The 72,089-nt window shown below is 45.1% G+C and overlaps 2 protein-coding genes across 2 annotated transcripts; both read left to right on the top strand.

The window, feature by feature from the left end:
- The first annotated feature begins 25,997 nt into the window (after positions 1–25,997).
- LOC119365797 (helicase-like transcription factor CHR28) lies at positions 25,998–32,268 on the top strand. The gene is made up of 13 exons (XM_037631440.1): positions 25,998–26,146; positions 26,695–27,117; positions 27,239–27,406; positions 27,508–27,689; positions 27,795–27,866; positions 27,958–28,032; positions 28,121–29,093; positions 29,650–29,780; positions 30,311–30,535; positions 30,638–30,679; positions 30,769–31,404; positions 31,525–31,734; positions 31,843–32,268. Exons 2-13 carry the CDS (start codon positions 26,781–26,783, stop codon positions 31,945–31,947), a joined length of 3,156 nt encoding a protein of 1,051 aa, XP_037487337.1. The 5' UTR covers positions 25,998–26,146; positions 26,695–26,780; the 3' UTR covers positions 31,948–32,268.
- An 8,405-nt stretch (positions 32,269–40,673) lies between these two features.
- On the top strand, positions 40,674–43,752 carry LOC119368451. Its single transcript, XM_037633708.1, has 3 exons — positions 40,674–40,994; positions 41,130–41,356; positions 43,003–43,752. Exons 1-3 carry the CDS (start codon positions 40,715–40,717, stop codon positions 43,594–43,596), a joined length of 1,101 nt encoding a protein of 366 aa, XP_037489605.1. The 5' UTR covers positions 40,674–40,714; the 3' UTR covers positions 43,597–43,752.
- The last annotated feature ends 28,337 nt before the right edge of the window (positions 43,753–72,089 follow it).

The raw sequence follows: 72,089 nt of genomic DNA, 5'->3' as shown, positions 1-72,089 counted from the left end.
CAGAAATTCTATATCATTTCCAATCAATAATATGTCATCCACATATAATATTAGAAATGCTACAGAGCTCCCACTCACTTTCTTGTAAATACAGGCTTCTCCAAAAGTCTGTATAAAACCAAATGCTTTGATCACACTATCAAAACATTTATTCCAACTCCGAGATGCTTGCACCAGTCCATAAATGGATCGCTGGAGCTTGCACACTTTGTTAGCTCCCTTTGGATCGATAAAACCTTCTGGTTGTATCATATACAACTCTTCCTCCAGAAATCCATTCAGGAATGCAGTTTTTACATCCATTTGCCAAATTTCATAATCATAAAATGCAGCAATTGCTAACATGATTCGGACAGACTTAAGCATCGCTACGGGTGAGAAGGTCTCATCGTAGTCAACCCCTTGAACTTGTCGAAAACCTTTTGCAACAAGTCGAGCTTTGTAGACAGTAACATTACCGTCAGTGTCAGTCTTCTTCTTGAAGATCCATTTATTCTCAATTGCTTGCCGACCATCGGGCAAGTCAACCAAAGTCCATACTTTGTTCTCATACATGGATCCCATCTCAGATTTCATGGCTTCAAGCCATTTTGCGGAATCTGGGCTCACCATCGCTTCTTCATAGTTCGTAGGTTCATCATGATCTAGTAGCATGACTTCCAGAATAGGATTACCGTACCACTCTGGTGCGGATCTTACTCTGTTTGAACTACGAGGTTCTGTAGTAACTTGATCTGAAGTTCTATGATCATCATCAACAACTTCCTCACTAGTTAGTTTTGACGTCATAGAAACCGGTTCCTGTGATGTATTATTTTCCAACAAGGGAGTAGGTACAGTTACCTCATCAAGTTCTACTTTCCTCCCACTCACTTCTTTCGAGAGAAACTCCTTCTCTAGAAAGGATCCATTCTTAGCAACAAATGTATTGCCTTCGAATCTATGATAGAAGGTGTACCCAACTGTCTCCTTTGGGTATCCTATGAAGACACATTTCTCCGATTTGGGCTCGAGCTTATCAGGTTGAAGCCTTTTCACATAAGCATTGCAGCCCCAAACTTTAAGAAACGACAATTTTGGTTTCTTGCCAAACCATAGTTCATAAGGTGTCGTCTCAACGGATTTTGATGGTGCCCTATTTAACGTGAATGTGGCTGTCTCTAAAGCATAACCCCAAAATGATAGTGGTAAATCTGTAAGAGACATTATAGATCGCACCATATCAAGTAAAGTACGATTATGACGTTCGGACACACCATTACGTTGTGGTGTTCCGGGTGGCGTGAGTTGCGAAACTATTCCACATTGTTTTAAGTGTAGACCAAACTCGTAACTCAAATATTCTCCTCCACGATCAGATCGTAGAAACTTTATTTTCTTGTTACGATGATTTTCAACTTCACTCTGAAATTCTTTGAACTTTTCAAATGTTTCAGACTTATGCTTCATTAAGTAGATATACCCATATCTGCTTAAATCATCTGTGAAGGTGAGAAAATAACGATATCCGCCACGAGCCTCAACATTCATTGGACCACATACATCTGTATGTATGATTTCTAACAAATCTGTTGCTCTCTCCATAGTACCGGAGAACGGTGTTTTGGTCATCTTGCCCATGAGGCACGGTTCGCAAGTACCAAGTGATTCATAATCAAGTGGTTCCAAAATACCATCAGTATGGAGTTTCTTCATGCGCTTTATACCGATATGACCTAAACGGCAGTGCCACAAATAAGTTGCACTATCATTATCAACTCTGCATCTTTTGGCTTCAACACTATGAATATGTGTATCAATACTATCGAGATTCATCAAAAATAGACCACTCTTCAAGGGTGCATGACCATAAAAGATATTACTCATATAAATAGAACAACCATTATTCTCTGATTTAAATGAATAACCGTCTCGCATCAAACAAGATCCAGATATAATGTTCATGCTCAACGCTGGCACCAAATAACAATTATTTAGGTCTAATACTAATCCCGAAGGTAGATGTAGAGGTAGCGTGCCGACCGCGATCACATCGACTTTGGAACCATTTCCCACGCGCATCGTCACCTCGTCCTTTGCCAGTGTTCGCTTAATCCGTAGTCCTGTTTCGAGTTGCAAATATTAGCAACAGAACCAGTATCAAATACCCAGGTGCTACTGCGAGCTCTAGTAAGGTACACATCAATAACATGTATATCACATATACCTTTGTTCACCTTGCCATCCTTCTTATCCGCCAAATACTTGGGGCAGTTCCGCTTCCAGTGACCAGTCTGCTTGCAGTAGAAGCACTCAGTTTCAGGCTTAGGTCCAGACTTGGGTTTCTTCTCTTGAGCAGCAACTTGCTTGCTGTTCTTCTTGAAGTTCCCCTTCTTCTTCCCTTTGCCCTTTTTCTTGAAACTAGTGGTCTTGTTGACCATGAACACTTGATGCTCCTTCTTGATTTCTACCTCCGCAGCCTTTAGCATTGCGAAGAGCTCGGGAATCGTCTTATCCATCCCTTGCATATTATAGTTCATCACGAAGCTCTTGTAGCTTGGTGGAAGTGATTGGAGAATTCTGTCAATGACGCTATCATCCGGAAGAGTAACTCCCAGTTGAATCAAGTGATTACAATACCCAGACATCTTGAGTATGTGCTCACTGACAGAACTATTCTCCTCCATCTTGCAGCTATAGAACTTATTGGAGACTTCGTATCTCTCAATCCGGGCATTCTTCTGGAATATTAACTTCAACTCCTGGAACATCTCATATGCTCCATGACGTTCAAAACGTCGTTGAAGTCCCGGTTCTAAGCCGTAAAGCATGGCACATTGAACTATCGAGTAGTCATCAGCTTTGCTCTGCCAGACATTCTTAATGTCGTCAGTTGCATCAGCAGCAGGCCTGGCACCCAGCGGTGCTTCCAGGACGTAATTTTTCTGTGCAGCAATGAGGATAATCCTCAAGTTACGGACCCAGTCCGCGTAGTTGCTACCATCATCTTTCAACTTAGCTTTCTCAAGGAACGCATTAAAATTCAACGGAACAACAACACGGGCCATCTATCTACAATCAACATAGACAAGCAAGATACTATCAGGTACTAAGTTCATGACAAATTTAAGTCCAATTAATCATATTACTTAAGAACTCCCACTTAGACAGACATCTCTCTAGTCATCTAAGTGATCACGTGACCCAAATCAACTAAACCATAACCGATCATCACGTGAGATGGAGTAGTTTTCAATGGTGAACATCTTATGTTGATCATATCTACTATATGATTCACGCTCGACCTTTCGGTCTCCGTGTTCCGAGGCCATATCTGCATATGCTAGGCTCGTCAAGTTTAACCTGAGTATTCTGCGTGTGCAAAACTGGCTTGCACCCGTTGTAGATGGACGTAGAGCTTATCACACCCGATCATCACGTGGTGTCTGGGCACGACGAACTTTGGCAACGGTGCATACTCAGGGAGAACACTTCTTGATAATTTTTAGTGAGAGATCATCTTAAAATGCTACCGTCAATCAAAGCAAGATAAGATGCATAAAGGATAAACATCACATGCAATCAATATAAGTGATATAATATGGCCATCATCATCTTGTGCTTGTGATCTCCATCTCCGAAGCACCATTATGATCACCATCGTCACCGGCGCGACACCTTGATCTCCATTGTAGCATCGTTGTCGTTTACGCCATCTATTGCTTCTACAACTATCGCTACCGCTTAGTGATAAAGTAAAGCAATTACAGGGCGTTTGCATTTCATACAATAAAGCGACAACCATATGGCTCCTGCCAGTTGCCGATAACTTCGGTTACAAAACATGATCATCTCATACAATAAAATATAGCATCACGTCTTGGCCATATCACATCACAACATGCCCTGCAAAAACAAGTTAGACGTCCTCTACTTTGTTGTTGCAAGTTTTACGTGGCTGCTACGGGCTTAAGCAAGAACCAATCTCACCTACGCATCAAAACCACAACGATAGTTTGTCAAGTTGATGCTGTTTTAACCTTCGCAAGGACCGGGCGTAGCCACACTCAGTTCAACTAAAGTTGGAGAAACTGACACCCGCTAGTCACCTGTGTGCGAAGCACGGCGGTAAAACCAGTCTCGCGTAAGCGTACGCGTAATGTCGGTCCGGGCCGCTTCATCCAACAATACCGCTGAACCAAAGTATGACATGCTGGTAAGCAGTATGACTTATATCGCCCACAACTCACTTGTGTTCTACTCGTGCATATAACATCAAACCATAAAACCTAGGCTCGGATGCCACTGTTGGGGAACGTAGTAATTTCAAAAAATTTCCTACGCACACGCAAGATCATGGTGATGCATAGCAACGAGAGGGGAGAGTGTTGTCTACGTACCCTTGTAGACCGAAGCGGAAGCGTTGACGCAACATAGAGGAAGTAGTCGTACGTCTTCCCGGTCCAACCGATCCAAGCACCATTACTCCGGCACCTCCGAGTTCTTGACACACGTACAGCTCGATGACGCACCCCGAACTCCGATCTAGCAGAGGTACGGGGAGGAGTTCCGTCAGCACGATGGCGTGGTGACGATCTTGATGTTCAACTGTCACGGGGCTTCGCCTAAGCACCGCTACAATATGACCGAGGTGTAATATCATGGAGGGGGGCATCGCACACGGCTAAAGGAACGATCACGATGATCAACTTGTGTGTCTATGGGGTGCCGCCCGCCCCCGTATATAAAGGAGGGAGGGAGGAGGGGGCCGTCCTAAGGGGGAGGCGCGCCCTAGGAGGGGGAAACCTACTCCAAGTAGGTTTCCCCCTTCTTTTCCTAATCCAAGAAGGAGGGGGAAGGAAGGAGTAGGAGAGGGGGAAGGCAAGGGGGGCGCCGCCCCCCCTTCCTTGTCCTATTCGGACTCAAGGGGAGGGGGCGCGCCACTTGCCCTGGCCGGCCCCTCTCTTTCTCCAATAGGGCCCATTAAGGCCCATTACTTCCCGGGGGGGTTCCGGTAACCCTCCGGTACTCCGGTTTTTCTCCGAAAACTCCCGGAACCATTCCGGTGTCCGAATATAGTCATCCAATATATCAATCTTTATGTCTCGACCATTTCGAGACTCCTCATCATGTCTGTGATCATATCCGGGACTCCGAGCAACCTTCGATACATCAAAATACATAAACTCATAATGAAACTGTCATCGAAACCTTAAGCGTGCGGACCCTACGGTTCGAGAACAATGTAGACATGACCGAGACACGTCTCCGGTCAATAACCAATAGCGGGACCTGGATGCCATATTGGTTCCTACATATTCTACGAAGATGTTTATCGGTCAAACCGCATAACAACATACGTTGTTCCCTTTGTCATCGGTATGTTACTTGCCCGAGATTCGATCGTCGGTATCCAATACCTAGTTCAATCTCGTTACTGGCAAGTCTCTTTACTCATTACGTAATGCATCATCCCGTAACCAACTCATTGGTCACATTGCTTGCAAGGCTTAAGTGATGTGCATTACCGAGAGGCCCCAGAGATACCTCTCCGACATTCGGAGTGACAAATCCTAATCTTGAAATATGCCAACTCAACAAGTACCTTTGGAGACACCTGTAGAGCACCTTTATAATCACCCAGTTACGTTGCGACGTTTGGTAGCACACAAAGTGTTCCTCCAGTAAACGGGAGTTGCATAATCTCATAGTCATAGGAACATGTATAAGTCATGAAGGAAGCAATAGCAACATACTAAACGATCGGGTGCTAAGCTAACGGAATGGGTCATGTCAATCAGATCATTCAACTAATGATGTGATCCCGTTAATCAAATAACAACTCTTTGTCCATGGTTAGGAAACATAACCATCTTTGATCAACAAGCTAGTCAAGTAGAGGCATACTAGTGACACTCTGTTTGTCTATACATTCACACATGTATTATGTTTCCGGTTAATACAATTCTAGCATGAATAATAAACATTTATCATGATATAAGGAAATAAATAATAACTTTATTATTGCCTCTATGGCATATTTCCTTCAGCTGTCTCTAGAGCGCATCCCCAAAATGATAGCGGTAAATCGGTAAGAGACATCATAGACCGCACCATATCCAATAGAGTGCGATTACGACGTTCGGACACACCGTTACGCTGAGGTGTTCTAGGCGGCGTGAGTTGTGAAACGATTCCACATTTCCTTAAGTGTGTACCAAATTCATGACTTAAATATTCTCCTCCACGATATGATCGTAGGAACTTTATCTTTTGGTCACGTTGATTCTCTACCTCATTCTGAAATTCCTTGAACTTTTCAAAGGTCTCTGACTTGTGTTTCATTAAGTAGACATACCCATATCTACTCAAGTCATCAGTGAGAGTGAGAACATAACGATATCCTCCGCGAGCCTCAACGCTCATTGGACCGCACACATCGGTATGTATGATTTCCAACAAGTTGGTTGCTCGCTCCATTGTTCCGGAGAACGGAGTCTTGGTCATTTTGCCCATGAGGCATGGTTCGCATGTGTCAAATGATTCATAATCAAGAGACTCTAAAATTCCATCAGCATGGAGCTTCTTCATGCGCTTGACACCAATGTGACCAAGGCGGCAGTGCCACAAGTATGTGGGAATATCGTTATCAACTTTACATCTTTTGGCATTCACACTATGAATATGTGTAACATTACGCTCGAGATCCATTAAGAATAAACCATTGACCATCGGAGCATGACCATAAAACATATCTCTCATATAAATAGAACAACTATTATTCTCGGATTTAAATGAGTAGCCATCTCGCATCAAACGAGATCCCGATACAATGTTCATGCTCAAACTTGGCACTAAATAACAATTATTGAGGTTTAACACTAATCCCGTAGGTAAATGTAGAGGTAGCGTGCTGACGGCGATCACATCGACCCTGGAACCATTCCCGACGCGCATCGTCACCTCGTCCTTCGCCAGTCTCCGTTTATTCCGCAGCTCCTGCTGTGAGTTACAAATATGAGCAACAACACCGGTATCAAATACCCAGGAGTTACTATGAGTACTGGTAAGGTACACATCAATTACATGTATATCAAATATACCTTTGGTGTTGCCGGCCTTCTTATCCGCTAAGTATTTGGGGCAGTTCCGCTTCCAGTGACCCTTCCCCTTGCAATAAAAGCACTCAGTCTCAGGCTTGGGTCCATTCTTTGACTTCTTCCCGGTAACTGGCTTACCGGGCGCGGCAACATCCTTGCCGTCCTTCTTGAAGTTCTTCTTGCCCTTGCCCTTCTTGAACTTAGTGGTCTTATTGACCATCAACACTTGATGTTCTTTCTTGATTTCAACCTCTGTTGTCTTCAGCATTGAAAATACTTCAGGAATGGTCTTCACCATCCCCTGCATATTGTAGTTCATCACAAAGCTCTTGTAGCTTGGTGGGAGCGACTGGAGGATTCTGTCAATGACCGCCTCATCTGGGAGGTTAATGTTCAGCTGGGTCATACGGTTGTGCAACCCAGACATCTTGAGTATGTGCTCACTAACAGAACTGTTTTCCTCCATCTTACAACTATAGAACTTGTCGGAGACATCATATCTCTCGACCCGGGCATGAGCTTGGAAAACTAGTTTCAGCTCTTCGAACATCTCATATGCTCCGTGATGCTCAAAATGCTTTTGGAGCCCCGGTTCTAAGCTGTAAAGCATGCCGCACTGAACGAGGGAGTAATCATCAGCACGAGACTGCCAAGCGTTCATAACGTCTTGGTTCTCTGGGACGGGAGCGTCACCTAGCGGTCCTTCTAGGACATATTGTTTCCTGGCAGCTATGAGGATGATCCTCAGGTTCCGGACCCAGTCCGTATAGTTGCTGCCATCATCTTTCAGCTTGGTTTTCTCTAGGAACGCGTTGAAGTTCATGTTGACATGAGCGTTGGCCATTTGATCTACAAGACATATTTGCAAAGGTTTTAGACTAAGTTCATGATAATTAAGTTCATCTAATCAAATTATTCAATGAACTCCCACTCAGATTAGACATCCCTCTAGTCATCTAAGTGTTACACGATCCGAGTCGACTAGGCCGTGTCCGATCATCACGTGAGACGGACTAGTCATCGTCGGTGAACATCTTCATGTTGATCGTATCTTCCATACGACTCGTGTTTGACCTTTCGGTCTCCGTGTTCCGAGGCCATGTCTGTACATGCTAGGCTCGTCAAGTTAACCCTAAGTGTTTTGCATGTGTAAAACTGTCTTACACCCGTTGTATGTGAACGTAAGGATCTATCACACCCGATCATCACGTGGTGCTTCGAAACGACGAACTGTAGCAACGGTGCACAGTTAGGGGAGAACACTTCTTGAAATTGTTGTAAGGGATCATCTTATTTACTACCGTTGTTCTAAGTAAACAAGATGCATAAACATAATAAACATCACATGCAATTATATAGTAGTGACATGATATGGCCAATATCATATAGCTCCATTGATCTCCATCTTCGGGGCTCCATGATCATCTTGTCACCGGCATGACACCATGATCTCCGTCATCATGATCTCCATCATCGTGTCTTCGTGAAGTTGTCACGCCAACGACTACTTCTACTTCTATGGCTAACGCGTTTAGCAATAAAGTAAAGTACATGGCATTCTTCAATGACACGCAGGTCATACAAAAAATAAAGACAACTCCTATGGCTCCTGCCGGTTGTCATACTCATCGACATGCAAGTCATGAATCCTATTACAAGAACATGATCTCATACATCACAATATATCAATCATCATTCATCACAACTTCTGGCCATATCACATCACATGAACAATCGCTGCAAAAACAAGTTAGACGTCCTCTAATTGTTGTTGCATCTTTTACGTGGCTGCAATTGGGTTATAGCAAGAACGTTTTCTTACCTACGAATAACCACAACGTGATTTTGTCAACTTCTATTTACCCTTCATAAGGACCCTTTTCATCGAATCCGCTCCAACTAAAGTGGGAGAGACAGACACCCGCCAGCCACCTTATGCAACTAGTGCATGTCAGTCGGTGGAACCGGTCTCACGTAAGCCTACGTGTAAGGTTGGTCCGGGCCGCTTCGTCCCACAATACCGCTGAAGCAAGAAAATACTAGTAGTGGCAAGCAAGTTGACAAGATCCACGCCCACAACAAAATTGTGTTTTACTCGTGCATTAGAGAACTACGCATAAACCTGGCTCATGATGCCACTGTTGGGGAACGTTGCAGAAAATTAAAAAATTTCCTACGGTTTCACCAAGATCCATCTATGAGTTCATCTAAGCAACGAGTCAAGGGAGTGAGTTTGCATCTACATACCACTTGTAGATCGGGTGCGGAAGCGTTCAAGGGGATGGTGATGATGGAGTCGTACTCGCCGTGATTCAGATCACCGATGACCAAGTGCTGAACGGACAGCACCTCCGCGTTCAACACACGTACGGGACGGGAGACATCTCCTCCTTCTTGATCCAGCAAGGGGGAAGGAGAGGTTGATGATGATCCAGCAGCACGACGGCGTGGTGGTGGATGCAGCAGAACTCCAGCAGGGCTTCGCCAAGCGGCTGCAGGAGGAGGACGAGGTGTAGCAGGGGGAGGGAGGCGCCAATGCACAAGGTCCGGCTGCCCTCCCCCTTGCCCTCCTTTATATAGGCCCCCAGGGGGGGCGCCGGCCCTGGGAGATTCAATCTCCCAAGGGGGCGGCGGCCAGGGGGGAACTTGCCCCCCAAGGCATGTGGTGCGCCCCCCCACCCTAGGGTTTCAACCCTAGGCGCAGGGGGTGGGCCTAGGGGGGTGTACCAGCCCACTATGGGCTGGTTCCCCTCCCACTTAAGCCCATGGGGCCCTCCAGGATGGGTGGCCCCACCCGGTGGACCCCCGGGACCCTTCCGATGGTCCCGGTACATTACCGGGTGACCCCGAAACTTTCCCGATGGCCGAAATACCACTTCCTATATATAGTTATTTACCTCCGGACCATTCCGAAACTCCTCGTGATGTCCGGGATCCCATCCGAGACTCCGAACAACATTCGGTATGCTGCATACTCATATTCATACAACCCTAGCATCACCGAACCTTAAGTGTGTAGACCCTACGGGTTCGGGAGACACGTAGACATGACCGAGACGACTCTCGGGCAATAACCAACATCGGGATCTGGATACCCATGTTGGCTCCCACATGTTCCACGATGATTTCATCGGTTGAACCACGATGTCGAGGATTCGATCAAACCCCGTATACAATTCCCTTTGTCAATCGGTACGTTACTTGCCCGAGACTCGATCGTCGGTATCCCAATACCTTGTTCAGTCTTGTTACCGGCAAGTCAATTTACTCGTACCGTAATGCATGATCCTGTGACCAACCACTTGGTCACTTTGAGCTCAATATGATGATGCATTACTGAGTGGGCCCAGAGATACCTCTCCGTCATACGGAGTGACAAATCCCAGTCTCGATCCGTGTCAACCCAACAGACACTTTCGGAGATACCTGTAGTGCACCTTTATAGTCAGCCAGTTACGTTGTGACGTTTGACACACCCAAAGCACTCCTACGGTATCCGGGAGTTACACGATCTCATGGTCTAAGGAAGAGATACTTGACATTGGAAAAGCTCTAGCAAACGAACTACACGATCTTGTGCTATGCTTAGGATTGGGTCTTGTCCATCACATCATTCTCCTAATGATGTGATCCCGTTATCAACGACATCCAATGTCCATAGCCAGGAAACCATGACTATCTGTTGATCACAACGAGCTAGTCAACTAGAGGCTCACTAGGGACATATTGTGGTCTATGTATTCACACGTGTATTACGATTTCCGGATAATACAGTTATAGCATGAATAAAAGACAATTATCATGAACAATGAAATATAATAATACTTTTATTATTGCCTCTAGGGCATATTTCCAACAGTCTCCCACTTGCACTAGAGTCACTAATCTAGTTACATTGTGATGAATCGAACACCCATAGAATTCTGGTGTTGATCATGTTTTGCTCGCGAGAGAGGTTTAGTCAACGGATCTGCAACATTCAGATCCGTATGTACTTTGCAAATATCTATGTCTCCATCTTGAACATTTTCACGGATGGAGTTGAAACGACGCTTGATGTGCCTGGTCTTCTTATGAAACCTGGGCTCCTTGGCTAGGGCAATAGCTCCAGTGTTGTCACAGAAGAGTTTGATCGGCCCCGACGCATTGGGTATGACTCCTAGGTCGGTGATGAACTCCTTCACCCAAATTGCTTCATGCGCTGCCTCCGAGGCTGCCATGTATTCCGCTTCACATGTAGATCCCGCCACGACGCTCTGCTTGCAGCTGCACCAGCTTACTACTCCACCATTCAACATATACACGTATCCGGTTTGTGACTTAGAGTCATCCAGATCTGTGTCGAAGCTAGCGTCGACGTAACCCTTTACGACGAGCTCTTCGTCACTTCCATAAACGAGAAACATGTCCTTTGTCCTTTTCAGGTACTTCAGGATATTCTTGACCGCTGTTCAATGTTCCTTGCCGGGATTACTTTGGTACCTTGCTACCAAACTTACGGCAAGGTTTACATCAGGCCTGGTACACAACATGGCATACATAATAGATCCTATGGCTGAAGCATAGGGGATGACACTCATCTCTTCTTTATCTTTTGCCGTGGTCGGGGACTGAGCCGAGCTCAATCTCACACCTTGCAACATAGGCAAGAACCCCTTCTTGGACTGATCCATTTTGAACTTCTTCAAAATCTTATCAAGGTATGTGCTTTGTGAAAGACCTATGAGGCGTCTCGATCTATCTCTATAGATCTTGATGCCTAATATATAAGCAGCTTCTCCAAGGTCCTTCATTGAAAAACACTTATTCAAGTAGGCCTTAATGCTGTCCAGAAGTTCTATATCATTTCCCATCAAGAGTATGTCATCTACATATAATATGAGAAATGCTATAGAGCTCCCACTCACTTTCTTGTAAACGCAGGCTTCTCCATAAGTCTGCATAAACCCAAACGCTTTGATCATCTCATCAAAGCGAATGTTCCAACTCCGAGATGCTTGCACCAGTCCATAAATGGATCGCTGGAGCTTGCATACTTTGTTAGCGTTCTTAGGATCGAAAAAACCTTCCGGCTGCATCATATACAGCTCTTCCTTAAGATGTCCGTTAAGGAATGCCGTTTTGACGTCCATCTGCCATATCTCATAATCATAGTATGCGGCAATTGCTAACATGATTCGGACGGACTTTAGCTTCGCTACGGGAGAGAATGTCTCGTCGTAGTCAATTCCTTGAACTTGTCGATAACCCTTAGCGACAAGTCGAACTTTATAGATGGTAACATTACCATCCGCGTCCGTCTTCTTCTTATAAATCCATTTGTTTTCTATCGCTCGCCGATCATCGGGCAAGTCTGTCAAAGTCCATACTTTGTTTTCATACATGGATTCTATCTCGGATTTCATGGCTTCAAGCCATTTGTTGGAATCTGGGCCCGCCATCGCTTCTTCATAGTTCGAAGGTTCACCGTTGTCTAACAACATGATTTCCAGGACAGGGTTGCCGTACCACTCTGGTGCGGAACGTGTCCTTGTGGACCTACGAAGTTCAGTAGAAACTTGATCCGAAGTGCCTTGATCATCATCATTATTTTCCTCTTCAGTTGGTGTAGGCATCACAGGAACATTTTCCTGCATTGCACCACTTTCCCGTTCGAGAGGTAGTACTTCATCGAGTTCTACTTTCCTCCCACTTACTTCTTTCGAGAGAAACTCTTTTTCCAGAAAGCATCCGTTCTTGGCAACAAAGATCTTGCCCTCGGATCTTAAGTAGAAGGTATACCCAACGGTTTCCTTAGGGTATCCTATGAAGATGCATTTTTCCGACTTGGGTTCGAGCTTTTCAGGTTGAAGTTTCTTGACATAAGCATCACATCCCCAAACTTTTAGAAACGACGGCTTAGGTTTCTTCCCAAACCATAATTCATACGGTGTCGTCTCAACGGATTTAGACGGTGCCCTATTTAAAGTGAATGTAGCTGTCTCTAGAGCGTATCCCCAAAATGATAGCGGTAAATCGGTAAGAGACATCATAGACCGCACCATATCCAATAGAGTGCGATTACGACGTTCGGACACACCATTACGCTGAGGTGTTCCAGGCGGCGTGAGTTGTGAAACGATTCCACATTTCCTTAAGTGTGTACCAAATTCGTGACTTAAATATTCTCCTCCACGATATGATCGTAGGAACTTTATCTTTCGGTCACGTTGATTCTCTACCTTATTCTGAAATTCCTTGAACTTTTCAAAGGTCTCTGACTTGTGTTTCATTAAGTAGACATACCCATATCTACTCAAGTCATCAGTGAGAGTGAGAACATAACGATATCCTCCGCGAGCCTCAACGCTCATTGGACCGCACACATTGGTATGTATGATTTCCAACAAGTTGGTTGCTCGCTCCATTGTTCCGGAGAATGGAGTCTTGGTCACTTTGCCCATGAGGCATGGTTTGCATGTGTCAAATGATTCATAATCAAGAGACTCTAAAAGTACATCAGCATGGAGCTTCTTCATGCGCTTGACACCAATGTGACCAAGGCGGCAGTGCCACAAGTATGTGGGACTATCGTTATCAACTTTACATCTTTTGGCATTCACACTATGAATATGTGTAACATTACGCTCGAGATTCATTAATAATAAACCATTGACCATCGGAGCATGACTATAAAACATATCTCTCATATAAATAGAACAACTATTATTCTCGGATTTAAATGAGTAGCCATCTCGCATCAAACGAGATCCCGATACAATGTTCATGCTCAAACTTGGCACTAAATAACAATTATTGAGTTTTAAAACTAATCCCGTAGGTAAATGTAGAGGTAGCGTGCCGACGGCGATCACATCGACCCTGGAACCATTCCCAACGCGCATCGTCACCTCGTCCTTCGCCAGTCTCCGTTTATTCCGCAGCTCCTGCTGTGAGTTACAAATATGAGCAACGGTACCAGTATCAAATACCCAGGAGTTACTACGAGTACTGGTAAGGTACACATCAATGACATGTATATCAAATATACCTTTGGTGTTGCCGGCCTTCTTATCCGCTAAGTATTTGGGGCAGTTCCGCTTCCAGTGACCCTTCCCCTTGCAATAAAAGCACTCAGTCTCAGGCTTGGGTCCATTCTTTGACTTCTTCCCGGTAACTGGCTTACCGGGCGCGGCAACATCCTTGCCGTCCTTCTTGAAGTTCTTCTTGCCCTTGCCCTTCTTGAACTTAGTGGTCTTATTGACCATCAACACTTGATGTTCTTTCTTGATTTCAACCTCTGCTGTCTTCAGCATTGAAAATACTTCAGGAATGGTCTTCACCATCCCCTGCATATTGTAGTTCATCACAAAGCTCTTGTAGCTTGGTGGGAGCGACTGGAGGATTCTGTCAATGACCGCCTCATCTGGGAGGTTAATGTTCAGCTGGGTCATACGGTTGTGCAACCCAGACATCTTGAGTATGTGCTCACTGACAGAACTGTTTTCCTCCATCTTACAACTATAGAACTTGTCGGAGACATCATATCTCTCGACCCGGGCATGAGCTTGGAAAACTAGTTTCAGCTCTTCGAACATCTCATATGCTCCGTGATGCTCAAAACGCTTTTGGAGCCCCAGTTCTAAGCTGTAAAGCATGCCACACTGAACGAGGGAGTAATCATCAGCACGAGACTGCCAAGCGTTCATAACGTCTTGGTTCTCTGGGACGGGAGCGTCACCTAGCGGTCCTTCTAGGACATATTGTTTCCTGGCAGCTATGAGGATGATCCTCAGGTTCCGGACCCAGTCCGTATAGTTGCTGCCATCATCTTTCAGCTTGGTTTTCTCTAGGAACGCGTTGAAGTTCATGTTGACATGAGCGTTGGCCATTTGATCTACAAGACATATTTGCAAAGGTTTTAGACTAAGTTCATGATAATTAAGTTCATCTAATCAAATTATTCAATGAACTCCCACTCAGATTAGACATCCCTCTAGTCATCTAAGTGTTACACGATCCGAGTCGACTAGGCCGTGTCCGATCATCACGTGAGACGGACTAGTCATCATCGGTGAACATCTTCATGTTGATCGTATCTTCCATACGACTCGTGTTTGACCTTTCGGTCTCCGTGTTCCGAGGCCATGTCTGTACATGCTAGGCTCGTCAAGTTAACCCTAAGTGTTTTGCATGTGTAAAACTGTCTTACACCCGTTGTATGTGAACGTAAGGATCTATCACACCCGATCATCACGTGGTGCTTCGAAACGACGAACTGTAGCAACGGTGCACAGTTAGGGGAGAACACTTCTCGAAATTGTTGTAAGGGATCATCTTATTTACTACCGTCGTTCTAAGTAAACAAGATGCATATACATAATAAACATCACATGCAATTATATAGTAGTGACATGATATGGCCAATATCATATAGCTCCATTGATCTCCATCTTCGGGGCTCCATGATCATCTTGTCACCGGCATGACACCATGATCTCCATCATCATGATCTCCATCATCGTGTCTTCATGAAGTTGTCACGCCAACGACTACTTCTACTTCTATGGCTAACGCGTTTAGCAATAAAGTAAAGTAATTTACATGGCGTTCTTCAATGACACGCAGGTCATACAAAAAATAAAGACAACTCCTATGGCTCCTGCCGGTTGTCATACTCATCGACATGCAAGTCGTGAATCCTATTACAAGAACATGATCTCATACATCACAATATATCAATCATCATTCATCACAACTTCTGGCCATATCACATCACATGAACAATCGCTGCAAAAACACGTTAGACGTCCTCTAATTGTTGTTGCATCTTTTACGTGGCTGCAATTGGGTTCTAGCAAGAACGTTTTCTTACCTACGAATAACCACAACATGATTTTGTCAACTTCTATTTACCCTTCATAAGGACCCTTTTCATCGAATCCGCTCCAACTAAAGTGGGAGAGACAGACACCCGCCAGCCACCTTATGCAGCTAGTGCATGTCAGTCGGTGGAACCGGTCTCACGTAAGCGTACATGTAAGGTTGGTCCGGGCCGCTTCATCCCACAATACCGTTGAAGCAAGAAAAGACTAGTAGTGGCAAGCAAGTTGACAAGATCCACGCCCACAACAAAATTGTGTTCTACTCATGCATTAGAGAACTACGCATAAACCTGGCTCATGATGCCACTGTTGGGGAACGTTGCAGAAAATTAAAATTTTTCCTACGGTTTCACCAAGATCCATCTATGAGTTCATCTAAGCAACGAGTCAAGGGAGTGAGTTTGCATCTACATACCACTTGTAGATCGGGTGCGGAAGCGTTCAAGGGGATGGTGATGATGGATTCGTACTCGTCGTGATTCAGATCACCGATGACCAAGTGCTGAACGGACAGCACCTCCGCGTTCAACACACGTACGGGACGGGAGACGTCTCCTCCTTCTTGATCCAGCAAGGGGAAAGGAGAGGTTGATGATGATCCAGCAGCACGACGGCGTGGTGGTGGATGCAGCAGAACTCCAGCAGGGCTTCGCCAAGCGGCTGCAGGAGGAGGACGAGGTGTAGCAGGGGGAGGGAGGCGCAAATGCACAAGGTCCGGCTGCCCTCCCCCTTGCCCTCCTTTATATAGGCCCCCAGGGGGCGCGCTAGCCCTGGGAGATTCAATCTCCCAAGGGGGCGGCGGCCAGGGGGGAACTTGCCCCCCAAGGCATGTGGTGCGCCCCCCCCCACCCTAGGGTTTCAACCCTAGGCGCAGGGGGTGGGCCTAGGGGGGCGCACCAGCCCACTATGGGCTGGTTCCCCTCCCACTTCAGCCCATGGGGCCCTCCGGGATGGGTGGCCCCACCCGGTGGACCCCCGGGACCCTTCCGGTGGTCCCGGTACATTACCGGGTGACCCTGAAACTTTCCCGATGGCCGGAATACCACTTCCTATATATAATTCTTTACCTCCGGACCATTCTGAAACTCCTCGTGACGTCCGGGATCCCATGCGAGACTCCTAACAACATTTAGTATGCTGCATACTCATATTCATACAACCCTAGCGTCACCGAACCTTAAGTGTGTAGACCCTACGGGTTCGGGAGACACGTAGACATGACCGAGACGACTCTCGGGCAATAACCAACATCGGGATCTGGATACCCATGTTGGCTCCCACATGTTCCACGATGATTTCATCGGTTGAACCACGATGTCGAGGATTTGATCAAACCCCGTATACAATTCCCTTTGTCAATCGGTACGTTACTTGCCCGAGACTCGATCGTCGGTATCCCAATACCTTGTTCAGTCTCGTTACCGGCAAGTCACTTTACTCGTACCGTAATGCATGATCCCGTGACCAACCACTTGGTCACTTTGAGCTCAATATGATGATGCATTACCGAGTGGGCCCAGAGATACCTCTCCGTCATACGGAGTGACAAATCCTAGTCTCGATCCGTGTCAACCCAACAGACACTTTCGGAGATACCTGTAGTGCACCTTTATAGTCACCCAGTTACGTTGTGACGTTTGATACACCCAAAGCACTCCTACGGTATCCGGGAGTTACACGATCTCATGGTCTAAGGAAGAGATACTTGACATTGGAAAAGCTCTAGCAAACGAAGTACACGATCTTGTGCTATGCTTAGGATTGGGTCTTGTCCATCACATCATTCTCCTAATGATGTGATCCCGTTATCAACAACATCCAATGTCCATAGCCAGGAAACCATGACTATCTGTTGATCACAACGAGCTAGTCAACTAGAGGCTCACTAGGGACATATTGTGGTCTATGTATTCACACGTGTATTACTATTTCCGGATAATACAGTTATAGCATGAATAAAAGACAATTATCATGAACAATGAAATATAATAATACTTTTATTATTGCCTCTAGGGCATATTTCCAACACTTATATGCATGATTGTTTATTTAATTTAGAGCCCATATTACTTGTCTTCTCTCTTGAGTTGAATGCTTGCAGATTCCAGCTTAGTCCAATGCACGTGCACTCTTATTATTATACACATCGTTCGGTCGTGCAAGTGAAAGGCAATAATGATGATATATGATGGACTTATTGGGATGAGAAAAGTTGGTATGAACTCGACCTCTCTTGTTTTTGTAAATATGATGAGTTCATCGTTCCTGAGTCAGCTATTATGAAGTAAACATATTTGCAATGACATTTAGAGATTATAGTTGCTTGTGCCATGCTTGATTAGCTATGAGTTATAATGGTTTACCTTGCGTGCCAACATGCTATTAGAATGATTATGATGTGGTATGATGGGATGGTATCCTCCTTTGAATGAATTGAGTGACTCGACTTGGCACATGTTCACGCATGTAGTTGAATCAAATTAACATAGCCTTCATGATATTTATGTTCATGGTGGATTATATCCTACTCATGCTTGTATTCGGTGTGAATTAATTTTAATGCATGTTTATGACTGTTGTCGCTCTCTCAGTTGGTCGCTTCCCAGTCTTTTGCTAGCCTTCACCCGTACTAAGCAGGAATACTGCTTGTGCATCCAAACTCCTTAAACCCCAAAGTTGTTCCATATGAGTCCACTATACCTACCTATATGCGGTATTTACCTGCCGTTCCAAGTAAATTTGTATGTGCCAAACTCCAAACCTTCAAATGAAATTTTATTCTGTATGCTCGAGCAGCTCATGTTACAACTAGGGCTACCTATATCTTCCATGCTAGGTGGGTTATTCTCAAGAGGAGTGGACTCCGCTCCTCATTCACGAGAAAGGACCGGTAACCGGGATGCCCAGTCCCATGATCCAAAAAGATCGAAGAAAATCGAAATAATTAAACAAAACTCCCCCAAGGCTGTTGTATGTTGGAGGCACTCGTTGTTTCGAGCAAGCCATGGATTGATGCTTGTTGGTGGTTGGGGGAGTATAAACCTTTACCATTCTGTTTGGGAACTGCCTATAATGCATGTAGTATGGAAGATACAGCCATCTCATAGTTGTTGCGTTGACAGCGAAAGTATGCCGCTCAAAATGTTATTCAATCTCTATTTTAAATCGAGCTCTGGCACCTCTACAAATCCCTGCTTCCCTCTGCGAAGGGCCTATCCATTTACTTTTATGTTGAGTCATCACCCTTCTTATTAAAAGCACCCGCTCGAGAGCACACTGTCATTTGCATTCATTATTATTGGTTTATATTGGGTATGACTTCACTGGATCTCTTTTACCATGAATTACAATGTTTAGTCAGTCCTTGATCTTTAAAGGTGCTCTGCATTTATGTTTTGCGGTCTCAGAAAGGGCTAGCGAGATACCGTTTTGTTATATCATGTTACGATAATTTTGAGAAAGTGTTGTCATCCAAGTTTTATTATTATGGCTCGCTAGTTGATTATGCTATTGATATGAGTAGTTGTGAGACCTATGTGTTATTGTGAGTATGGTTAGTTCATAATATTTGCTGAAACTTGAATGCTGGCTTTTCATGTTTACAACAACAAGAGCAAACAAAGTTTGTAAAAGTTTTTCTTTATCACTTTCAGTTTATCAACTGAATTGCTTGAGGACAAGCAAAGGTTTAAGCTTGGGGGAGTTGATACGTCTCCAACGTATCTACTTTTCCAAACACTTTTGCCCTTGTTTTGGACTCTAACTTGCATGATTTGAATGAAACTAACCCGGATTGACGCTGTTTTCAGTAGAACTGCCATGATGTTGTTGTATGTGTAGAAAAGAAAAGTTCTCGGAATGTCCTGGAAATCCACGGAGGCACTTTTTGGAATTAATAAGAATTTTTGGCGAAAGAATTAATGCCAGGGGCCCACAACCTGTCCATGAGACAGGGGGGCGCCCCCCTAGGGCGCGGCCTCCTATCTCGTGGGCCCCCTGGACCTCCACCGACGTCAACTCCAACTCCATATATTCACGTTCGGGGAGAAAAAAATCAGAGAGAAAGTTTCATCGTGTTTTACGACATGGAGCCACCGCCAAGCCCTAAACTCTCTCAGGAGGGCTGATCTGGAGTCCGTTCGGGGCTCCGGAGAGGGGGATTCGTCGCCGTTGTCATCATCAACCATCCTCCATCACCAATTTCATGATGCTCACCGCCGTGCGTGAGTAATTCCATCGTAGGCTTGCTGGACGATGATGGGTTGGATGAGATTTACCATGTAATCAAGTTAGTTTTGTTAGGGTTTGATCCCTAGTATCCACTATGTTCTGAGATTGATGTTGCTATGACTTTGCTATGCTTAATGCTTGTCACTAGGGCCCGAGTGCCATGATTTCAGATCTGAACCTATTATGTTTTCATGAATATATGTGTGTTCTTGATCCTATCTTGCAAGTCTATAGTCACCTATTATGTGTTATGATCCGACAACCCCGAAGTGACAATAATCGGGATACTTCTCGGTGATGACCGTAGTTTGAGGAGTTCATGTATTCACTATGTGCTAATGCTTTGTTCCGATTCTCTATTAAAAGGAGGCCTTAATATCCCTTAGTTTCCGCTAGGACCCCGCTTCCACGGGAGGGTAGGACAAAAGATGTCATGCAAGTTCTTTTCCATAAGCACGTATGACTATTTACGGAATACATGCCTACATTACATTGATGAATTGGAGCCAGTTCTATATCACCCTATGTTATAACTATTGCATGAGGAATCGCATCCGACATAATTATCCATCACTGATCCATTGCCTACGAGCTTTTCATATATTGTTCTTCGCTTATTTACTTTTCCGTTGCTACTGTTACAACTACTACAAAAACCCAAAAACATCTATCTTTAATTTTGCTACCGTTACCTTTATTATCATACCACTTTTGCTACTAAACTCTTTACTGCAGATACTAAGTTATCCAGGTGTGGTTGAATTGACAACTCAACTGCTAACACTCAAGAATATTCTTTGGCTCCCCTTGTGTCGAATCAATAAATTTGGGTTGAATACTCTACCCTCGAAAGCTGTTGCGATCCCCTATACTTGTGGGTAATCAGACGTATCACTCTATTGTTGACTCTATCTGATGTTATGATAAATTGCAATTGCTTCAATGACTAAGATTATAGTTTGTTAGTTCCCAATGAAGTTTTCGAACCATACTTGACATTGTGAATTGATTGTTACTTGAGCATAAGAAATCATATGATAAAATCTATATATGTTGCTGTTACAAGAATGATCATGATGCCCTCATGTCCGTATTTTATTTTTATCGGTACCTCTATCTCTAATCATGTGGACATATTTTTCGATATCGGCTTCCGCTTGAGGACAAGCGAGGTCTAAGCTTGGGGGAGTTGATACGTCCATTTTGCATCATGCTTTCATATCAATATTTATTGCATTATGGGCTGTTATTACACATTATATCTCAATACTTATGGCTATTCTCTCTTATTTTACAAGATTTACCATGAAGAGGGGGAATGCGGGCAGCTGGAATTCTGGCTGGAAAAGGAGCAAACATTGGAAACCTATTCTGCACTGCTCCAAAAATCCTGAAACTCCATGAAACATGTTTTTGGAATTAATAAGAATTATTGAGCGAAAGAAATACATCAGGGGGCCACACTTTGGCCAGGAGAGTGGGGGCGCCCCCTGTCTCCTGGGCCCCTTGGTGGGCCTCCGGTGTCCATCTTCTGCTATATGAGAGCTTTTACCCTGGAAAAAATCATGGGCAAGCTTACGGGACGAAACTCCGCTGCCACGAGGCGGAACCTTGGCGGAACCAATCTAGGGCTCTGGCGGAGCTGTTCTGCCGGGGACACTTCCCTCCGGGAGGGGGAAATCATCACCAACGTCATCACCAACGATCCTCTCATCGGGAGGGGGTCAATCTCCATCAACATCTTCACCAGCACCATCTCCTCTCAAAACCCTAGTTCATCTCTTGTATCTAATCTTGTATCAAAACCACAAATTGGTACCCGTGGGTTGCTAGTAGTGTTGATTACTCCTTGTAGTTGATGCTAATTGGTTTACTTGGTGGAAGATCATATGTTCAGATACTTAATGCATATTATTACCCCTCTGATTATGAACATGAATATGCTTTGTGAGTAGCTACGTTTGTTCCTGAGGACATGGGTGAAGTCTTGCTATTAGTAGTCATGTGAATTTGGTATTCGTTCGATATTTTGATGAGATGTATGTTGTCTTTTCCTCTAGTGGTGTTATGTGAACGTCGACTACATGACACTTCACCATTATTTGGGCCTAGAGGAAGGCATGGGGAAGTAATAAGTAGATGATGGTTTGCTAGAGTGACAGAAGCTTAAACCCTAGTTTATGTGTTGCTTCGTTAGGGCTGATTTGGATCCATATGTTTAATGCTGTGGTTAGGTTTACCTTAATACTTCTTTTGTAGTTGCGGACGCTTGCAATAGGGGTTAATCAAAAGTGGGATGCTTGTCCAAGTAAGGGCAGTACCCAAGCACCGGTCCACCCACAAATCAAATTATCAAAGTACCGAACGCGAATCATATGAACGTGATTAAAACTAGCTTGCCGATAATTCCCATGTGTCCTCGGGAGCTCCTTTATCATTATTAGAAATTGTCCAGGCTTATCCTTTGCTACATAAAGGATTGGTCCACCTTGCTGCACTTTATTTACTTTCATTCCTTGTTACTCGTTACTATTTATCTTATCACAAAACTATCTATCACCTACAATTTCAGTGCTTGCAGAGAAAACCTTACCGAAAACCGCTTATCATTTCCTTCTGCTCCTCGTTGGGTTCGACACTCTTACTTATCGAAAGGACTATGATAAATCCCCTACACTTGTGGGTCATCAATGTTCAACGATGATCTCATCGGATGAACCACGATGTCTGAGATTCAATCAATCCCGTATACAATTCCCTTTGTCAATCGGTATGTTACTTGCCCGAGATCGATCATCGGTATCCCAATACCTTGTTCAATCTCGTTACCGGCAAGTCACTTTACTCGTTCTGTAATGCATGATCCCGTGACTAACTACTTGGTCACATTGAGCTCATTATGATGATGCATTACCGAGTGAGCCCAGAGATACCTCTCCGTGATACGGAGTGACAAATCCCAGTCTCGATTCATGCCAACCCAACAGACACTTTTGGAGATGCCTGTAGTGTATCTTTATAGCCACCCAGTTACGTTGCGACGTTTGGTACACCCAAAGCATTCCTACGGTATCCGGAAGTTGCACGTTCTCATGGTCTAAGGAAACGGTACTCGACATTAGAAAAGCTCTTAGCAAACAAACTACACGATCTTGTGCTATGCTTAGGATTGGGTCTTGTCCATCACATCATTCTCCTAATGATGTGATCCCGTTATCAATGACATATAATGTCCATGGTCAGGAAACCATAACCATCTATTGATCAACGAGCTAGTCAACTAGAGGCTCACTAGGGACATGTTGTCGTCTATGTATTCACGCATGTATTACGATTTCCGGTCAATACAATTATAGCATGAACAACAGACAATTATCATGAACAAGAAAATATAATAATAACCATTTTATTATTGCCTCTAGGGCATATTCCAACACACATATGCGATCATGGCAGAGATCCAGGCAAGGTTCGCCGCCTTCATCACTCCTGGGCTGCCTCTAGACTCGCGGAGCCAGAGGAGGGAGAGCCGCTGCCGGAGCCGACGGAGGTGGCAGATCCGGAGGAGGAAGAGGCGGAGCAGCCTGCTCCGGGGTTCCACATGGCGAAAGTGGAGGTGGAATTCACCATCACCAAACCGCGGAGATGGCGAAGCAGCAGGCGGTGTCTTCAACAGGAGCAGACTGTGTCCGACATGCTCTTCGCCGACCTCGATGCAGAGATAGAGGAGGAGGAGGCCGAAGAGGAGTAGCCGGAGCTGCAGCTGCCGCCCATTGCTTTTGAAGCCAGGCACGGAGATTGACGACGTCTCCGACGAGAAGTAGCTAGATCATCTACGTAGTACGTAGGTTTTATCGTTTGCATGCTTTTGTATGGATTTGAGATCTAGTATGAGATACCCGGATGCAGTTGTGCTAATTTAAAAAGTGCCCGGTCACTGCCAACGGACACGCCCGGGCGCGTCCGTGGGCATTTGAGAGGTTATATTTGTCATATGCGACGCTCGAAGGTATGCGACCACATGTACATGCATTTGATATAGATTTGAGTTATATTGTGACGCCGGTCACTAGCTTGGGACATATGCTGCGCGTCGGTGGTAGAACTTGAAAATGGCTGCACTGCAGTCTCAAACTTGGCACGTTTGTGACGAGTTGTCACGGGGCAATCACAGTGCGCCCGCTGGCAGCCACATTTTTTTTAACACAGTACAGACACGAGCACTCATATATATGCACATACACTTACCTTTATGAATGCACATACGCACACTCTACCCTTATGAGCACCTTCGAGAGACTGAGCCAGCATATCATTTTAAGATTTATGAAGCACCGCAGACACTTCGTCATTGACGGGAACGTCTTCTCCCACTAAAAGCGCATCGCCGAAAATTTTGAAATAAATTCAGAAATAATACGAGCATCAGGACTTGAACAGTAGTGACCTGGGATACCACTATCCCTCTAACCATCCAACCACAAGTTGGTTTGCGCTGCCACGTTGTTGTTGTTGTTGTTGTTGTTGTTTGTCGAGCTGGCCACGCTCTAAATGGTCGATGCAATCTTGCTGATACCCCCCGTGTTTTGTGAAATTCGCTGCTTTAATCACTCATTTGGTGTCTCCACGGTGAGGGCTCCTTTGATTCAAAGGAATTTTACAGGATTTCTAGAGGATTGAAATCCTTAGGATTTTTCCTATGTTGGTCCTTTGATTTAGGATTGGATTTCATAGAAATTTTTTCTATTAAATCTTTTGTACTACATTTCATAGAAAATCTAACATTCACTCCAACCTCTTTTTACAATTTATTTGTTTTTCGTGTGGCATCAAATACTCATTGCTAATCATATAAGATTCAAGTGGGCATTGCCACTCCAACCCTATACTTTTCCTATTCCTACGTTTTCAAAACCCTACAAATCAAAGAGGCCATGAATGTTGTGTTGTGTGTTTGTACTAATCTGCCTCGATCAAAAGCTCAGTCTCACTGCCACCTCCCTTGCTCTCATCCTATCCTCTTCGTCTCCCCCGCACCACTAGACCCGCCCCCGCCGCCCGCATCCCCTGAATGGCGCAACCATGTCGACGGCAAATGGCTGATTCAGCAAGTACGAGGGGTGCGTTGCTCTGGCTTTTTCTGATTTGGGGATTTATTGTTTCCCATGTCTTGAATCTATTTGTTTGCTGTTGTAGATCACATACACGATTTCGTACGGGCATTGGAGCCAGCAAATTGATATTTCTACCCAATGCTTCCATAAACCCCTCCAGCAAAAGAAGCTGTCTTTCGAGTCAGTCGGGAATACATTCAGGATTTAAAACACATCGGGATCAGAGAGTTTGATGTGCTGATTTCAAGAATTCAGAGTTAAAAGTTTGATTTAGCTTTTGCCTACAAATTGAAGGTTTATTTTAAACTTTTTCCGAATTACTTTATCGGCAGCGAATCACACGCGTCAATCAATCAACTAACGGTAAGTACAACGTAACTTCGCGAGCATTCACTGCCGGGTTTCCTTCCGCCGCAAGCCCCCCGATATCCTCCCTCCCCTCCCCAGCCTTTCCAAAATCCAAACCTCCCAGCCAATCCGAACGTTCCCTTTCCCGCTCCACGAGCGCCCGCCGACACGCGGGCCCCCACTTACCGGCCCCACCGGACAGCGACCCGAGGGGGGCGACGACCACGACCGTCGCCCGTTAAGTCCCAGGCCGCGCCCCACCCCCCGCTCGGTCCGTCTGCCTCGCCCGCCCGCCCGCCGCCACCAACGAACCGCTCGCCCGCCCGCCCCTCCTAAATCCCCTCGCCCACGATCCGATTGGCGCAGCCTGCCAGGTTTCCGTTGGCCCCTCCGCGCCGCCGCGCCTCCGGCGACCTCCGCCCGCGCCCGCCGCCCGCGCGGCCCGATCCACGAGGCGGCCCGGCGCGGGTTCCGGCCTGGCCTCTCCCCGCCGTACGTCGCTTTCTTGGGGGTGAGTTTTTTTAATCTTGATTCGGGCGGAATGGGGTTCTGAGGCGTTTTTGAATTCCTTTCGATGGAGGAGCTGGGACTGGTCGATGTTTGGGGGTGGTGCCGGATCCTTCCGCGGTGAAAAGCCGCGGGATTTATCCGATTTCGCCTAGGTCGGGCGCTCTGAAGGAATCGGTCGCGTCGGCGGCCGGGGGAGCTCTTGGCGATCGGTGGGCGAGACCGACTAGGGATTGTGCATCCCGTAGATTTTTGCGCGACTCGGTTCTCTTGATTGCTCCATCGTTTCTTTAAATTAGTTGGCCGCGATGTATTTTCAGACGTTGCTTGTCTGACGACACTGTCCTGTTCCTGTTATGCCATTGGTTTGAAAAAAAAAGTCAAGGTTTCAGTGTAGGTCTTTGTTGAATTTGCCACTACAATTCCCATCACCGTCGTGGCTTTAGAACGCATTGTTGTTGGAGAGGTTTATCCACGGGCTTCTTGCGCACATTTCTTTGTTATCTAGTAGGTGTTAGTATTGCCAGCTAACGTGTGCTTGGCTTCTTACAGGATTTAGACACTTCAATCGACAAGACCCCTCAGACCGTTGCACAAGATAGCTGACAAGTTTGCATAGTCACAAGTCCGCCACCAACATGGAGATTATTGACTTGTGTTCTGATAGCGAAGACGATGTTAAACTGTGTTCAAAAGGCAAAGACATCACTCATCTGTGCTCAGAGGACAGAAAAGACAGTCTTGTTCCTATTGATGGCGTTGACTCCTCTCTTCTTTTACTCAACACGCCGTTTGCCAAGAACAATGCAGAACAGCCAATCACTTTGGATGATGATGATTGGTTAAGTAGCAATCCCGCTTCATGCTCTTATAGATCTCCGGCTGGTTCATCACACAGGATCTATCCTCTCTCAAGTTCTTCGCTCATGCTATATGATTCCCCATACGGTAAAGCCAAGCAGGAAATTGATGATGGTGAGTACGCTGCATTTATCCTTGATTTACTCCGACAATTACTAAGAATTTTTAAAAGGGCACCGCTGCAGCCTGTGACTAGTAGCAAGATTAATGTTTCTTCACTGTTCAAATTTGTCAGATGATGATGTCTATATGTATTCGGTTCCGCCTCCATCATTTCCAACCAGTCATCCAAGTTTGAGTGACGAGGAGGATCTTACTGCAAGGTTTAATTATGCTGATGGTGGAACTGATTGGAAACTACCTTTTGGTACCAGCCAGAACGTCAAAACTGATAGCGATAGCGGTGTGTAGTATGTACCTTATTCATTTAGTTTGGACAAAAATATTCATGCTGGTGCAAACTGTGATTAATTAAGATGCTTTTTCGCCATTCATAATTGTCAGATGATGTCTACGCTTATGAAGGCCTGCATTCACAGAGGATGTTTCCTCCATCAATGCCTTCCTTTAATCCAGTTAATAATGACCCTGAAGTTTCCAATGGCTTTGGCACGCAAGGCCAACCAAACGCAGAAAAAAGGCCTCTTGGTTGTGATGAGAGAGCTATATATGAAGAAGCCCTACAGGTATATAATTTTACAAGTCACTGTGGAGATCATATATGCTTTAATTGCCTGATGACTTTGATCGGATTCTAATTAACATCGACTGTAAACAAAACTTTTGTGCAGCATATCAGTCAGGAAACAAAGGAAGAAGATCTGCCTGAAGGTGTTTTGTCCATATCACTCCTTAAGCACCAGGTAAACTTTATCTTACAAAACCTCAGCTGTTGTAATTGGTATGTTTACTCTGGATATCCTGTTCACTGTTATGTTCTTGTATGTTTGACAGAGAATAGCATTAGCTTGGATGCTCTCCAAGGAGAATAGTTCGCATTGTCCAGGTGGAATTTTGGCAGATGATCAGGTTATTTTCATTTCCTAGCTTATTGCACTTGCTGTTATTATTTTACCACTTCTCCTTTCTTAGCGCCAGATAATTTCCCATGATGTAGGGTCTTGGGAAGACAATATCAACAATTGCCCTAATACAAAAGGAGAGGGTTCAACAGTCTAACTTCATATCTGCTGATTCCGACAGTAAAAATTCTGTGCCATTAGATCTTGATGATGATGATATAGTGATGGCAATGGACAAGAACAAACCCAAGGGTGAACCCTCAGATAGGCTTGATCATGAGCTCTGTGCTAGTTCGTCGGGGAGTGCTTTTAATAGAATGGCCAAGACTGTTAAAGTTGAGCCCAAGAAGAAGGGCCGAGTGAATCTACCATCCTCTGCATCAACCTCCAGGTCTGCTACTAGACCATCTGCAGGAACACTGGTGGTTTGCCCGGCTAGCATTCTTAAGCAGTGGGCTAGTGAGATCAAAGCCAAGGTTGCTGAAAGTTCCAGATTATCTGTTTTGGTTTATCATGGAGGTTCAAGGACTTCAAAACCAACTGAGTTGGCAAAATATGATGTTGTTGTCACCACATATACTATTGTAGGCCAAGAAGTGCCCAAACAAGACTCTGATGACGATATGGAGCCAAATCACGATGAAAAGTATGGGTTATGTCCTGATTTTGCTGCTCGTAAAAGAAAACTGACAAAACAGACCAAGAAAAAGGCAATAAAGAAAAAGAAGGTTAACAATTCAGCCGCTGACCTGGATGGTGGTCCACTTGCCAGGGTGCGATGGTTTAGAGTTGTGCTGGATGAAGCTCAAACAATAAAAAATCACCGGACTAAATCTGCTAGAGCCTGTTGTGGACTGAAAGCAAAAAGGAGATGGTGCTTATCGGGTACACCTATGCAAAATACAATTGACGACCTGTACAGTTATTTCCGCTTTTTAAAATATGAGCCATATTCTTCATTTAGTTTGTTCCGCTCGATGATAAAGGGTCCAATATCTAGAGGCTCAAGTCAGGGGTATAAGAAACTTCAAACTGTCTTGAAGATAATTCTGTTGCGGCGCACAAAAGGTGAAATAAAATTCTTTGACAGTTTGTCTATATCTATCTATCTGCAATTGTTTGTTATCTACTATATGCCGTAAAGGCGTAAATCCACACGCCTTTGCCTATAGAATTGTTTGTTATCTATGATAACTATTGATATTAATTTTATATCATCTTTAGATGTATACGTATTTGACTTACATTCTATATATGGCAACATGAATTTATCACCTTTGTCTTGGAAAATGCATTTTTTCATATGTATATTTGTTAGCATAATTTACTCTCATTCCGCCAGCCATGAAATACATAACAAAACTAGAAACTGAAGGAGGGGGAACAAAGTACAAAAATATAGGGAACAATCTAGACAGTAAGCACCTTTTGATTTTATTTAGATAATAATGTTTGTGTATATTCCTTTTGATTTTATTTAGATAATAATGTTTGTGTATATTACTTCCTTTACTCGGAAAGTAGTTCCATCATGTTTTGTGTCTTAAAGTGCACATAACTGTAACTTGGTTCTTCATTGTTGTGATATTCTGGCATTGATTCACTTACGAACTGTTTCCATTAGAAACACTACTTGATGGAGAACCTATTATAAAAGTACCTCCAAAGACAATTGAGCTGAAGAAAATAAATTTCACACAAGAGGAACGGTATTTCTATTTGGCTCTTGAAGAAGGTTCTCGGGAAAAGTTCAAGGTAGGTTCAAGTTTACAAACTTAATTTTATTCAGTTTTTGTATCCTTGGTCACTCAGTTGGATGTTGTGTTTAGATCATATCTAAACTTTTGGCAATTGTGGTGCATTAATGTTGTCTAATCTCAAAAGCAGTATCTCCTGTGCACTCGTTGAAGTCGAAAAACAGCTCAGTTTTGAGTTATCACAACTCAGTTATGGCTTTCAAGAATATCTCTTAGAATAGCATGATTATATATTGTCTATTGATACTTCCCAAGCTATTTGTTATCCCGGTTGTCTTATATTATCTGATAGAACCTTTTGATCTGATGAGCTTTTTAAGCTGTATTGGTCTCAGAGGGATTGTTCGGTGCCTTCGCTATTTTCTTTTCCTGAACATAATCAAAATACTTGCATTAACATTATAGCTATTATGTTTAGCAGTCTGAATTTAACATTCAATGCTCTTAATAATTTATACCATTTTTTATTTTTCCCCCACAAAAATCCTTTTGTTTGTGATGCTCATATGTTTCCTGTTTATAACGCAGGAATTTGCTGCTGCTGGAACAATAAAACAAAACTATGCAAACATTCTTGTATTGCTGCTGCGGCTTCGGCAAGCTTGTGATCACCCTTATCTTCTGAAGGATGACAATCAAGCAAATTATACTGACCCGGCTTCCATAGAAATGGCAAAACAACTTCCTAGGGAAATAGTGATGAATTTGCTCGAAAAGCTGGAGGTACGGCGACCAATTTGTATGATATGTGCGGTAAGCAGCTTGTTCACTTAACATTTGTATGTGTAAAATTTAGTCAACATCTGTATGTGTAAAAATTGTTACCTTGCCTCTGAAATATTCATTTGTTTGCAGGAGCAGAGAAAGAACGACATGGACTCTCGCACAGGACCAAAGGTTATTGTTTTTATTTAGCTGAAGTATTTGTTCTTTCACAACTATTTTAATGAGTATAGAATAATTTAGTCTGTTCCCTCATTTTGCAGGAACCACCTGAGAATGCTGTTATAACAACATGCTGCCATATTTTCTGCTATGAATGTGCACAAGAGAGCTTAAGTGAAGAGGAAGTCTGCCCTGTTTGCAAACAGAAATTAAGTTCTGAATTGCTTTTTTCACGCCCAGTATTAAGGCTCTGTATCTCTGATGAGTTGGAGTCATATGCAATAACTAGTTCTGCAGCAGCAGCAGGAGATAGTTCTGCAGCATCAGCATCATCGGCAGCAGTAGTAGCAGCAGCAGGAGCAGATAATTCTGCATCATCGGCAGCAGTAGTAGCAGCAGCAGGAGCAGATAATTCTGCATCATCGGCAGCAGTAGTAGCAGCAGCAGCAGCAGATAGTTCTGCAGCAGCAGCAGATGAAAAATCCTTGATTTGCGAAGCCAGTTACATCTCATCGAAGATCAAGGCGGCCGTTGACACGCTTAAATCAATCTTCAACACACATGGCCCTACTGATAGTGATGCTCCTAAGGCAATAGTCTTCTCCCAGTGGACTGGCATGCTGAACGTCCTGGAGCTTTCACTGAATAGCAATTTCATAAACTTCAGAAGGCTTGATGGGTCAATGTCCCTTGACGATAGAGAAGAAGCAGTGCAAGAGTTTAAGGCTGACCCAGCGGTACGTTCTACTCCTTCCTTTTTCAGCGTTATTACATTTACCATTTAGAAATTAATAATTCATCTCCACCATTCAAACAACAAATAATCAGAAAAAAATGTTCTTGTTCCTTATATTCAGGTAAGAGTGATGCTCATGTCACTGAAGGCTGGTAATCTTGGTCTAAACATGATAGCTGCTAGCCATGTGATCATGCTCGATCCCTGGTGGAACCCTTACGCTGAGGACCAGGCGGTTGATAGAGCACACAGAATCGGCCAGACCCGTCCTGTGACTGTCACTCGATTCACAGTCAATGGCACAGTGGAAGATCGCATCTTAGCTCTGCAGGTAATAACTTTGTCCGAACTTGTTTGCACTCTGCTTGTGTTTATTGCCCCCTTCATATTTTTCCCCCTGTTTTTTGTTGTGACAAAATGTGCATGTTTCTGTTGCCAGGCGAAAAAGAGGGAGATGGTGGCATCAGCATTTGGCGACGAGAAAACGGGTGGCATCGCAACTCGGCTCACGGTGGAAGATCTCGGATATCTCTTCAACGTATAGGGAGCTGATCGCAGGCCTTTGGCATCAACAATCGTGCAAAGCTCTTTTTGCACAGTTTTTTTTGGAGCACCTGTAGCTTAGAACTATTCTGCGGGTCACCGCCATGTTCTGATGCCTTGACCAAGTTTTGCAACGGTGTTATTGTGGGCCAGGTTGGCTCATGTAATTATCTTACGCCCGTGGGCCGTCTGACGTTAGAAGTCTCGAATATTTAGCTAAGAAACCTGTGTCTCTTCCCATGTGGGCATGATAATTCGTTTGATTTGGATGCTCCCATATGTACATACTCTTTCTACTTAAGAAAACATGATGTTATTGGAACTCGAGGACTTTGATGATACACAAACTTGTGTCTCGAAACTCGTGAGATAATGGATTTGTATTTGTTGGATCATCTGGATTTGTTGCTATGATGCTGCACTTTTTATTGTGGATTTTGAAAACTCGTAAGATGTTGAACTCTTACATCATAAAAACAGAGAACAAGAATCCCCAGGGAACATTTTCCTAGGGTTAGCTCCACAAGAGGCAATCAAGGCGGCGGCCACTCACCCCCTCAAACTTCCGGCGCCATCGCGGGTCTCCTGGCCACCATGATCGTGGAACCCTGGATCCGAGTCTCCGGGGGAATGTGTCAACCAGGTGAACTTTTTCAAGGGCTGATGTGTCCTGAGATCACCTCTAGCATACACCCTTTTAAACCATGCGCCCTTAATATTCCGGCGACTATATGGGGTTGGCCCCTTTTTTGGGCCAGATCAGAGCCTGTATACGCGCCCCGGCCAATAATTTTTTTACATTGGCCCGGAAACCGCCCCCCTCTCGCAGTATACCATCTGCGGTAGATATACGGGGCCTAACCCTATCCCCGCGCCGCCGCAATCCCTCCTCTCCCCTCTCGATTTCTCGCCGCCGGTGACTCCAATCCGCCGCCCAACTCCACCATGTGGCGCGGGATGTGGTCCATGGCCCGCAACGCCCGCGGTGGCGACGACCCCGAGCGGAAGCGGTGCGTCACCGTGAGGAAACGGAGCGCCCGGAGGTACCTCAACCAAGGCCTTGAGCCGCCGCCGTCGCTCCTCTGCCGCGAGACGAAGGGGTATGACCGCAGGCAGGTGTTGCTGTCCTCCGGCGCGGGCAGCTCCTCCACCTGTGTCGAGCTCCTGTATAGCGCTCACGCCGGTGAAAAAAGAGCCGAAGGAGCTCCCACCGCTCCGCGCGGTGGTGTCGTCGGGCCGGAGGATTTCCTTCCCCAGCAGAGGTGGACGCCTTAGGCCGCCATCCTCTTGCGCAATGCGCGGGAGGAGGCGGAGCAGCGCCGTCGGCAGGAAGCCGACCTCGACAAAGTCCTCGAGCAGGGGCTCACGAAGGCGCATGAGTTCGACGACAACTTGGCAGCATGGCACAGGCGAAGCCAAGGCGCATGACGACATCTACATCAACCCCAGCTCCAACTACAAGGACTGAGCTCCTTCGTCGTCGCATCCGGATGGCTCCGCTGAGCCAAATTTTAGCATTAGGGTTAGGGTGGTCGTGGCTGCTCTGATCTAGTTTGTCAAAAATCGACTATGTATGATTTTTGTACTAGTGGTTGGGGCCCGCTATTGCGGGCCGCTTGAGAGGAAGATATGCGCACCTTACCATCATGTCAAAAAATTTAAAAATATTCTCGCATCACGTGAACATCATAACCATCTTAAAAAGAAAAAGAAAAAGCCTAGAAAAGCTTTCTTAAAAGTCACCATACCATTTAAAAACTCTAAAAGAACTTTCTCACAATAACCAACCAGCATGCGCCACATGGCGTAGCTGGTTGGCCACCATTCTAGCGTCTCTTAATGGGTTTAATGATGATCAAGTAACTATGAACGGTAGTAGTTCTACTGGAGTAGTTCGATTTCTCGCGTGAAGTTTTGATTTCAAAATTTAGAGGTTAACTTTAAAGTTTCTGTTCTGCCGCAACTGTTTTTTGGTTCGTATCTGAGGCCAGAGCGCAGTCGCATCTCACGGCCGACGCGGGTTCCAGCCTCGGCTGGAACTTTTTTGCCTCATATTCTCCGGAAATTCGATGGCGCGGACGAGCTCGCCTGCTCACTGAATCGTGATGCATCCGTTGGCTTCGGGATACACGGGGTAGGCGGTATTAGCAGAGGCGGACGTGAGCATATTTAATGCGTATACGTATGAGTTATGACAGCCACACACGCTGTTATGTGACCGACGTTCAAGCGAAGTGACGGCGTTTTCTAGTTCGAACATGAACGTACGAGAGGGCGACCTCGTCCATGCTACTTTTTTTTTTATGCTTAGCGATGTGCATATCGTGCTCCCGTTTGACAAAATTCTTTTTTTCTTATTGTTCTTTTTCTTTGACACGTTTTTTTTCTTATCAGTCGTACCAGAGGGCGCGGTGGAGGGTTTGCTTTGTTGATTGAAGAGCAAAAAGTGTCCCCACAACACCCGGCGTGTCACACGCGACGTACTTTTTTTTTACTCAGCAAAGATATAATATTATCAACATACATGCATTCCGATAAACTTGAACCTATTTTATACTTTCTTCGTCCGGAAATACTTGTCATCAAAATAGATGTATCTACAACTAAAATACATCTAGATACATCCATTTTAGTGATAAGTATTTTCGGACAAAGAAAGTATAAACATACTAGTTTGTGCGCACAAATGCAATATGTAGCCGGCCTCCTTAGATTCAGAAATTCGCAAGCACGGCGGATGCACTCACCTGCCAAGCTGTGCCGACCGTTCGATTTGTCTCGTGATTCACAAAGTTGTTGAATCCCGCACGAGTGCACGGTAAAAAAAATCCCTCTGTTCTAGAAAAAAAGTAAAAAAAATCCCTCAAAAGTTTTAAGTTTCAACTATGAAACTTATGGTTTTTGCATGTAAAATTGTCAAATGTTAACAAGTTTTAGAGATACTCCCTCCGTTCCAAAATATAGCGCGCCCACGTTTTCCGAGGTTCAACTTTAACAGTAAATCTAACCAACGAGACCGATAGCGGCGGGAGCAAAAATTATACCAGTGAATTCGTATTCAAAAGAAGTTTTCAATTATATAACTTTTCTCCCGCCGCAGCCGGACTCGTTGGTTAAATTTATGGTCAAAGTTGAAGCGCGGAAATCGAGGGCACACAATATCTTGAAACGGAGGGGGATAATTTTAAGCAATTTTTTATGTCAGTCCTAGACACAAAATTTGATTTTAATCAGTCGCTCGTAGCCTCGTACTAAGTTTTCAACAATGAAACTTGAATTTTTTTTAAAGTCATCAAAATAAATTCAAAATGGATTTTATTTGAAAGCTGGCCGCGAGAAACACAAATCTGAAAACAAAATTTAATTTAATTTTTTTATTTAAAAAATATATAACTTTAAAAATCAAAATCCAAAACAAAAAGCCGGCACCATGGACCCGAGTGCCCCCACACATGGGTGCCTCAAATCCTCGTCCCCTAATATTTGATGTTTTTGATCTCTGTTATTGAGGGCCCCGTAGCCAGTCGTTGGAAATTTGTATAACTGATGCTTTGTGGTATCTGCTGTACTTGTTTTTTTTGCGAGTATCTGCTGTACTTGTTAACTTGACAGCGTGCTGTATGTTTATCAAAGAGACTATCGTGCAATTAAAGTGGCATGATTTTTAGGTATGTGCATGATCTTCTGAATTCTCGTTATTTTATTTTTAGATTCTGTTTCGCTCTAAGAGATACTACTCATGTGGGGTTCAGGAGGACATTGAGACCACCATTTGTTTACACGGAACCGTCTTCGTATTCCACTGTTGCATGCGGATGTCTGGTGTGTGTTTATACGATCGCATTCAATACAGCCTGAAACGCGTCGCTGTCCGATTGGTACAAGTACCGGGAGCAGGTGTGCTCGTCCACGCCATCGCCGCTCTCCATATTCTCCTTCTTAATTAAAAAGCCATAGGGATCTCTCCCCCTACTGGTCTAGTTTTCTCCGTTTGCACTATATGTTGTCAAGGTTTTCCGTTTTTCTCCGAAGAACAAGTAGTTATGTCTAACTGAAATACTCTAGCAAATAATGCATGTGTCAAACGTCTCATAGTTTTGCAAATACTGGAGAATAGTATGGTTTTCACAAACTATGGTATTGTAAAAGCTGTAGTTTTCTTAATACTACAGTTTTTTTTCCGTATACTTTGTGTCCAAACACTCCGTAACTTGGAGCCATGGGGAGCCCGCGAATTTGGTAGCCTGTCCAGAAACCTTCGCAACTTGCAAAAGCGGCTTGACAGGCTGCGTCAACACTCCATGGGAAGGGGCCCATCCGATGAGGAGAAAGGCATCATGCAGAAGCTGAGAGAAGCACTCCGCCTCGAGGAAATCTGGATGAGGCAACGATCCCACGTTCCATGGCTTCGCTCGGGCGATCGCAACACGGCATACTTTCAGGCACAAGCGAGACAACGGAAACGCACTAATCGTATATCAGGTCTCAGAAGAGACGATGGCTCTATTTGTGCCAATGAAACAGAGGATAAGGCTGAAATATTAGCATTTTATCAAGCACTTTACACATCGCAGGGTGCCAATGACACCGATGTGCTGTTATCGCATGTACCCACCCGAGTCACGCCGGAGATGAATGAACTTTTGAGTAAACCTTATGAGCTGGCTGAGGTTCAGCGTGCACTGTTCCAAATGGCTCCGTCCCAGGCGCCGGGGGTGGATGGCTTTACGGCGGGTTTTTTCCAACGGCACTGGAAGTTGTTGCAAGAAGACGTAACACAAGCGGTGTTGGCTTTTCTTAATGGAGGCGAACTACCATTGGGTCTCAACGACACATCTATGTGTCACACTGATCCCTAAGGTACATCACCCCCAAAGCATCTCACAATATCGGCCAATTGCTCTTTGTCCAGTGTTATACAAACTGGCAGTAAAGGTTATAGCTAACCGGTTGCGAGTGTGCATGGACGATATTATCAGTGAGGAACAAAGTGCTTTCGTCCCAGGTCGTCTGATCACAGATAATGTTCTCGTTGCCTTTGAAAGTGTTCACACGATGAAGAGACGGAAGAAAGGGAGGAACTACACTTGTGCGATCAAACTTGACATGATGAAGGCTTACGATAGAGTCGAATGGCACTTTCTGGAAGCTATACTCTTGAAGCTGGGGTTCAATGCTAATCTGGTCAGGTTGATCATGAAGTGCGTCACATCTGTTCGATTCTCTGTCCGTGTGAATGGAGAGCTGCGGCCTTATTTCAATCCATCCAGAGGGCTTCGGCAGGGGTGTCCAATCTCCCCTTATTTGTTCTTGCTTTGCGCCGAAGGTTTTACCTCACTTCTGAAGCACTACGGGGACTTTGTGGACAGGGGTATCCGAGTGAACTTCAAATCACCATGGGTGAATCACCTACTATTTGCTGATGATAGCCTCATCTTCATCAAGGCGAATGAGGAAAGCGCGGCTAGGCTGAATGATATTCTTGCAATATATGGGGATGCTTCTGGACAGTGTGTCAACAGGAGCAAGAGCTTTATATTCTTCAGCCCAAACACGCCGACGACCCTGATACAAACTTTGAAGCAACTTCTTGAAGTACAAGTCGAAGCTTTCTCAGAACGCTACCTCGGCCTACCCACTGCCATTGGCAAGATAACTAGTGGAACCTTTGAATATCTAGTTGATCGGGCACGAGGCAGCATGCAAGGTTGGGCAGAGAGGCTATTTGCTTGGGCCAGCAGAGAGACACTTTTAAAATCCATTGTTCAAGCCATCCCGACGTTTAGCATGAGTTGTTTTCTGTTTACGAAAAAGGTGTGCAAAAGTCTCACCTCGAGCATGGCAAAATTTTGGTGGGGAAGCTCTATTGATAGGAACTCCTTACATTGGATCGCTTGAGATAAACTTGCCACGCCAAAGTGCAAAGGCGGAATGGGATTCCGTGATTTTCGGCTGTTTAACTTGGCGCTGTTGGGGAAGCATGGATGGCGTTTTATGATGAACCCTAACTCCCTGTGCGCCAAGGTTATGAAAGGAAGATATTTTCCAGACTCGGATTTCCTTCACGCAACAGTCCCTAAATCATCCTCAGCTACCTGGAGAGCGATTATAGCTGGCCGGGAAGCTTTACAAACCGGGCTGCTGAAGCGAGTCGGATCCGGTACTTCCATCTCTGTATGGGAAGACAAGTGGATTCCCTCCACTGTCTCAATGACTCCACTGCTGCGTCCAGTAAATACAGTGATTCAGACCGTTAACGAGCTGATTGATACAACTAACTAGACATGGCGTCAGGAGTTGGTGCGAGGGATTTTCATTGCACCTGATGCCGCTGCCATTCTTAACATACCATTGTGACAGGGAGGCGGCGAAGATATTCTTGCTTGGGCACATGAGAAATCGGGCATTTACTCTGTTAAATCGGCGTATCGAGCTCTCGTGAATCAAAAAGAGCGTTTGGCTCTAGATGAGGGGCAGATTACCGGCACTTCAGTGGATCAAAAACAGATGTGGGATGCATTATGTAAACTCAAAGTAGTCCCAAAAGTCAGAGTGTTCTGGTGGCGGGTGTTGAGGGGTATCATTCCTGATGAATGCACCCTAAGATATCGCCACATAAGAGAAACAAGCACATGCAAGATTTGCCTGGCCATGGACGAGGATTTGGAACACGCGTTGCTGCATTGTATGCATGCGTGCCGGTTCTGGGAGGAGGCCAGACTTGTTTTTGAAGTTCACCTACCACGTCTCCATCCTCATACTTGGACAAAGGATATCCTTTGTGAACCCCAGTTCTCTGATAAAGATCGGGCAATTTTCGTCACTGTGATGTGGGCAATATGGATGTCTCGCAATCGATTGACGCATGACAGAGAAGGGTGGGATCCAGCTTCTTCAGTAAGGAAAATAAGAGAGGATCTCGCCATTCTGGATATACCCGTGCAGCTCGCTTCACCACTGCCGGGGTATGGTTGGCAACCCCCTGATGACCCATACATAAAGATCAACACAGATGCCGCTGTTCATCTCGACGATGGGAATGCAGGGCTAGGGGGTGTTGCACGCTCCTCATCGGGCTTCAAGGGTGCATGGTGTAAGCCGTCTTCAGGTGTCACGGACCCCCTCATTGCGGAGGCTCTAGAGCTTAAGGAAGGAGTGAGATTCGCAACACTACGAGGCTACACGCATGTCATCATGGAGACCGACTGTCTAGAGGTAGTTAACCTCTGAAACTCTCGCTACATTGACCAGTCAGTGATAGCACCTATCTTCTCTGAAATTGGAGAGCTAGCTCTTAGTTTTATTTCTTTCAATATTCAACATGTAATAAGATCAGCAAACAGTCCTGCATATTTGTGTGCTAAGCGTGGTACTACGCTTAATGTGACTGAGAGCTGGTTAGATACTACCCCTAGCTTCCTAATCAGCAACCCTTCTGGCTAACTGCTCAGCGAATGCCTTTGTTGAATAAAGCTCTCTGAAGTTCCCCGCAAAAAAAAAAAAGACTTGGGGTTGGCTGCTGATGGTCAGCATTTCTTTTTTTTCCTATATAGTTGGAGCTTTTCTATTTTACAGGATGTCAAGTTTTTGGCAACTCCACTTGGGCCCAGGTCCGTTGATCTGGTCCGTGAACATGCGATGTGGTTTATCGGACCACCGCTTATAGAGAACAACTAATTGAGGAGCGCTTGTTCGGCAGCCTCTCCAAGGATCAATTAGGGTGGGTTGAGAGCGCGTCACTTGGCGCGCTCTCAGCCACCGCTACGTGTCGCACTTTGGGCACTCCCTTCAGATTTTATTTTTTATTTTTCTGTACGTGTTTTCGGCTTTTTAGATGTTTTTTTTTCAGTTATTTTGGTTTTTCGCCGGTCTTTCCTAGCTTTTGGATATTTTTTTTATTTTTTCTCGTGAAAAAATAAGTTTTTTTTCTTCCACAAGAGACACGGTTTTGCTTCCGCGGGAGGCACTGGAAGGAAAAAATACATTTTTTTATTTCCAAGAGGCATGGCCGTGCCTCTCGAAAAAGGAATAAAAGCGGGTTTTCTTTTTTAGAGGCATGGCCGCGCCTCTCGAAAACGTAAAAAACACTTTTTTCTTTTCTTCCGTGAGTGTCACGATTCTGCTTCCGCGAGAGGCACGGCCGTGCTTCTCGAAAATGAAAAAAACACGTTTCCTTTTTTTCTTCTTTCACGAGAGGTATTGTTTTACTTTCGCGAGAGGCACGGCCGTATCTCCTCAAAACGAAAAAACGTGTTTTTATTTCTCCTTAGGCAAGAGGCACGGTTTTTTTTTTGTCTTTTTCGTGAAAAAGTTTGTTAAAACCTATCAACATGGAATCTAGTTTTGAAGATCTCGACCCGAGGAATCCAACGGTAAAAATGGTTCGAGATTTAGACGCATGGATTAAGAGAAAACATTTTGAATAATTAAATTTATGAAAAAAGAAAAAACACGCAGGCGGCAACAAGTGGCACATGCAATGCGCCATTTATTGCAACATGTGGAGGTGAAAGTGATTTTTGGAAGAGATTTCGAAGAAGTTGGACTCTTGATTTTCAAGGCCTTTCATGTTTGGACTTCCTTTACTCTACTTGGGCCGCAGGCCCGTTGACCTGATCGGCGAATTTAATGGGCCAATTTACGGACCAACTTCTGGCCCTGTCCGCCGTGCACCAACTACCCCGACTCCTTGGCTCCTTGCCTAAAAAAAAAAAAAACTACCCCGACTCCGCCGCCCTACCGGACCTGCTTTTCCGACGCCGGCGTGGATGGAGGCGGAGGCAGAAGAAGCGAAGGCGCCGCCGCGGATGAACCGCAGGCAGTGGAGAGCCGCGAGGGGGAACCGCGAGGACAAGTGGACGAGGAAGCGCCGCCTGCTGCTGGAGGCGACCGAGGAGAAACGCCGCGCGCAGCTGGCCGCAGAGGCGGCGGCGGACGCAGCGGCGGACGCGGCGGAACGTGAGGACGAGGAGGCCGCCGTGGCGATGCGGTACCGCGACGACTGGATTTGGACCTTCTCCAGCTTATGCGGCTCCTACGAGGAAGCCAGTAAGCATCCGTCTCCGATCCTCACTCCTCTGATCCAAGCCATCTCGATCCCTCTTCTTCTTCTTCTTCTTCGATTCCGCATATGACTAGGATTTATCATCAAATCATGGACGAATTGCTAACCTGATTCTGCAGCGTCCATAAAGCCAATGCGGTACACCGACGAGCCGCCACCGCCCTTCGCCGGCGTCGGTTATGCTAATGCCGTGGTCGTCTTCTCGGTGAAGGCGACACAATTAGATGATAGCCTGGATTGGCCGCTCGATGTATACGGCATCGTTGCCGCGCGGGATTCAATTGACCGCAATCGCAACCTCCTCTTCAACCGCACCAGAGACAATTGCCAGAGGCTCACCGCAGGGGTATGTGCATGTCTTCGTACATGAATTCTTATAATCTTCACACTCATAGGCATGCTATATATTGTTATGGCTGGTCACTGCTAATTTGCTATAGTATGCATATTTTTGTTGGTGATTCATAAGATATTTCAACTACCAATTCTAGACACCGCGGTTAGATCAACTGACGAACTTCTTTGAAATCGGTATCTTTCACATGATGACCAAACTCTCTTACTCCCTACTAGTTATAATTACTTTTGTTGTTCAAAATACAGTATTTTTGGTTGAATGGAACATCACAGATAGCTGAGCCTGTGCAAACATGCATGGAAGAGAATGGAAATGATATATGCATATCTGAAAGGAAAAAATTAGGTGTGATCGTAATGGGACTAACCAAGAGATACATCCGTATTTAGACAAATCTAAGAGAAGAATTTTGGGACGGAGGGAGTACTACATTAGTCTATGCTCATCCAGCAATGCTGTATACAGTGACTTAGTATGATAGATGTTGATAATAACTGAACTATCCAAGCACTACATGTACGGTGCTTGATCAAAAGTTATGACAGCACAATGCTGTATGTATTTGTGCTTTCCATGATGCATGGTAGTTTTCGATTTTTTTTAATTTACTGGAAGTACAATGCTGTATGGTACAATGACATACATAAGGAAGGTTCTTTTAGTATTAAGTATCTATGATGAAGCATTGTAGTTTGAGTTCGAGTCATGATGTTTTGAACATGTCCTGTATACACTGGAAACAAGGGGTACACTAGAAACAATCAAGCAAGAAGTATAGTTCAGAAATCAGCTTATTTCTGATACATTTCAAGCGCATAGGTGGATCTTTTCTTTCTTAAACTAGTGATAGAGGATCCAAGTCTATAATCAATAGCTACCAGAATTATTTGTGCCCGCCTATTTTATTCCTTTTCATGCAGACTGCAGAAAATATATGTTTTATTGTGGTATGCAATATGTACCATATAGAAAAATTGAGTGTACGGAGTGGGGCGTAACCAAACACAAGTGTAGCTATGTTTTCAAATAAGAGGCAACTAGTGTTGTTGCAATCAGACCTCGCCCCCAGCTTACCAGCCTTTTGGGCATGCCCTGGTTGTATTTGTAGCCTTTTTTGCAAATACAACAAGTGTAGCCTTTTTGTAACCAAACATAACATTTTTTGTATTTGTAGCGCATGAGGCAAACATGCCAAAATTCCCAGTATCTCAATCATGTGAATGTTTTTGCAACTAAATGTCCTATGTAAAAAGAGACAGCCCTCTTTATTTTTCTATCAGATTCGGTTTTGTTCCTTCTAAGTTCTAACAGAGATTAGATCCCTGGATGGTATGATTTTTGTTATCAGATTTGTTTTGGTTCCTTCCAAATTCTAAGACAGATTAGATCCTGGATGGTGTTATTTGTCGCTTTCAATCTAGTTTCTAGTTGCTTGCTATGTCCTGTCTGATTAATAACGATAGGCATCTGAGATACTTTATTGTTCCATAGGGATGATGATCAGTACAATTCATGTTAAATGTCTTCATTCTCACTATAGAACAGTGACAAGTGACATTTTACTGAATTTTCATGTTTGGTTATCTTATCCACTAGAAAGCCAAATTTGATTACTTTGAAACATCATAATGCAGGATGCCTCTCTATTGTTGACCGGTCCAAGTCGTGCTGTTGTGATCGTTGATCCTGTCAACTATGAGGTAGAACTAAAAGTGAAGGGTGACACGCCGTCTGAAGATAAACTCTTGAGCCTTCTAGTCATCGAGGACAAGTACTATCTTCCTGGTGATCGCCGCCAAGGAGTTCATTGCCACACCTACTCTTCTAAGCTAAGCACAGTGGAGGTGACGGTTGGCCATCTTGCAAAGACAGTGGAGGCTACTATCGCTGTGCAAGTTGTTGAGGGATCCTGGCCAACTGGCCATCACGGGCGATTTGCTGCACATATGGCCAGTCTCGATGATCTGGAGATGGTGCTACTTGATTCTCAGGATGGCATGGTACCTGTTACGAAAGATGGGGCAATTGAGTTTTCACGATGTGTTGTTTCTGTCGAAGCGGATGGAGAGCTGACACTTGGTGTGGATGTCTGGCAAGGTGATGACAAGGCTGTCAAATATCAAGTAAGATTTGTACCTGGAAAAGCAGGTAGAAGTGAGGATATTTGTGATGTTGGGTTTTGTAAGATGCGATTCACTGTTGCTTGGTCGCTTCTTTTGAACTGGTGACATGTAGTAAATCAGTTTGGCATATGTGGCGTTGTTTATGTGTTATGATCTAATTTGTGACCTTAAACGTGTACTTTTGTTACTTTGCTATGAATGTTGTAGAGAATACCTCTCTGGAAACTAGCTAAGGGCGCGCTTGGATTGTCGTTTTCCCATCCAAATACCAGTGTAAATTACGGAGCCGCATTTTATTCCAAACCGAGCGCTTGGATCATCGTTTATTTCCCTGTTCCACCTGTAAATTTTACAGGCCCAGCGAGGTATTTGGGCTGTTTACACCTGTAAGCTTTACACGCCAGGCGAGATCAGGAAACAAAAACAACAGAGCGGCTGAGTCGGCCGCCCCCTGCGCCATATGGATTTATCATTACAGGTGGAAAAATTAATCCGGTCGTATTTTACATGGGTCCAGTAATATACAACTGTAGTTAGAAACCGTTGTAAATTTTTTACATGGTTTCCAATCAGGGCCTAAGGGTCTATTTGAAAAGCAGGAAATTTTGGAGCAAATGGTAAGTGAGTTTTGTCGAGTTAGTATACCGGACGACGAGTTTGAGCTATGCGACATTCTCATTCATGCAACTGGCAGGTCTAAATCTTAGCAAACTGAGATGCACTTTATACAGAAGAAAAGGTTGTACAAAGCATTAATGTTGAGTGGAATAGGCAAGGCCTGAAACATAGTCCCCATTTGTACTGTTATATGTAGAATCAAAGCCAAATCCTCTCAAGTTGCTCAAAGAATGTGTTCTGCTACGGTTTACTCCCTCCTAGCAGTAGTAGGACAAAGCCTCTTTTCCTAAACTTTAGCATCCTGCAGCGGTTCCAGGCCAGTATCTAGTGCGACTCCAGAAGTAGGACAGGGCATTCTCTTGCAGCATCAAGCGTGTCTGAAGAAGAAGCGAGCATCGTAGTTTAGTAGCAGTAGCATTCTCTTGCAGGATCAAGCATGTCAGAGGAAGCGAGCATCATAGTTCAGCAGCAGTAGCATTCTCTTGCAGCATCAAGCATGTCAGAGGAAGCGAGCATCGTAGTTCAGCAGCAGCAGCATTCTCTTGCAGCATCAAGCATGTCAGAGGAAGCGACATCTTAGTTCAGCAGCAGCAGCATTCTCTTGCAGCATCAAGCATGTCAGAGGAAGCGAGCATCGTAGTTCAGCAGCAGCAGCATTCTCTTGCAGCATCAAGCATGTCAGAGGAAGCGACATCGTAGTTTAGCAGCAGCAGCATTCTCTTGCAGCATCAAACATGTCAGAGGAAGCGAGCATCGTAGTTCAGCAGCAGCAGCATTCTCTTGCAGCATCAAGCATGTCAGAAGAACTCAGCATCATAGTTCAGCAGCAATAGCTCCCCTCCGGGTGTACCCACAGCGTCTATGAAACAGGTAATCCCAAGAGCTGCCAGCCATGCATCAATTTGTGCCTCGCCTTGCTCAGCTTCCAGCATCTGTGCACGCCTGAGAACCCATGATGACATATGGCTCCAGCAAAAGATGCGCTTCCACATCAAACTGGAGAGCACTGTATTGATGCCGTTGTCCATGTTGTAGCACACTAGCCACCTGATGGACCTGAATCTGGAGGCCTCTGAGAACACCAACGTGCAGGCGTGCAACATCCTCCGTTGCAGGACACCATATCCCAGCGCATTGAAGTTGACAAGCTCATTGTAGGCAGCGCGGAACGTAAAGTGCCCTACAGTTGTGCCCCAACTGCAGCACACACAAGACACAAATTATGAGACCTTAGTAAGAAAATTTTGCATACTGGAGTAGTAAATATAAACTGCAGGTGCACATTGCACGAATTACTTCACTATTCTAATTGCAGGCTTTATAGACAAGAGTTACGCCTGAACTTACTGTGGCCCATCCGGCATCCTCGTATGACTACCCCTGAGCCTGAGCCGTATGGGGTTGAAGTTGGCAGGGACTGGTTGGTCATAGAACTGAAACCATACGCCTTGGCCGTTCCTGACTGCAACCTGATACTCGTCTCGGTCGCGGAACAGCAGCCCTACTTCTTCATCTCTCCCGGGAAGGCGCAGAATCACAATATGGTAACTCTCATGTATTGGCGTGGTTGGTGATCCTCGAATGATTCTTGGGGATAGATTTCTCTTGCGCCGATCTCTAGCCCTCATCAGTCGCCTGTACGTCTTCGATGTGGTGCCAGCCACACACAAATTGAAGACAGTAACCTCCTGGAAACACACAAAATGAACGCAGTAACTTATATTTATTCGGTCATTCGTCTCTGTAACATAACAGAAACATGATGCATGCTGGCTTGTCTAGCTTTGCAAACATGAAGCAAGGTATTAACATAACAGAAACATGATGCATGCTGGCTTGTCTGGGTTTACAAACATGAAGCAAGGCATTCCTACTCTGATCTACTAGTATTAACAGCATCCCTTGCCATTTTCGCTGTCACATGCATGATGAAGTCTGGCTGTTCCATTCGAGTCAACCAATTTCAGCGACAGGCACATAAACACGTACGCATTCACCTAGCTAGCTACATGAGTCGACGGAAGCAGCAAATCAATGGGAATGGGAGTTCCATTCGAGTCAACCGATTTCAAGGACAGGCACAGAAGCACGCATGGACCTAGCTAGCTACATGAGTCGATTTGCAGACGGCAGCAACAAATCAATGGAATTATTTCTACTGCGCGCCGCGCCGCTCTGACTGAAACAAACCCCCGGCCGGGAACTCAGGAACCGCCGACCAAATCAACCCGGCCGTAGGTATCTGCGCTACGGACCTGCGGTACAGCAAGCGAGCAAGCTAGGGGAAGGCAGGCAGCATGCTGGCGGCCGGAGAAGCGACCGAGAACCACCGGAAACAATCAAACAACTCACAACACGCCGCCAAACCAAATCGACCCCTGCTCTGCCGGAGTACACGGAGACGAGCGAGCGATGTAGGGGGGCAAGCAGAGAGGACGCACCGCACCATGCGGGAGGAGAAGCGATCGAGAACGTACCTCCATGTTGACGGGTGGTGCTAGGAGGGGAGCAAGGTTGGCCATGGCGGACGCGGCGGCGGGCGGGGGGCTTGCTTGGGACCTGAGGGTCGGCCGGGCCGGGAGGGGAGGAGAAGGCGGACGCGGGATGGGGGCAATGTGGGATGAAATGAACTGTGACCTGCAGCAAGGAGGAACTTGATCGATCGATCATATGGGGAATTTGAGGGACGCATATAATCGATCGATTTGCACGCACAGCAACCCGGCCGTCCGGGGAGCGCGTAGCTAGCTAGGCAAGGCTTGCAGGCCTAGCTTTCTAGCTAGCTAGGTAGCGCCTCCACTTTGGATTAGTAGTCGGGATGTGCTACGCCAACTCCACGGCGGCCCTGGATCCCATTCCCAGGGCGAGTTGGTCGTCAAGGGCTGGGGCGGGATGGAGGACGCCATGGCGAGAGGCGTTGGGCGGGTTGGAAATTAATTAGCTAGGGGGGCGCCGGAGTTAGGTGGGGCGCGCGGGCCCTCCCGCGGTGGCAGGCTCGGGCCGAACCGGTGGTGTGCAGGAGGCGGGGAAAGGGGGGCGGCGGCGGCGGCAATGTTATGGAGGTGGGCTGGGCAACGATAGAGGAATAGAGAAGGGAAGGGAGGAACGTGCCGCCGCCGGTCGTCATGGTGTGGGAGCCACCGCCTTGCAGGTGGAGCCCATCACATCCTTGTCTCTCCTTTATACAACGACGGATACCACTGGCTTTCTTAATTACTCCCTCTTAATAAAGAAATATAACGGCATTTAGATCACTACTTTAGTGATATGAACACTTCTATAATTCTTTACAAAAGGGAGTACTTGTAATACTCCGAGTGAAAATCAATCGAGCTATATTAATTAAAGAGAGACGCTATTAGTTTTTTAACATAAATTTTATCCATCAAACAATTAACATATCGTTTACAATGAGGGAAAGAATAAAGTCAGAAAATAGAGTACTAGAGTTCAGAAGAACAAGAAACAAAAGAAAGTTTAGCTAAGCTATGAGTAACCACATTAGCTTCTCTGCAATAATAACCGTAGTCAATACTGGCAAAATCCATATTGAGCTGAATACATTCTATTATTATTGCCACATTAGTACTCATATATATAATCATGTGCCCGTGTAACAACCTCCACCACAAGTATGCTATCTGATTCGATGTATAACTTATCGCATCCAATTCTCCATGCTAAGCATAGGCCATTCCGAATAGCAATCAGCTCTGCTGATTCTGCACTGCGAACATGGGTAGAACCCAAGTTGCTGCCGAAATAAAATTTCCTGTATGGTCTCTCACCACCGCCATTGTAGCGTGAGAGTGTTTCCCCACGAAATGATGCATCCACATTAATCTTAACAGTACCTTCGATCAGCTTCTTCCACGTATGAATCTTCTTTCGAACCGGATGTTTTGGTGTTGCAGCTCTGACGAAGTTTGTTGCCAAAACTTGATTGAAACAACTGATCGATCTAGCTCCTGTATCGCCTCTCCTTTGCCTACTTTAGCACCGCCGCCACCAAGATTTTTCAGCAGGATTTCCCTTTTTTTAGACAACAACATGATTTCTAAAGTAACCGACCCCGACATGTCTTGCGCTACTGCCTCATCTGTAGCAATTTTCAGCCCAAGCTCGGCTCAAACCTTGCACTACCGAGGACAACAGAAAGGAACGTGTTGAATGTCATCAATCCCAGTCTTGCAAATTGGACATTGCAGAAGGACTGAAATGTGTCTTCCGACTATGACTCCTAGGCATGGTAGTATACCCCTGAGCACCTGCCATCTTGCAAACTAACTTTCTCCACTCTTACACCGGAGGAGTACGAAACACGGCAGCCCAGTGACTATATGGCCCACCTCCCAATATCACCATATTCCTTGGACAACCCGCATGCCAAGAAAAAATTACTATACAATGGAGTGTATAGACTATTTTGCCCCCGGGTTTGCTTTTGAGGAAATGCTGGGTAGTTACGCGCATGCAAAGTACTCCTCTCTCCATCTCTCAGGATGCAGGCTCGGTAGATCTATCTGCATGCAACTCTCTCTCTCTCTCTCTCTCTCTCTCTCCTGTTTTGCATGCATGCGACGCGACTCTCTCTCTCTATCTCTATCTCTCTGTGCAAGCATGCCTTAAGCATGGTTAATAATATAGACGGTTGATGGCTAACATGTTGCCATGTCATCTATAGCCAATGTAATAGTCAACATGTATAGTAATGGGCTACAAGAAAGTACTACTACATTTTGCCACATGACCCACCATACACTCCCACATACTACCTCCGTCCTGGTTTATTAGTCCCCTATGTAATTTATGCATGATACTAGTATATGATACTCCCCACTACGAGTAGCCTTATACGCATACAAACATGGACCGAAGGGAGTACGAAGCTTTATCAGATTTTGTTTCATGTATGTATCCTGACTCCAAGGTTGCCCCGTTACAAAATTCCATCAAATACAAAGGAAAACTAACACGCATGCTGATGCATCTCAATGATTCATAGATCATAGCCAATATTTAGTTCACAACTAAAGAAAAAGTTGTGAGAGTGTGTACACAAAGAAACCTACTGATGGGGTCTCTATGACTTAAACCCTAAACCCTAAACAAGATTTAATTTCCTGGCTAGGTAGAACCTGTCGAAGGAAAGAAGCCTGACACCTCGGATCATATGATGCTTTTGTGCAGTTCCACTAAAATCGAGCTGAGCATCCCTGTTGGCAAAGATATTGAAGAAGTGTGATTAGAATAATAGTAGTGGCACTAGTTCATGAGACATAAACTCATCACCGAAGCCGGTAGAAGTAGAGAAAGAGCCACATGGAGATGGAGCTACGTGGGGAGCTACGACAATGGAGCAAGCCGGCTCCAAAAGGAAGTTGTACCAGGGACGTCGGGGTGTAGCTAGAAGGCCGGTGGGAGGCGGCATCAGCCCATACCGCGGGGACCCCTGGTCGGCACACCCCGACAGTGGGTTTTCTTCCTCATCGCTGTCGATCGCGTCTATGCAGAACATCGTTTGCTTCCCCCGGCGACGGGGTTAGGCCGGATCTGTGACCAGCGGTGTGGCCACCATCATTCTATGCTTGTGAAGAAAGCAACCCAAGCAAGCAGGCTTGTATCTTAGGCTCCTGCTATTGTATATATAGTGGAGCGGTTTTGTTTTTCTCTCCACATCAACCTTTTTATATTGCGTACGTGTCATTGAAGACTGAAATGATGGTTGCTTGTCCGACTAACTTACTATGTGATTTGACTGCTCCTGAATGGTCCCCTTCTATGACCGTTCCTGAGTCTCACTTGTACTTATCTCTATTTTCTTGCATGACAGGTAGACATGATGCACATAAAGGAATTTTGCTATTGCACGTTGTTACGTAGCTACTCCCTCCTTTCGGTTCACTACTTAGTACTCCCTCCGTCCTGGTTTATTGGTCCCCTTTGTACTCAATTCATGGTCTCGTTTTCCTCAAGAAATTGTCTTTACCAACGTATTAATATCGGGAATGCATGCGTGAACAACGAATGATTAAACCTTGCATGCAATGTTTTGACAAAGCATTTACATATGAATGTGTGAATGTAAGGGACTACAACCTTGTGCATGCATGCAACAGTCACACGTACACATGCACGCAAAAATGCGCGCGACGCCCTAATGCATGCATGTCCGAGCACACGACGGAACATACATGGTCATGCTCAAGTGCTCAACTTACACTTGCATGCGCACACATACTCAACTAGCGTGAGCTAGTGACCGTATAAACACCGAAAAATGTATATATTTCTCGCAATGAGCATATTATGAAGTCCACTGACCATATTTTTACCAATATACAGTGATAGCCAGTGTATTTATCTCGTTTCAAATTAAGCCATATTAACCGAAAGTATGGACTAGCATTACTTTGTTGTGTCCCGTCAACTTGCAGAACGAGGAGAAGCTTGCACGTGGTGGCTCGCAGGACAAAGGAGAAACTTTTGACTAATGCAAGCACTCCCTCGCTCAGGCGGTGGACGTGCAACAGTTAATTCGGTGTCTGATTGTCAGAAGCATACACTGTTCTAGTACCATCATTGTTCGACTTTCCGAAGAGGCGAAGAGCCAAGTGCAAAGTTTACTACAGTAGTGCTCTGAGTAGTATTACACTAGTGCACTACTTACTATACAGGTACTACTAGGAATCGCATGGTGGAGCATCTGCACTCTTATTTTATTTTAATCTGTGATAAAAAAAATCTTGAACACATTTGCTTCTCTTCGAGAGTTCTCGCATGTGATAATGAAATTTGATTGCATGGAACAGTCACCACAATTCTCGCTTAATTCTGGCTCCTATCCTGTTAGAAATAGGAGCGCTCAGTAATATTTTATCTTTTTTTGTTATTTAGCATGTTAACAGGTCAGCAACCCCTGCGGCACATCTTTGTGCGAACCGTGCTTGCTACGCTTTGAATGTGACCGAGAGCTGGCTTGATGAAATACCCCGCTTCCTTCTTTTTTTGCGGGGTACCTCGCTTCCTAGTGACCAGTCTCTTGGCTGATTGTCCTAAGAATGCTTATACTCATTTACCCGCAAAAAAGATTAAGCCATATTAACCGAATAGGAGACAATATGGACTAGTACTACTCCCTCCTTTCTGGTTTATAAGGCTCAATTTCAAAATCTCTCCAACCAAGATAGATGGTGAGTGGTGGAAATTTCGTAGTTCGCACAAGTACTTAATTAGTACGCTCGTTTTTCTCAAAAAGTCATGTTTACTGATGCATTAATTACAGCGAATGCATGCATGACCACTAAATTTCAACGAACTTCTACATGCATTAGCGAGTTTTCTCTTGATACTACTCCCTCCGTCCCCAAATATAAGTCTTTCTAGAGATTCCAACAAGTGACTACATACGGAGCAAAATGAGTGAATCTAGACTCTAGAATATGTCTACATACATCCGTATGTTGTCCATTTGAAATATCTAAAAAGACTTCTATTTAGGAATGGAGGGAGTACTTGCATCAGGTGATTTAATGCACCTCGAAATCCAAACATGTGATGGTAGTAGTAGAATTGAGACTTATAAAACGGAAAAAATGATTTTTTTAGATGAGCCCTATAAACCAAAAAGGAGGGAGTACTTTGGTGTGCCCCGTCAACTCGCAAAACGAGGAGAAGCTTGTAGGACAAGGTGAAGCGCTTACGCCCTCTCCGTCTAGTACCTCAAGCGCGGTGGCTCGCTGGACGAGGAGAAACTTTTGACTAATGCAACCTACCCTCGCCCAGGCGATGGACGTGCAACAGTTCATTCGGTGCAGTAGTACCATCATTGTTCGACTTTCCGAAGAGGCGAAGAGCCAAGCGCAAGGTTTAGTAGTACGAGTAGTACAATACTACTATCATACAGGTACTAGGAACCGCATGGTGGAGCATTTGTACTCTTATTTTATTTTAATCTCTGATAATGTACACATTTATTCGGGAGAAGTGCGGAAAACAGCAGCCCATTAGTACTATTAAAAACATTGAACATGTAATGATGACATCGATCAACCATGCTCGAATATATCTTGGCCTCCATGCGACACGTAGCCCGTCTGTGTTCTCGTTCCTTGTCTCTCTCAAGGAGCGGCGGGTTGGCCATTTTGTCGTCAACTGAGATCGGTTTGCTCACACTCCAGTCCCACATGTTAGTGATATACCAAGATGAAGTGCGTTGACCAACAGGCCATACACAGACTCGGTTTTGCACCTTCATACGTAGTACAATTAGTATGAGCGGATTCAAAGAAGAGCGTATTGATGGTTGCTTCTCCCAGCAACTTAAAGTGGGAAAGGTGGGGCTTATGATTTGACTGCTTACTACTCACTATTAGTGCGGGGCAACGACCGGGCTGAGTCTCCCATATGGTTGTGCCCTCTAATTTGGTGCATGGCACATGGACTCAGATGCTGAATGGCTTCTGGCAATGCTATACCAAGCTTCCAGCATTTGTTTACATAATTGACGTATACAAATAATTTTCAAGCGACATGAAATTATACAATGCTCTGAAGCTTTTAGCTTTTGTTTTGCGTGTCTTGCCATCTGGAAGGTTGTCTCGTTATAACATCAATCAAATACTAGAAAGGAAACTAACATCCATGCTCTTTCGGAAAAATAAAAAACTAACGGAAAACTCAAAACGGTGCCCGGGCTCATCTGCTCCCTCTCAGCAAAAAATTCAAAAAAAATACTAGAAAAATTCAAAAAATTCCAAACTTTTTTGTGGTGGTAGATAATTTGACGCGTGAAGTGCGCCCCAAAATTCAATTCATTTGGACATCTGAGCAGCTCTCGGCAAAAAAGACAAATCGGGTCAAAACAGTGCGTGAACAGTATACATTTTTACAGACCCTGATTTTGTCTTTTTTGCCGAGAGCTGCTGAGATGCTCAAATGAGCTGATTTTTGGGGCGCACCTCACGCGTCAAATTATCTACTACCACAAAAAAATTGGAATTTTTTGAATTTTTCTAGTATTTTTTTTGAATTTTTTTCTAAGCGTGGGTGCAGATGAGCCCTGGTGCAGATTAGCCGCACTCAAAACTAACTTCCTTGCTAATGCATCTCAATGATTAGCAGATCAGAGCTAATATTTGAAGGAAACATGCCCTAGAGGCAATAATAAAGTTGTTATTTTATATTTTCTTATATCATGATAAATGTTTATTATTCATGCTAGAATTGTATTAACCGGAAACTTGATACATGTGTGGATACATAGACAAACCACAGTGTCCCTAGTAAGCCTCTACTAGAGTAGCTCGTTAATCAAAGATGGTTAAGTTTCGTAACCATAGACATATGTTGTCATTTGATCAACGGGATCACATCATTAGGAGAATGATGTGATGGACATGACCTATAGATTAGCTGTGACAGCCTGATTTTTTGGCCCTTTCTTTTTCTTTTGTTTTTCTGAGGTTTTTGCTTGAGTTTTCTTTTTCCGTGGCTTTGTGGTTTGGAAACTGAAGAAGATACCCTCTTCTTTATTTCCAGAGTAGCTTGTCATTCCCAAATCCTTCCCTAGACCCTGTCATTTTAATCCTAGCCCAAATCCCAATATTCTTTTTATTGGGAATGTTACTTTTCTATTAAAGGAGTAACTCAAATTGCCCTAGGTTGTGAAGCAACCTATATTTCCATCACTCCTAAAATTCCCAAATAATTCTCATAATTTTTTTGGGTCATGTCTTGCTCAAACATGGCAAAACTTTTCATTGCCATGTTCAAAAATAATCCTCCAATAATTCATTTCCTATTCTGCCCTAAATGGCACATTGTGAAGTAAGTGCTATTTTCCTTTGCCCAATTAACCTGAAACTCCTTGGACACCTTTTCATGTCCATATAATCCCCACATGCTAAAATGAAACCTCAGTTGCCTAGTAATTATTTAATCATTATTTTCCAAAGTTTCTGTCCAGAAAGAAGCTTTGTGAAGGAGGTACAAGCTATACGTGTCCAAATGAGTTGCCATTTTGCATGATCCTTAGTATCATCATATCATAGACCTCCACCAAAGTAGAGCTCATGTAATGCCTCCAAGTGAGCTCATAATCAATTCTTAGATTCTGCCCAAAATTTCAGTTTGTGAAGTAAGTATATTTTATCTTGCTCCATTATGGCTGTAAATTTTTCTAGGCCTTCTATTAGCCATATAACCTCTCTCCACCCATTTTGGGCATATTTCATCAAGCCATTATTCCTCTAGAATTTTTGCAAGTTTTTGCCCAGAGGAGATGTTTGTGAAGCAAGTACCATTTTGGCTTGGCCAATCGGTATGATACTTTTTGAGCATCTTCATGAGACCAAATGACCCTACCTTGCCCAAATTGAGCTTAAGTTGACACTCCATGTGAGTGCATCTTGTTGATCTAGTTTCTGGACCATTTTGGTCAGTTGTGAAGCAACTGCATTAAATCTTGGTCCATTTCTTCCCAAACTCCCCAGGACTGTAGTCCTTCCTAGCCTAAACACCCCAGACATAACATTTGACCCATAGCATCTCTCTATTGATCACACTTAGTTGATCAAGTTTACTGTAGTAAACTTCAGAGGTTGCTTACATTTAACCAGAGAAGTTTTCACCAAGTTACCACCTCAGTTGCAACCTACTCAGGAAGGACTCCAGCCCAGACATCATTTCGCATAGCTTGTGACACTATGTGCACCAGTGCACGCGGTGACCACCGTTTTGGCATGCCATGAGCGTGTCCAGAACGTCGCTTTGATCGGGCCCCTCCTCCTCTCGTCGTCTTAGCACGCGTAAGCATGTCTCTTGGCTTCATATCGTCGTCGCTGTTCCTCTGGACCCCTCTCCCCCTCCGGCAGATTGCTCACCGACGCTCGCCGCCGCGTGCCCACGGGCGAACAGTGGCCATTTGGCTCTATTCGTCGCCGTCTTCTTCTTCCCCGTGCTTCGTGGGCTCCCTCTGCCCCGCGGTCTCCTATCTGTGTTCCCTCGTCGCCTTCCCCAGAGCTCGAGCACGCGCACACGCGTCCGCGGCGCCGGCCACGCGTCCGCGGCAACGCCAGCGCGACACTCCCGCTCCCGCCTATATAAAGGCCAGCTAATCCCTCCCGAGCACACCATTCGCCTCACCACTCTCCCAGAGCCTCGCTCGACCACTCCACCGAACCCGAGAAGCTCTCTGTGCTCGACATCGCCGTCATGGCTGCCGCGGCCTCCCTCCTAAATTAGCTAGAGTCCGAGCCTCCCTATCCCTCTTTCCATCTCCAGTAGACAACCCAGAGCATCCTGTACCTCCCCACGTCTTCTCCTACTCCTCCGGTGGCCTGGAGTGCCAAGTCCATCTTCACCATGGCCGCCGTCCGCTGTGGCCAGTGCCTCGCCCAACCCCAAGCTCCTCGGCGGCTGTGTCCTGTCTGGATGGATCCGCCTTGTCATGCTGATCACTCAAGTGTCTGGATGGATCCGCCTTGTCGCGCTGATCACGGTCGGCGCCAGCTGTGCCTTGGCCAGGCGCGGGCACGAGCAAGGAGAGGAAGGAGATGACGCCCTCCCTGCCAGCTGGCCGCGGGCCCCGTTCGTCAGTCCCTCAGCCCGTTGACCCGTCCCTGCTGACGTGGACTAGTGGAAAGGTATTCCGCGGAATACGTTTTCGCTCACCGAAAGTGGATTGCGTTGAATGCGCTTTCTGTTTTTCCAGTCGAGGGTCTGTTTGTGATGATTTTGTTACAAATAGGCCTCTGGCAGAAAAAGTATCATAACTTCTTGATCCTAACTCCAAATAAGGTGAATCCAAAGCCCACTTCTTCGTTTCGTCGAGCCTGTTCTGTTGCTCACACTTCCACCATGTGTTAATATTCTAGAAATGACCTTTTTGCCCTTGCACGTAAACAGCCCCTCCGAGAGAGAACTGTTTCCGGCAAATCTTTCCGCGGATTCATCACACTTCTCCCCGGTGCCTTCTTCATCCCCAGGCAAGACACAATACCCAATTGCATGATAGTCATGCAGTAGACATGGTTTTCAAGTTGAATCTTTATTAAATGTTTGCTTGTTGAAAAGATGGTTATCGTTGTTTCGGTAATGCTTCTGGGTTAGTGCTTACTTTCTTGCTAGGTTGTTATGCACCTGGTTATCATGCTCTGCTAGTTGCTAGTATTCCTTTCATATGCCTATGCTTGCTAGTAGTACATGTTGATGTTAGTAATCGTTTTCGGTGCATGACTATCGTCTGTTCTGAGTGCCGTCGTATGCATGTTCCATTGCATTCAGTTGGTTAAATGCTTGCATGGTAGCATTATTGATATGTTCTTGCATGATATTTATTGTTGATGCTAGTGGTCATGCTAGTTTTCTATGAGTAGTGTTGTACTTGTGATATTCATGCACGTCATTATGCCATGCTCAGTTGGATATGATTCATTGTGGGTATGGTTGATAGTTATGTTGTACCCTCATGCTCATATTGATATCATGCTCATGCATTGTAATTGCATCATGTTATTTTATCATGGCTCAGCATATTTGCATTCAAGTTTAACAGGATTAAATTGAACTTGAACAATTGTTGGCTGAGTCATGGTGCCACCATATCGAGCTGACCAGTGCAACCACACTTACCTTTATGGGAGGGTCCTAACTGGGTCTATTGTTGTGCCTCTCGCCGGTGCCTCCAATGAGGGAAGGTTATGCGCGGGCGCTACCCTGATCAGGTAGGACGGCATAAGCCTTGTGAGCCCGAGTTTGGTTATGTGCACTTGTCCCCATTTGGGACCGTTTTGCCACGAGGTGGCCGTTTTGCCATGACGGTGGCCGTTGCTGTCTGGGGTAGACATGGGGCCACCCATGACTTAGAGTGAGTCGGAGTGGCCGGGAGAGTGTCATGGCAGTAGGACGGTTTTGTCGGAATGCTGTTGGTCCACCCGAATGGGAGTGCGAGGCCATGGGTTCGGTGGTGTGGGTACAGTGTGCTAACCTCTGCAGAGTGTGTGTTAAGTATATCGATAGCCATGCCCGCGGATAAGGGCCCTGTTCGTGTCGGTCACACTGTGGGTCAACAGTAATAATAATAATGATGTTCTTAATAACAACCCCGGTTCGATGATGAGATAAGTTGGTTATGTGATCCGTGAATGATCACTGTTTGGTTATGAGGTAACCCGTTGAACCAAGAGTGGTTCCATTTGTGATTCGTGAGTGATCACCGTGGTATCGAGGATACCGACTTGTTGGATATTCGTGAAGTTTTACGAGAATCGTGGGTAAAGATCAAGCTCCTTGTGGTCATTTAATGATTACTACGGTATTGTTTATACCAAGCTTGATTTGATCCTAAGATGATCGTGTGATGTCCGAGGTTGGTAAGTGATGCATGTGTTGGTTCCGAGGTAACCCGAGCAGAACAAGTGGTGCATATAGTGTCATCATGTTGCATGCTAGTATCGTTAGATTCATATGTTCATGCCATGCTCATATTGTGATAGTTATATCATGTTCATGTTCATGCTATGTTGTTCTGATGATCTCATGATAATCACCGCTTAACCTGTAATTACCATGCTTTTGTTTGCCTCGAATGCTTCTGGATTATTGTGAGCTTGCAAGTACATTCAGTGTACTGACCTGGCGTGTTATGCCAGTTTGTAGGTCAAGCCGGATTTGATTGCTTATTTGCCGTGGATTCTTTGTTTGCAAGCTAGGATAAGCGTTCCAGCCAGAGTCCCTGCATAGTGGAGTTCACCACTGTCGTTGTTGTTCTGCTGTTAGAGTTATTCCGCTGCTTCGAGTTGTTCTGCTGCTTGCATAGAGCAACAGTGGTAGGCGTAGTGTCGCCGTGCCGATGTAACCCCTTGTACCCAAATAGATTGCAATAAATAGCTGGTTTGTTCTATGCTAAGAAGTGCCGTATTCTAGAAGACTTCATCTCGATCTCTAGGCTGGAATATGGGGTGTTCAATTTTTCTCTGAGCCGGGGTGCCACAGGCTTGCTATCAGAGCAGGTCTGGCTGTAGGATGCCCTAGACCACGTGAACGTTAGAAAGCGGTAGTATAGACCCTAGTTGGTTTGTTGCACTTGATTGCTGCATTTGTTTGTCGCATAGCATGCATATAGATTATTATTTTGTCACTAAAGGTTAATCTTGTGAGTGTAGGTGGCATCATTTTCGATCCACCGCCTGCACCCTTCTTCTTAGAATGCCTGCTCTTTGGTGTTTGGCATTATCTCTGTCCCAGCAGAGTGATGCCCTGGTACCCAGTGTTCCAGACACCATTTGCAGGAGTTATGCTTAGGTATCGCGTATATTTTCCTGCCATCCACCCATATTATTTCGGTGATAGACTTGTCTCTATCCCGAATCGTGCCCTCCATCTCGTCCCCTTGGCAACCCTTGCTGATCTTTGTTATAAAAAAAGGGCAATGCCATTAAACCTAGTCTTCCATAGTTATCTTGCCCAGTCATTCTATTCTTTGGACGTGTACAAATCCCTTTCGTACACTTGATGATGATGTGGTCGTGAATTTTGTGTCCCGCTACTTGATTGTCAAGTCCATTCTCACCTGTGTATTAATCCAGATCCAACCAGTGTTCAGCCAGTGCTTGGTGTAGCTTCGGTTACGCCAAGTCCTTCCCACACATGGAGATAATTTTCGTGCACACCGCCATAGCATATTAGAGTGTAATACCGGAGTTTCCACGAGATTTGTGTGCTTAGGTGTGCATGCATATTATTGTGTGAGTAACAGTAATATGTGATGATTGCTTGATTAATTATATTAGTAGTATGCTTGTGTGTTTTTGTTTTCGTCGTTTCTTTTGTTCCTTCCTTTGGGCCTTTGGTGTTACATATTTTTCCCCTATTAAAGTTGCTCGTCAGCTGACACCGGACCCGAAGAGTCAGCAAGGAATGCGTATATTTGGAAATTCAGCTAAACCAAATGGAATTATCAGTAGACTGCAGTGAGATTGAGAATATCTCGACTGAATGCAAAAGAAATCCTGGATGGACTGTTAGTATCAAGTTTGCATTAGCATGCACTCCTTGCGACAGTATGGAACTCTCAGACGACTACATTGAGATTGGGGACATCTGATCATGATACAGAATAATCAAGTTTGTCTCAATGTGCACTCATAGCAGAAATGATCAAATCAGCAAGAAGATAAATTGTGTGCAAATTTGACAGAATATTATCAAAGGTATGGCTCAGATACAAGTTTAATTTTTCATTGAGGATGATTTTGGAACCTGATGTACCTGGAAGCAAGCAAAAATATGGCATATACTCAAAAAGGAGGATAGTCCTGCAAAACCCCGTTTCATACAAGAAATCAATAGCAAAAATATTAAGATGGTTATATATGTGGAAATCGGTCCGCATATCACAATGAGGAGCTTCTGGTGTAAGCAACCCACTTTTCCTTCGCAAGCTACCAGAGAAGCTTTCAAGGTAAGATTCATCTATCTTCCTCAGTACGATACATGGATGAATTCCCGTGTGATGTACCCTATCTTCTTCAATAAGCAACCGCAAAAGCTTTCGGCATAAGGTACCGAGTTTCCCCCCCAGCAAAGTCTTTAAGGGGGTAAGCTTCTGAAGCACGATACCCAGTCTTCTTCAGCAAGCTGTCCGATGAAAGTTTCGAGCACAAGCCAGCCAATCTTCCTCAGTAAGACATTGGTACAAGGTAGTACGCTGCGAATTGACGGCATATGGCAGTGAATCCCAAGAATCAGATCCGCAATAGTTTGGTCCGAAGCAAGAATCAGTCAGAGCACCCGTTTGCCTCGGAATCAGGTCCTCATATATATGCAATGAGCATACCACCAAGATCTTACAAGTCACTCGAACGAGGATCTGACAACCACGAGATGATTGTTCAGAGAAGAAAGCCAGTATACATCATAGTGTGACAAAGGAGTATGAGTATTGACGACATCAATGAGCTCAGTACAAGTACCTATGAATCTGGGAAATGATCCTGATGAGCCCTCATCTCCTTTTTCTCCATGACAGCACCACGTCAGTGACCTGAGCTATTTTTAGCTATCCGGGGTGGATGCCGATTTTTATTTCTCTCTTCAACGACTGTCACGAGTTCTGAGCTGCTTTTTGGACGTCTCATACAACTATTGAGTTTCTTTTCGTGACAGTAGCCCTATAGATGTCTTTTGACTATTTTAGGGAGCTGCCACCTTCTTCTCATCGACCCGGTCTCATGCTCTGAGCTGCTTTTCGGCCGTCCTGAGCCGTGGTTGAGTTATTTCAGTAATATCCCAGATCTGAGTTGTAAAGACCGTTCTGGTGGCTACTGATTTATTTGCCGATTTCTTGCAAGGGTTCGGATGATCATTTTCATGCAGTCAGAACTTGAGAGGTGTTGAACCTGCTTTAATGGGTTACCCTGTCAGAAAAATGAGGATAAGCTATGATTGCCAAAAAATTGTACCCAATAGAAACTATGGTCATACGAAGAAGCAATATGCCCCAGCTCTTTCAGCCAAGGATCCAGACCAAGAAAACAATAATGAAGGAGCAAGACCGGTAATGCAGGTATGAAAATTGTTGCACGACCCCATGGTGCAGATACCCCGGATAGTCTAAGTCAGTATTGATCCACATGGATATGCCTACAGCATGAGTAATCAATACGAGGAATAACAATCTCAAAGCATGAGTCCTCACTTATGTGAATCATCATGGATAGCCTATCGTGAACAAAATTTTTCCGTCAGAACCACCGTCAGTCAGGTCTGAGGATATTATCATGTAAGGTCATACCCCTTATGCTGGCCGCGAAAAGAGACAGTCAAATATTTGGTACGGATCCGATACCCAAGATAGTGGAACCAGTTAAGATGATTCAGAAACTTCCGCGATGAGTCAGAATCCGCCAGGAAACGGTTATGCTTCAACTCACTGTTTGGAACCCAAAGGACATGCATTTAGTCGAGAAACCCAATGCAATGAGTCAGAGTTTGGGTGTTCATCAGAAAAATCTGATCACCACTTCAGGAAAGGTTGTCAGTACCGGATGACACACTCAGCGGAAATCACTCTTGGATTTGTGAGACAGACATATATTTCAGTCGTGAAAATCAATCACAGTCAGCTAAGTCAGCAGATCTAAAATGAAATTGGCGCCAGTATAAACATGAACCAGAAAGGTAAGATCTGTCAGAATGTGGATATAGTAAAGCAAACCACCCAGATCCAGTCAGATAAAATTTAGTGGGAACAACAATAAAGGAAAAAGGATACCTGAGTTGGAAACGGTTTCCTTAAGTTAGTATATTCATACTTGTTCCCTGAGCAACCAAATCTCGAGGACAAGATTTCTTTAAGGGGGTAAGGTTTGTGAAAGCCTGATTTTTTGGCCCTTTCTTTTTCTTTTGTTTTTTCGAGGTTTTTTCTTGAGTTTTCTTTTTCCGTGGCTTTGTGGTTTGGAAACTGAAGAAGATGCCCTCTTCTTTGTTTCCAGAGTGGCTTGTCATTCCTAAATCATTCCTTAGACCCTGTCATTTTCATCCTAGCCCAAATCCCAATATTCTTTTTATTGGGAATGTTCCTTTTCTATTAAAGGAATAACTCAAATTGCCCTAGGTTGTGAAGCAACCTATATTTCTATCACTCCTAAAATTCCCAAATAATTATAATAAATTGTTTGGGTCATATCTTGCTCAAATATGGCAACAGTTTTCATTGCCATGTTCAAAAATAACCCTCCAATAATTCATTTCCTATTCTGCCCTAAATGGCACATTGTGAAGCAAGTGCTATTTTACTTTTCCCAATTAACTTCAAACTTCTTGTACACCTTTTCATGTCCATGTAATTGCCACATGCCAAAATGCAACCTCATTTGCCTAGTAATTATTTAATTATGATTTGCCAAAGTTTTTGTCCAGAAAGAAGCTTTGTGAAGGAGGTACAAGCTAGGCATATCCAAATGATTTACCAATTTGCATGATCCTTCGTATCATCATATCATAGCCCTCCACCAAAGTAGAGCTCATGTCATGCCTCCAAGTGAGGTCATCTTTAATTCTTAGATTCTGCCCAAAATTTCAGTTTGTGAAGAAAGTATATTTTATCTTGCTCCATTATGGCTGCAAATTTTTCTAGGCCTTCTATCAGCCATATGACCTCTCTCCACCCATTTTGGGCATATTTCATCAAGCCATTATTCCTCTAGAATTTTTGCAAGTTTCTGTCCAGAGGAGATGTTTGTGAAGCAAGTACAATTTTGGCTTGGCCAATTGGTATGATACTTTTTGAGCATCTTCATGAGACCAAATGACCCTGCCTTGGCGAAATTGAGCTCAAGTTGACACTCCATGTGAGTGCATCTTGTTGATCTAGTTTCTGGACCATTTTGGTCAGTTGTGAAGCAACTGCATTAAATCTTGGTCCATTTCTTCCCAAACTCCCCAGGACTGTAGTCCTTCCTAGCCTAAACACCCCAGACATAACATTTGACCCATAGCATCTCTCTGTTGATCACACTTAGTTAATCAAGTTTACTGCAGTAAACTTCAGAGGTTGCTTACCATTTAACCAGAGAAGTTTTCACCAAGTTACCACCTCAGTTGCAACTTACCCAGGAAGGACTCCACCCCAGACATCATTTGGCATAGCTTGTGGCACTGTGTGCACCAGTCACTACAAAAAAAAGACACATTCATGGCATTTTGGGCCGAATGGAATTTTTTTGTCATACATATGACACTTCTATGACGATAATTGTGACAAAACTCGGTATCATCATAGATGTGGTGGGCTCCTACTTCCATGACAAAAAATCATGACAGAAAATGGGCTTTCGTCCTGGGCGGGCAGGAGATGCAGCTGCATGACATTCTTTGGGCCATCCATGATGGAAAAAACCGTGGTAGAAGCGAGGGGGAGGAAAATTTTGGGGAGTTGCCGGTTACGATGGGAGGTCGGGGGCCGAGCGATGCGCGTTTCTCTCGTACATGTACGCACGTGTGTGCGAGGCGTTGGCTCTAACTGAACCCAAGCGAGCTGTTGGGCTCTAACTGAACCCGAGCGATTGCATTGCAGGCTACACATTACTGAACCCAATCAATCGATCGATGGCTGTTAACTGAATCCGATCGAGCGATTTCTTCGCTACTGCTGCTAACTGAAGCCGATCGATTGGATGAACAGTGAGCATTGCAAGGGGGGGGGGGTTGGATGAACAGTGAGTGGTGGCGTTGCCTCTGGATGAACAGGACCCTGTGGTGTGGAGGGCTGGAAGAAAAGTAGACGGTGGAGGGGTGCCCGTGGAGGGGTGGTTGAACAGGACCCCGTGGTGTGGAGGGCTGGATGAATAGTAGACGGTGGAGGGGTGGTTGAACAGTAGCCAGTGGAGTAGTGCACGGTGGAGGCTGGATGAACAGGAGCCCATGGAGGCTGGAGGAGGTCGACGGTAGCCCGTGGAGGCTGGAGGAGGTCGATGGTGGAGATGAACAGTATCCCGTGGAGTCCCGTTTTGCGGTACACCACACCCCTCCCGATGAACAAGACCCCCGTTTCGACCGTAGCGCTCCAACACAAGTCCGTTTCGTCCGTTTTGCGGTATGCCACACCCCTCCCAGTCAACAAGACCCCCGTTTCGACCGTAGGAGGTCCGTTTTGTCCGTTTTGCGGTACGCCAAACCCCTCCCGATCAACAGGACCCCTGTTTCGACCGTAGGAGGTCCATTTCCTCCGTTTTGCGGTACGCCACACCCCTCCCGATCAACAGGATCCCGTTCCAAACGTAGGAGGTCTGTTTCCTTTGTTGTGCAGTACGCCAGGCCTCGTTTCCATTGCCTGTTCCGTCCAAGCCCTCCCGATGAACATGACCACACATTCCATTCCGACCCAGCCGGTTGGCTCCCACGTGTTCTGTTGCCTCCCGATGAACACGACGCATTCCGTTGCCTCCCCATGAACACGACGCATTCCGTTGCCTCCCCATGAACACGAAGACGACGCTGTTTCTCTGTTCCGACCCAGCCATGTACACGAGCCCTGGCCGTACATATGCGCGAGTAGGCGTTCGAGACCCCGCCCGCATGTACACGTACGTGGCCGTATTTTCTTTCTTTCACCCTGGCCGCTGTACGTACGTGTACATGCTATGTGCGCGCCTCTACTACAACACGTGCGTGCCTCTACATCGACCAGTATGTATGTACACGTTCGCGACCAAGATGACAATGCTACGTATGCTTCGACCAGGTGGGTCCTAACTGTCAGGCACTTCCTTGCCTGCGAAGATGTAGCTGGTGGGTCCCAGCAGTCAGGGGGGCAAATCATTTTGTTTTTTCCCGAACGCACTTCCTTGCGTGCGAGGTGTAGCTGGTGGGTCCCAGCAGTCAGGGGGGCAAATGTTTTTTTTTGCCCGGACGCACTATCTTGCGTGCGAAGATGAAGCTGGTGGGTCCCAGCAGTCAGGGGGAAACATTTTTCTGCAAAATACAGTGGCCTGTCCGGTGGATCCCAGCTGTCAGGTGGAGGAATCATTATTTTCCGTGTAATAAGGAGGCACTTCCTTGCTGCAGCTGTGGACCCAACTGTCAGCCTCTCCATGTACAGTCCACGTCCGATGGAAGTCATTCCTTGACCACATTGACCAGGCCGGGCCGAGAGCACCACGGCGGTGGACGACGACAAGGCCTAGGAAGGGGACGACGCAGAGCCGGGAAAGATGCGGTAGTGGAAGCCCGTGCGGAGAGGAGTACGAGGGTTCACTTGTTCAGCTGCGATGTGAGGCTAAAGTCGCCGCAGGGCCTTGCCAGCGGTGGGAATAGTAGGGGGCGGTGAGGCCTCTGCGGCAGCACAGCCAGCCAGAGGAGGCAGGAGGATGCGACATGACCGGCGCTGCTTTGGGAGGCTGGAGCAAGAAGACCAGAGGTTGAAGAAGCACTACGGCCGTTGGATGGACATCGTACGGTCATTGGAGCTAGAATCGTTCATATTGACTAAGTTGACAAAGCCCTCCGTCCCCGTCAACTTAGTTGGCCCACAAGTCATCCTCCCACTATGGTGGGTCCCAGCTAGCAGGGGGGGTGAGGGAGTCCTAGATAAGGGGGTATCCAGACAGCCGGACTGTATACATCGTCCGGACTATTGAAGCGTGAAGATACAAGAATCAGGACTTCGGCCCGTGTTCGGATGGGACTCTCCTTGGCGTGGAAGGCAAGCTTGGCGATCCGGATATTGTGTTTCCTTCCTTGTAACCGACTCCATGTAAACCCTAGCCCTCTCCGGTGTCTATATAAACTGGAGAGGATGGTCCTTAGAAGGCCGATCACATTTACAATCATACCATCATAGGCTAGCTCTTAGGGTTTAGCCTCTACGATCTTGTGGTAGATCTACTCTTGTACTACTCATATCTTCAATATTAATCAAGCAGAAAGTAGGGTTTTACCTCCATCGAGAGGGCCCGAACCTGGGTAAACATCTGTGTCCCTTGCTTCTTGTTACCATGAGCCTAGACACACAGATCGGGACCCCCTACCCGAGATCCGCCGGTTTTGACACCGACAGGGGGTATTCATTTTTTTGTGCCTAATAAGGAGGCACTTCCTTGCGTGCAAAGATATAGCTGGTGGGTCCGACATGTCAGCAGGGGGAACATTTTTTTCGTGAAATACAGAAGCCCTTCCGGTGGGTCCCAACTGTCAGGTGGAGGAATCATTATTTTGCGCGTACATTTCATGGCCAATGGATGTCGTTCATTGACCATGTTGACCAGGCCGCGCCGAGAGCACCATGGCGGTGGACAACAGCGAGGCCTAGGAAGGGAACGACACAGAGCCAGGGAAGACTCGGAAATGGTTGCCCACACGGTGGGGAGTACGAGGGTTTACTGGTCCGGCTGCCGTCCCTGGAAAATAACAGGAGGTGTGGGTGAGTAGAGGAATGGCCTGGTCAGCAATGAAGTAGGGTGGGGCGGTGCGGCCTGTGCGGCAGCACAACCGACCACGGGAGGCGGGAGCAGGCAGTCCCACCGGAGCTGGTTTGGGCGGCTGGAGCAAGAAGATCAGATATTGAAGAAGCAGCACGGCCGTTGGATTAACATCCAATGGTCACTGCTGCTAGAATTGTTTGTGGACTAAGTTGATAAAGCCAAAGTACACGTCAACCTAGTAGACCCATAAGTCAGCCTCCAAATCTGTCCCAAACAGCATACAGCCCGAAATTTCTAGCCAGATTCAAATTAATTTTAAATCTAAATATACCTTAATTTAAATTCAATGAAATTTTACCCGCACAAAAACAATGAAATTTAAAATATCAAAATCCTAAAGAAAACAGTATTTTGGAACTAATTGCCTGTTTGTTGTATTTTTTCATTTTATATCCCATTTATTATTACTTATAGCCCATTTATTATTACTTATAGCCCATTTATGATTACTTATAGCCCATTTTCTGGGCAAAATGCATCCCTCCTCGTCTTGAAAGATTTCCGGCCCAGCAGGGCGTAGAAATCAAGTAGGCCTATGTTGGTTATTCTGCAAAAAACAAAATAGCTGGTTAGCCATTTTTCAAAAAGGAAAAAAACAAACTGGCTGGTCATGTGCTAAACATATGAAATAAAAGCCTGGGCTAGACGGGCCACGGGTCCCGCACAACCCAGTTGATACCCTTCTCCGTCCCGAAAAAACAAAATTACTATGCACGCTGCTGGGTCCCTACTGTCATCCTCACCATGTATAGTCATCTCCTTATTCCTCTCAGTTGTTGACCATGTTGACAACATCGAAGGGCGGCGCCGCAGCAAGCGAACCAAGGCGGAGGACGATGGTGAGGTCTCGGACGAGAACGAACAGGAGCCGGCGAAGATCACAGCCAGCCGTGGGAGGCGGGAGCAGGCGGTCCCGCCGATGCTGGTTTGGCTTCGGCGGCTCGAGGAAGAAGAGACTGAAGAAACGCGATAGACGTTGAATGTCAATCCAACGGTCAAGGTTGGCACAATCGTTTGTTGACTAAGCGGACACCAAGTAGCATACTTTTTATATATAGGAAGAAAACTGCAAGGAAAATGCGTTCGTCTGTCGTCCTCCTCACAGGGAACGTTCGCCACATAAGTGACTAACACCCTTGGTTTTCAACCGAGAGGTCGTGGGTTCGAGTCCGAGGAACTCTCAATTTTGTCCTCCTTCCTTCCTCACAAAAAAAGGGAAAGAAAATCAAGGACTTGGGAAGGCATATAGAACAAGCTAGTGTACCAGTAAAGAGACGCTGCTGAGTTTTAGAAAAAAGAAAGACGTGCTCCTGTAGCTGGTTCGAATCCAAACCTAGACTATGACTATATATGGTGCTATGCTACTCTGCAAGTAATGAAACTGACATATCCAATGTTTGCTTCTCCTCTTCTCTACTTACTCTGCCTAGCATCAGAAGCTCTGGCCACCGCAACCATGTCCGCTGGCTGCTCGTCGACCTGCTCTTCAGCAGGCAACAACCAGATATGCACCAAGTCGCCACCCGTACCATCACCTGTGGGTCTCATCACACCCCCGCCGGCACGCGCACCGCAACCGATTGCTCATCGCAACCCGCTGCCGTTGGTGTGGTGCCACTGCTACAAATCACGCAGAGTCATCCGTCACGTCTCAACCACAATCCACAACCCTGGTCGAGTCTTCTACAAATGCCCGAATCATGGGGTAATAATATGTTTAAGTGTTGTTCTGCTGCTTTCAGTTGCTGATTTTTTTAATAGTTTGGTTGATGATCTTCCAATTTGATTCGTGCAGAAAAGGGAAGATTCGTGTGATTTGTATTTCTAGGAAGTTGCTGATGTGGGGAATGCAACTACGCTGATTATTTGGTTAGCCGAGGAATCCCAATACCAGCAGGTTGGGGTGGTGGACAAGTAACTGAAGGAACGTCAGAAGAGGAAGATGCAGAGCAGAAGGTTAAAGATGCAGTTCCTCTGATCATGGCCAAGCAACAGCTACTGAACGACCTTGACAGCAATGAGGAGATGAAAGAGATTGTGAAGATAATGGGAAAAATCGATGTGCTCTGTAGGATGATTGTCTCTTTATTTGCAGTGTATGTAGCACTCGTGATGTATTCAGTGGCTACGACATGAGCACTTTGCTGAAACTAGTAATGAATGAAACCTGTGTAGCAGGCTGGGTGTAGTGTTGTGAACATCTAATGATTTCTATTAACAGAAATCAGGGGGTATCCCCTTTTGCTCATATAAATAAATAAATAGCAGAGGCCCTGTCGGGTCAGCTTTGTTCTCATTCGAAGACGTCTAGCAAATTGCAGTCCAACAGCAAACTATGTCATCAAATTCAAGTTTCACAGCCAAATATGAGTACAACTAAACAACAATGTCATCATGTTTTAGTTGTCATACAATCACCAAACACAAATCAGCATACATAACAAGTGATGTTCTCACAGGAAAAGACTAAACAACATGTTCATCAGGTTTCAGTTGTCATAGCAAACACAATTTCACATAGTAGATAAAAAACGTCTTCTGAGAGGCAAATACGACAAAAGCAATGTAATCATCATCCGCAGCAGCAGCGTCAACATCTTCGCCATGTGTATCAGTCTGAATCGTAATTCCCCATGGTGTCATCTTCTTCTTCGTCCTCAACGTCCTCGAACGTTGGCTTCTTATTGATCAACTCTTGTATGTCCACAGCACGACAGACAATCTTTTCGCCAGCGTCATTGACGTGATGGTTCTCAAAGATATTGGGAACATCTGTGTTATCTTGTACATCAGGAGCAGTGTAAGCATCATTTTGTTGTGCAACTTCATTAAACGAATTCCTCTACTCAAACCTTTGCAATACTCTCCAGTCATCGCTACGTGCAAATGTGTCTTCCAAGAAAAATATCTGTGTTGCTTAATTTGCCAAAATAAAAGGCTCGTTGGTCTGGTACGCCGCGTTGACATTGATGGATTTGAAATAATCATCAGCTCTGGGTTTTGCGATCCTGGAAAACAGGTTATACGAACGGCAGCACAACAGAACAACACACCGATGATCCTCGAAACTGGAGATATACTGCAACTGAACAATGTCTGTTATGTTAGCATACATTTCAGTTATCTCTTTGTCATACGTATCCGTGCTCATGATGGCACTGTTTTGTGTCTTCCTGCCTTTTTCTCGTGCAAGGGTGTTGTAGCGCACATCTCCAACAACGCAAGATTCATAATGTCTTACCCGAGTATCTGGACGCATTGCTAGTGAGCAAAGGGCATCATCAACTTCCCTGCCCATCCTCCCACATCTTCTTAACCTATGGTTAGAAAATAGACAAGTTGATCATCTTATGTACTCAATATATTAAAAAACCTGACAGTGCACTTCAAAAGCTTACATGGTTCTTGAACCATTTCGCAAATCCTACCATAACCAGTTTGTCAATGTTTCTTGGATTTTGCGGCAGTAACTCCTCTTTGTAGATGCTGCACAACATAGTGATCGCGTCAAACATCTAAATATATAAGAATGCGCTGCAAGTTTAGTAGATTATGATGTATAAGCTGCAGTATTGCACTTACTTGATATAAGGTAGTATCTCAGGACAGTTATTCAACACATACCAAACCATTTTGTCCAAATCTTTAGGTTTGTCCTCTTCTCGACTCTTCCCTGTATCTCGAACAGAATAATCAAAAACATTGAGCCCGGGATTGTCTTCACCCACCTCTTTGCCAAGCTGATCAGCTGTTTCAAAGTATTTTGAGCAGAATGTCAATGCTTCTGTAGCAATGTAGGCCTCTGCAATGGAACCCTCGGGTCTAGCTCTGTTCCTAACATAGCCCTTGAAAGTGCCTAGCCGCCTTTCAATAGAGTACATCCAACCATACTGTACTGGACCTCTAAGTAGTGCCTCATCAGGTAGATGAACAGCCAAATGCACCATTACATCAAAGAAGACTGGAGGATATATCTTCTCAAGGTCGCATAGGATAGTTGGTATCTTGTCTCTAAGGCGCTCCAAAGCATCTATCCTGATATTTCTACTGCAGAGTTCCCTGAAGAATTGTCCCAACTCTGCAACTGCTCTGTATAAGTCAGGGCGGCCCAGTCCTCTAAGGATAACAGGTAAAACCCTTTGAAGTAGGACGTGGCAGTCATGACTTTTCAACCCTTGTACCTTGTTTCCATCTGCACTGACTCTCCTTTCAGGGTTGGAAGCAAATCCATGTGGGAATCTCACACGTGACAGGACCTCGCAGAATTCTTTTCTTTTTACCTTGTCCAAGACGTACACAGCTGGTGCCATATCCCATGGTTTACCTTCATCTTGCACCTGCAAATCCTTTCTGATACCCAGGTGTGTCAAATCAATCCTAGATTTTAAGGTATCTTTTGTCTTGCCTTCAATGTTAAGAAGTGTGCCGATAATGCTGTCACATATATTTTTCTTGATGTGCATCACATCAAGATTATGCCGCAGATCCAAATCTTTCCAATACTCCAAGTCCCACAAAGTGGACCTATGGGTAAACAATAATCTCTCTTCTACTGTGCCACACTTCCTTTTCCCGCTACCATTACCAGGATGGTTTCCTGGTGTAATAAGCCTGACCTTGTCTAATTCCACTTGCAAGTCATCGGCGGTGAGCCTCTTTGGCGCATCACGGTTTTCATGCTTTGCATTGAACACATGTCTTCGGTATTTTCTAGGATGCGGCTTGTCCTTGGCAAGGAAACGATGGTGTCCAATGTAACATATCTTGCTAAGTATTGCGTATGACAGCGGATTCCTGTCACAGCGAACACATGCATTGTAACCATGTGTCGTTCGCCCTGACATAGTGCCCAAAGCCGGATAATCATGGATGCACCAAATTACAACAACACGCAGAAAGAAATCAGCTGGTGGGCTGCTATATAGGTCTCGAGTGAGAACACCCTTCCATAGCTGTTGAAGTTCCTCCACAAGAGGCTCCATGAACTTTTTGGACCTGGGATGAGCAAGTCCATCATGTAGTTTGATTCTTTGGTGCAGACATTTGGAGGCATGTTGTAAGGGATAACAAGCACTGGCCACATGCTATATGTGTCGCTCTGGTGGCCAAATGGGTTAAATCCATGTGAAGCTAAGCCAAGTCTAATGTTTCTCGGGTCAGCAGCAAACTCTTTGTGTTTATCATTGAAGCTTTTCCACTCACTACCATGAGATGGATGGCTCATTACATTCTGATCTCTGTATTCCTGGTTCCTAGAATGCCACAGTACATCCTCTCTTGTTCCAGCATCATGAAACAACCTCTGCAATCTTGGTGTAATTGGAAAATGTCTCAGAACATTATGAGGAATCCTCTTCACAGCATCGCCATCTTTCCATCTTGATGATTTGCATTTCGGGCATTCACGTAAGTTGGCATAATCCTTCCGGAACAGAACAAAATTATTCTTACAAACATGGATCATATCATATCCAATTCCAACTGCAGGAAGGAAATTCTTCATTTTATTGTAGGTGTGTGGCAGCTCAGACGCATCTGGGAAAGATTTGCGGAAAGCAGCCAACATCGCATCGAATGATTTGTTGGTCATCCGCTCAGATGTCTTTACCTGAAGAAAGGTGACCATAGCTGAGAATACTGACAGCTTATTTCCTGGGGTGACAGCAACGTTGCATTGTTCCAACATGCGGGCCCACCGTTTTTCTTCTGCAGGTGAAAGTTCACGGAATGCACAAGCATTTTGTAGCATTGTTTCAATGTTGGTCAAACTCACTGGCTCTGCCACCACCACCTCCTCCTCCTCTTCCACCTGAGCATCAGGCAGATCAAGATGGTGATCTGCTGCTTCCACGTAGTCAATAACATTGACGTTCACACCTTCACCATGATGAACCCACCTAGTATATGCGACCGACATCCCATACAAGTGTAGATGATTTTGCATAGTTGACTGGGGTCTTGTAACTAAATTCATACAACTGCTACATGGGCAGAGCA

The sequence above is a fragment of the Triticum dicoccoides genome, chromosome 2B (genome assembly GCF_002162155.2).
Source record: "Triticum dicoccoides isolate Atlit2015 ecotype Zavitan chromosome 2B, WEW_v2.0, whole genome shotgun sequence".
Taxonomy (NCBI): Eukaryota; Viridiplantae; Streptophyta; class Magnoliopsida; order Poales; family Poaceae; genus Triticum; species Triticum dicoccoides.
The sequence above is the reverse complement of the archived record's forward strand: the minus strand, read 5'-3'. Positions and strand labels throughout refer to the sequence as shown.

Coding starts and splice junctions, on each gene's coding strand:
- LOC119365797 (XM_037631440.1), top strand. CDS start 26,781: ATGGAGATTATTGACTTGTGTTCTGATAGCGAAGACGATGTTAAACTG. Junction 27,407..27,507: donor CAAAACTGATAGCGATAGCG/GTGTGTAGTATG, acceptor CATAATTGTCAG/ATGATGTCTACGCTTATGAA. Junction 30,536..30,637: donor CAATTTGTATGATATGTGCG/GTAAGCAGCTTG, acceptor ATTTGTTTGCAG/GAGCAGAGAAAGAACGACAT.
- LOC119368451 (XM_037633708.1), top strand. CDS start 40,715: ATGGAGGCGGAGGCAGAAGAAGCGAAGGCGCCGCCGCGGATGAACCGC. Junction 40,995..41,129: donor CGGCTCCTACGAGGAAGCCA/GTAAGCATCCGT, acceptor CTGATTCTGCAG/CGTCCATAAAGCCAATGCGG. Junction 41,357..43,002: donor GCCAGAGGCTCACCGCAGGG/GTATGTGCATGT, acceptor ATCATAATGCAG/GATGCCTCTCTATTGTTGAC.